The sequence below is a fragment of the Acinonyx jubatus genome, chromosome B3 (genome assembly GCF_027475565.1).
Source record: "Acinonyx jubatus isolate Ajub_Pintada_27869175 chromosome B3, VMU_Ajub_asm_v1.0, whole genome shotgun sequence".
NCBI classification, from domain to species: Eukaryota; Metazoa; Chordata; class Mammalia; order Carnivora; family Felidae; genus Acinonyx; species Acinonyx jubatus.
In genome coordinates this window covers 61,296,402-61,367,470 of record NC_069386.1, presented here as the reverse complement: position 1 = coordinate 61,367,470, position 71,069 = coordinate 61,296,402, and the positions used below count along the sequence as shown (strand labels likewise).

The window sequence follows — 71,069 nt, the reverse complement described above, 5'->3', positions numbered from 1 at the left end:
CTGAGGGTGTTAGTGTGTGTTTCAGTCTCCGAATCCTGGTCCCTTGTGGTTCTCATTTGTCAGAGTAGAATGAATGTCACATACCTGTGTTTCCATAGCAGACCCTTCCTCTCAGTCTCGAGGTGGCCTCAGTGCTGTTTGAAGCATCACAGGCAATGCTGGGGAGACCTGGGTGCTGATACATGCCATGAGCAAGGCATTCTGATGCACGTATCCATCACTGTGATGAGTCTCTTTCCCTGTCACTTCCTGTTTTCTAGCAGATCAAGGGGCTAAAAATGCCCCAGTATCGGTAAGTGTTTACCAAACGATCTGCACATACAGATCATGCTGTTTAGGTTTACTGACGCAGACTCAAAATGAAGGGCATTTGTCTTGTTGCTGCCTTGATATATGTAGCAATCTCACCCGAATCAATGCTCCCCAGATTCATTGGGGGGGGGTGCCAATTTTGTTAGCATGTGGATTTCCCATTGACAAATGATGGCTCTCTTTCCATTGAAATATGGCACTTGCTTCAGTGAATGCTAATGCACAGGTTTCAACATCACAATTGCGTGTTCTAACAGAATAATCAAGCTTCTAGAAAGAGTTGTTTATACTCGCTGTCTCCATTTCCTAACTTCCTATTCATTCCTCACCCTGGCCCATGTCACTCCACAGAAACCTCTTTCCCCAGGGTCAAAATCTAGTGACTTCTGACTCACTAGATCCAGTGGGCATCTAGCTTGACCTCCCAGCAGTATTCAGTCCTGTGAACCACTTCTCCTTCCTCTTTTTAATTATTTTTTTTATTTTAACAAATGTTTAATGTTTATTTATTTCTGAGAAAGAGAGAGTCAACGAGGGAAGGGCAGAGAGAGGGGGACAGAGGATCTGAAGTGGGCTCTGTGCTGACAGCAATGAGCCTGATGTGGGACTCACATTCATGAACCGTAAGATCATCCAACCAAAGATGGACATTTACCCAACTGAGCCACCCAGGTGCCCTACTGTCTCCTTCCTGAAACACCCTTCTCCCTTAGATTTCTGGACATCCCCTCTACTGGTGTTCTTCTCACTCTCAGCCCCTACTGCTCTGGCTGTCTTGTGGTCTTATCTCCATTCAGCCATTGAGTGTTGAAATTCATCAAGATCTTTCCTGGGCCCCTTTCCCTCTTCCTGTATGCTTTCTTCTCCAGCCCTGTGTCAAACACCATATGTGCCAGTCATCTCACACACAGATCTCTAGCCCAAGCCTCCCCCTCTAAGTTACAGACTCTTGTGTCCAACTGCTAATTAACATCACCAACTCAGTCCAAAACTCACGGTTTTCCCCCAAGAAAAAGGAGACGAGAGAAAAGGGAAAGAGGAGAAGGGAAGGGAAAGGGAGAGGAGAGAATGATGAAAAAGCAAGGCTTGCTTTTTGTGGTCCGTCCCTGTCACCATGAACATGACCACGATTCATCCAGTTCCACGGCCACATACCTTGAAATCTTGTTTAATATCTTTTCTCCCCAAGTGCAGATTCTAGTCAGTCACCAATCCCATCCCTTCTACCTACAGAACATCTCCACTTCTCTCTATCTCCATTCCATCTCCCTAGTACCAAAATTGAGGGGACAACTAACATTATATTGTGCCTGGACTATTGCAGTAGCCTCCTTTCTCTCTCCCCAAACCACCGTTGCGCCATTCCCACTCACCTCTGCTTATATCCTTCAATAGTTTCCCTCTGTTCTTTTTATTTTTTATGTTTATTTTATTTTTGAGAGACAGAGTGCAAGCAGGGGAGGAGCAGAGAGACAGAGGGAGACACAGAATCCAAAGCAGGCTCCAGGCTCTGAGCTGTCAGCACAGAGCCCGATGCAGGGCTTGAACTCACCAACTGAGAAATCATGACCTGAGCCAAAATCAAGAGTTGGGTGCTCAACCGACTGAGCCACCCAGGTGTCTCATAGCTTCCCTCTGTTGTTAAGGTGAAGACCCAACATCCCCAACACAGCCATAAGCCCTGCATGGTCCATCCAGCTCCTGTCCTCCTCTCTGACCTCCATTTCCTAGAACACACCTCCAGTTCCTTAGTTACCCCGGCTTCCCTGCCTGCCACAGGGCCTCTGCACATGCTGTCCCCTCTGTCTGAAATGTTCTCCTTCTTCGGCCTCCACTCCATTTTGTCTGGTTAACTCCTCATCATTCAGATCTTCTCAGTTGTCACTTCCTCAGGGGAGCAGCTCCCCTGACCCCCTGCAGTAGATCAAGTGGCCTGTCATAAGCTCCCACAGTGAGACCTATCTCTCATCTTTATGGCTCCCCTGACTGCATGATTACATATCTGTTAGTGCAATTATTGAATTGATAGCTCTCCCCCCCCATTAGCCAGTGACCTTCATGAGGATAGGGACTATGTCCAACCCTTGGTTCAGCCTCGCAGACTTAGCTTATTACAAGTACTCAAAATGTTAAACAGTTTAACAATAAAAGTGACTTTTGAACTTTGCTTTAAGAAAGTATTTAATGGGTTTCAGGATGCCTGGGTGGCTCAGTCAGTTGAGCCAATGACTTTGGTTCAGGTCATGATCTCACAGCTCGTGAGTTCAAGCCCTGCGTCAGGCTCTGTGCTGACAGCTTGGAGCCTGGAGCCTGCTTCGGATTCTGTGTCTCCCTCTCTTTCTGCCCTTAACCCACTCGCAGTTCTGTCTCTGTCTCTCTCAAAAATAAATAAACATTAAAAAAAAATTTTTAAGTATTTAATGGGTTTCTATTTACATTTCCTTAAATGACCATAAATGTGAAAGTTCCCTACTCTTACCTATTTTCTCTTGATATGTATCTCAGCTGTGGGTAGATCTACAAAAATGAGGGAAGAGTGGGCACCCCAAGAGTCAGAGCCTACACTAAATGCTGTTTCTCATGTCCTAGATCTTATTTAAACTCTGAATGTGCCAGGTGGTTATTGCACCTGCTGCTTCTCAGTGCTGCTGAAAATGTCCCCTGAGAGACTGACACTTGCTTCATGGGACTGTGAGCTGCGCTCCCCACACATACCCCGCAACTGTGGACATTTTGGGGGTTTTATCATCTTATTTCTGCAACGTGACAATCTGGAGGTCAGTCAAGGGCATTGGAAAAAGCAAGGATTTCTAGTGGCCAGCCCCCCACACGCTAACGTCACTGGGTGAGACCCTAGCACCCTGGGCCCGCCCTCTCCCCTGGGTGAATGCCACTCGCTTACACTCAGCTAAAGCTGCCCTCCCTGCTCCTGCCTTTCCCATCCGCCACTCTCTGTAGCCACCATTTCCTTACTGCTCTGCCCATTGAGTGCTGAAAGAAACCCGGGCCACTACCCCAGCCTTGTGACATTCGGCTGCAGCTGCCATCCCCTCTCAATTCAGGGGGTGGGAGGGTTCTTCCACCATCACCAACCTAGCTCTCTCTCTCTCTCTCTCTCTCTCTCTCTCTCGTCTAGCCAAATCCTGAACAGTCTGGCTTGTGAATGGGCCATCGGCTAGTTTCCCCGGATGCTGTCACGTAGCCCAGCTCTCTCCAACCTGCCCACCGGGCTTGCTTCTGCTAGAAGTTTGGGGCGGCATTTTTCTACCTTTCTTACTTAGGGGTGCTGGTTGTGGAGCCCCCAGAGTCTAACCTGAATCCCAAAATCTCTCTGCTCTGCCATTTTCCCAGGGCACAGAGTGGGCCTTCCTGTAAGAGAGGCTCTTGAGAGCCAGCTCTGTTATTCTGGACCCTGAGGTGACTCCAGCCTAATCCTTGCTACACTTTCCGCCCTGCCAAGACGCCTTCCTTCACATAGGCTGTGCCTCCTCCGCTCAGTTGTTACTTCTCAGGGCAGCCTCCTCTGACCCACAGACCAGATCAGATCTCTCGGAGGTTTGCTCCCTCCCCTCTGTAGCTCTTACGAGAGTTTGTAATCCTATATTTGATTTATATCTACATCCCCCTTGAAAAGATAAGGCCATGCAAGGCAGCAATTTTGTCTTTTGCCCACTGTTGCATCCCCAGCATCTTGCACACCTGGCCTGTGGTAGGGGCTCAATAAATATTTGTTGAACGAGTGGATGAACTAGGATTTCACTTCATTACATGTCAAGCTTTTGAGAGCCTGTCTTCAGCAAACTCCTTGCTCTACAATGGCAAAGAAAACACTTTTGGAGGCGGTCTCTCACCGGTGCTCGTTGCTTGTGTGAGCACCACAATATTTCTACTTGTGGGCTCGATACTCCTACCCCATATTTTATTAAAGTATTTCGTTCGGGGCGGTAAAAAACACTGTGTTACTGGCTTGCGGGTGGTTAAACCTGGCTCTAGGGGAAGGGGTCATGTTACGACACTGCAGATAAGTGAGCATATCAGTGCCAGGCAGGGAGGAGGCTAGAACACCCAGGTCCTGCCTGGGGACATTCAACCTCCTCCCGTCCGCTGTGCGGATCGCAGAGGGCTTAAAGAAGGAGGGGACAGTCCCAGAACCAAGTGCCAGGTATTCCTATGACCCCCCACAGCCATGAGGTGGCTTTTTGATGGGGGATCTCAGAATGGGACTATGTGGTTAGCATACAACATTTCCGGGTTTGCTTTGTGGTTTGTCAGCACCCTGGGGCTGTTAGAAGGTGGCAACAATGTATTTAAACAAGATGGACAGCAAAGCAGCTGTGATGTAGAAGGATGAGGCCCTTCGGAGTCAGAACGGGCAGTAAGAGTTACCCATCAAAAACGAACCCCCATTGGGGCACCTGGGTGGCTCAGTAGGTTAAGCGACCGACTTTGGCTTAGGTCATGATCTTGCAGTTCGTGGGTTCGAGCCCCGCATCAGGCTCTGTGCTGACAGCTCAGAGCCTGGAGCCTGCTTTGGATTCTGCGTCTCCCTCTCGCTCTGCTTCTCTCTCTCTCTCTCTCCCTCCCTCTCTCTCTCTCTCAAGTGAATAAACATTAAAAAAAAAAAAAAATGAACCCTCATTGAATGCAAGAAGCTCCTGGGAAGCAGTGTGGGGAAGATGGAAAGAGGACCAGGCATGTTGTCAAGGTAATGACCATGCTACTTGCCGTGGGTGGACGCTGTGATGAGTACTTTGCATGCATTGTCTCATTTAATCCCACAGTAGCCGATGAGGGTTCTTATTATCACTATTTTTCAGATAGTAAAACTGAGTGTCAGGGTAAAAAAATGTGCCAAAGGTAACGCAGTTAAGTAACCGTCAGAGTCAGGATTTGAAGCCAGTTCCATGTGACTCCACGTCAACCCACTTAATACCCAGATACACTGCCCATTGGGAAAGTTGGCTTTGAGTCCTGATTCTTCCATTAGGGCTGTGTGTCTTGAAGCAATCGCTTCAGTTCTGCAGAAGTTTTATTATCTGTACAATGTGAACAATAATACCTACAGCAGAGGATTAGATGAGACAACGTCCCTCACTAAAACTGTGCCAATCCGGGGCGCCTGGGCAGCTCAGTCGGTTGAGCGTCCAATTTCGGCTCAGGTCATGATCTCGCGGTTCATGAGTTCGAGCCCTGCATCAGGCTCTGGTGCTGACAGCTCAGAACCTGGAACCTGCTTCAGATTCTGTGTCCCCCCTTTCTCTCTGTCCCACCTCTGCTTGTGCTCTGTCTCTCTCTGTCTTTCAAAAATGAATAAATATAAAAAAAATTAAAAAGAAAAACTGTGCCAATCCATGAGCCACTAGCCACATGTGGCTCCTGAACACTTGTAAAGTGCCTAGTCTGAATTGATATGTCCTGCAAGTGTGAAATACACAGATTCTGAATACTTAGTATGAAAAAAATGCAAAGAATCTCATTAATAATTTTTCCTATGGAAGATATGTCACAATGATAATATATCAGGTTAAATAAGATATATTACTAGAATTTTCACCTGTTTCTTTTTTTTTAATGTTTATTTATTTTTGAGAGACGGAGAGAGACAGGGCATGAGTGGGGAGGGGCAGAGAGAGAGAGAGAGACACAGAATCTGAAGCAGGCTCCAGGCTCCGAGCTGTCAGCACAGAGCCTGACACGGGGCTCAAACCCACAACCTGCAAGATCATGACCTGAGCCGAAGTCAGACACTTAACCAACTGAGCCACCCAGGCTCCCCATCTTTATTTTTTTTAATGTGGCTACTAGAAAATTAAAATTGTACATATGACTTACATTATATTTCTATTGGACGGCTCAACTCCAGAGCACTGTAAAGATGAGTGATTATTGTTATGGTAATTTCACACAGAACCATATTCCATTTCACCACTGAGGTCAACACCTAGACAGTCTGACATAGAACGAGTCCCCATTTTTCTATAAATGTGAGTTTTAATGAATTTTAAAAGATGAAGGTTTTATTTATTTATTTATTTTCTTTGAATATAGTCGATGCTTAGAAACAAGCTGTAGGTTTTAATCTTTTTGAGTCCGGTCTTTCTGATGCGTGTCTCGTCCTTCAAATAAACAAGGTCTTCCAGGTGGAGGGAAGTCTCCGTGTCTGGAGAAGTGAACCCACTCAAAGTATATAGGTGACAATTCAAAGCATTCTGACCCAGATTCTTTATTCAGGTGACTGGAGCATAAGCTGCATCTCATGGAGCACAAAAATCACTTTTCCTTACACCTGGCAGAAATGATGCCTTTTTTTTTCTTTCATTGCGTATCATATGTTGCACATCCCTATTCATCATAATGTATGAATCACTGCAATTGTTTCAAACCACTGTCTATGAAAGCATATCATTCATTTTTTTTAATCAAAAAAAATTTTTTTAATGCTTCTTTATTTTTGAGAGACAGAGGGAGTCAGAGCATGAGTAGGGGAGGGGCAGAGAGAGAGAGGGAGACACAGAAACCAAAGCAGGCTCTAGGCTCTGAGCTATGAGCATAGAGCCCGATGCAGGGCTCAAACTCACAAGCTGTGAGATCATGACCTGAGCGGAAGTCAGACGCTTACCTGACTGAGCCACCCAGGTGCCCCCCCTTTTTTTTTTTAATTTTGAGAGAGAGATGGAGGGAGGCGCAGAGGGAGAGAGAGAGAGAATCTTAAGATGAGAGAATCTGTGCTGAGTGTGGATCCCGATGCAGGGCTTAGTCCTACGCCCCTGGGATCATGACCTGGGCTGAAATCAAGAGTTGGACGCTTAACCAACTGAGCCACCCAGGCGCCCTGAAAGCATATCATTTCAATACATGCCTAAATTTCATCTTGTTACTTTTGACCCATCATTCCAGTCTAGAAAATGTGGGATCTTGATTCTCTCACTGAGCATCATGCCATCCCTTTCAGCTTTGTATTTGTCTGCAGATTTCATTTTAGACTTTGTATTGTTCATCCAGGTCACTAAATGAGAACATGGCTAAAGAAAGAACAGTCAACTTAATGATAACCTTCATAAGGACCGAGGGACCAAACTTATGTAGCTGAGATAGACGACTGATCTACATTCCATATTGAAGTGATAGCCCAGGAAAAAGCACCCTATAATGAAAGGATTTTTGTTTTAGTTAGGGTGATGCTACCTGCTGTAATGTCTGAACCCCCACATTTCAGAGATTTAACACCACAGTGGTATATTTCTCCCTCATGACAGTCCAATGTTAATGGTTTCAGTTGGTATTTATTCTTCCTCTAGTGATTTAGGCTCGGGGCATCCCCGCCCCTCCCCATCACCATCACAGCATTATACCATCTCCCAGGGCTTTGTTATCCTCTGCAGCCAGTCAGCAAAGAGACAACTTAAGAAACCTACATTTCTTTTTTTTTTTTTTTAATGTTTTATTTATTTGGGGGAGATAGAGTACGAGTGGGGGAGGGGCAGAGAATCTGAAGCAAGAAACCTACATTTCTTAAACCTGGCTTGAAAGTGGTACACAGTGACTTCTGTTCATATTCCATCAGTGTGAATTTAGCACGTGGTCCCTCCTAGACATAAGAGGAGCTAGAAATACAGTTCCTGGTTGGGGAGCCCCTTTCTAGAAAAACACTGTATGATGAAAAAGGAGCATGGAGTCTCATAGACTGCCCTCCATCTCTACTACCTAATGGATGGAAATTATATCCATAAGGATGAATGCAAAAATGTCTGAATGTGTTTGGAGACTTCACCATTCAATATACCTATTGTCACTGCTTGCTTCCCCCAAGCACATTCGATAACACACTGCACTACATAAGAAATAGGGATAATAAAAGATTGCGTAATTACTCATGTTTTATAGGGATACTACATTATTGCCCCAAAAGCAATGGTCATAAAAGCGTTCCCTCGAGTTGGAATGAATTAGGCATTGGAGAGTGAAGGAGGGCGTGGCAAGATGACTACCATCCACCTCCATTCACTCCATTAGGAGGGTAGATGTAGAGAGAACTCAAGACACATCAATTCAAGGGAGATACATCAATTCAAGGGAGACTGCAGTCTGGCCTCCTCTGTATCACCCCTGAAGATGTTAAAAGAGAAGCGAAGTATCACCTCTTTTCCTTTTTTAATTTTAGTAACAAAAACCACATCGTTATTCATATTTGCTCTCTCCTGGCCAACGTTTCTGGATGATTTGTCTTAGAAAGATGACTTAATACCTAAATTGTCATACAAATATGTGCAAAATTATGTAAAATATTAAAGGGTAAACATGAACAATGACCCTGCAATTTCTCTATATTCCCCACAGTGCTTAGCAGTGCCTCGCCACAGCAGGCATCTGCTAAATATGTATTGATTTTTGATGGATTGAGGTGAGTCCAGAGTTTGTTATGATTGTACCTTACCTGAGTATTCTGTTCAAAAATATTTATTGTAATAGTTTTATATAGAGTAGAGGCATCAATTCCCTTCACGAATACTTCTTCCTTTGATGTGAAAGCATACATTCTATAAAAATATACCCTAAGTTGAGATTTCCCAGCTCTGAATCGGCTCTCCAGCTCTGAATCTGGCAATTGGTCAAGGAATTAAATCTCTGTTCTTTATGTGATGAAAAAATAATAAGTAAAACCATCTAAAACTATCTGAATATGGACATTTTTCTGTTTAAAAGAGCAGTCACCTTTATCATATCTTGCTTATTTATCTTATGTACTAATGTGAGGCAGGCAGGGAATCAATGATATGCAATAAATGCCTTGTAAAGAGTCTTATAAAGGGGCACCTGGCCGGCTCAGTCAGTGGAGCACTCAGTTCTTGATTTGGGGGCTGTGGGTTTAAGCCCCATGGTGGGTGTAGAGATTATTTAAATAAATAATAAATCAATAAACTTTTAAAAATAGTCTCTTAAAAATATAATATATTCTGTTGTTTTCATAAGCTCCTCCCTTAAAGTGGGAAGGTCATTTTATCTATGACTAAGTCCCAGCAACCACACATACAAATTGATTGATATATTTAACCACACTGAAAAGGAAACACTCCTGCATGGCAAAAATACTGCAAAGCTTCAAAAAACAATGTAAAATTTGGGGAAATATCTGCAACTTGAATAACGAAAATCTTATTTCCCTGTTATACAAAGGACTCTTGAAAATGAAACAAAAACCAGAAACAAAACCCACTAAGACTCTAGCAGAGAAATGAGCAAAGGATATAAAAGATTATACACGGAAAAGAAATACAAAGACCCTTACTTATATGACAAGATGGTCAACCTCATTCATAAGTGTAAGTGAAAACGACACTGAGAGAACATCTTCACTAAGAGTTTGGCAAAAATCTAAACTTTTGATACGACACTGTGTAGGGGAGGGTGTGGGGAAACAGGGGAGGGTCATGTAGGACAATCTCTGTGGAGAGCAATTTGATAATATCCCTCAAAACCGAAAATGCACTTACCATTACACCCAGCAAATCCACTTCAAGGAATGTATCTCAAAAATATAACAGGTGCAAAATTACATGTATACTGGGTCATTCATTGCCTTATTGTTTTTTCGGTTTTTGTTTTGTTTTGAGAGAGAGAGAGGGCACAAGTGAGCAAGGGGCAGAGAAAGAATTCCCTGAGGGGCAGAGAGAGAGAGAGAGAGAGAGAGAAGTGGGGCTCACCCGAAGCGGGACACAAGCTCACCAGATGTAGGGCTGGAACTCAAAACCGTGAGATCATGACCTGAGCCAAAGTCAGATGCTTAATGACTGAGCCACCCAGGCTCCTTGCCTTACTGTTTTTAATAGCAAAAACACTGGAAACAATCTAAATATCTATAGATAAGAGGACTGGATAATTAACTCATGGCTCATTCATACAGTGAATATACAGAATATACAGATAAGTATGAGTACTTATCAAACTATGAAAAGTACATTTTTTTTTTATGAGGAACTTCTCTGTATGCTGACATGGAAAGATCTTCAAGATACATTAAGGGGAAAAAGCAAGATGCAGAACCGTGTGAACAGTATGCTACATTTTGTGAAAAAAAAGGGGAGATTATTCCTGTGTGCTTACTGGCACCTAAAGAAACTCTGGGATCAGATAAATAACAGTGGAGGAGGGGCAGATGAAAACCAGTAGCTAAGGAAGGAGACTTTTGTGAAAATGTGAAAGGAGACTTCCTACCATAGGAAGGAGACTTTTGTGAAAATGTGAAAGGAGACTTCCTACCATAGGAAGGAGACTTTTGTGAAAATGTTTCAAAAAATCTCCTAATGTTTGAACCTGGGTAATGTATTGCCTAATCAATAAGCTAAATTTTAAAAAGTAATGAGATCTCAGAGAACTTTGAATGCAGTGTTGGTAGGATGATGATGGTCTTGGGAAATGTGAATTTTCATGGCCAGTGACTTTATTGTATGGTATAGACCATCTTGTATGACTCAGTAATTGCTTCTTCTGCCCAAGTCTTGTCTTCTCAGCAAAACCACCAGCCCTCACCTTTGCTGGAGCCTCCACATAGGCTAACCTAGGCAGCCAGCAGGGGTCTGAGGACAACTTGTTGATTGATTAGGCCTCTCAGACTTTCATCTCTTTCATCATGAGCACTTTTTATGCATTTTCCCTTCTTCCTTTCAAAGAAATCAAAATATTAGCACGAAAGGACAAGTAAGATAGAAAGTTGCCAGGTAAATTGGGCCTCCTGAGAGTGTATCTTCAGATTTTTAAAAAAGGCAGTTTCCATCTCATTGATGAAAATGTGTTTGCTCTCTATTTAGTCAATTACCTATTGTATGTTGGATGGTATTTTCTGGTTCAAATGGCTGTCTGTATCAAACGCCAACATTTAAAAATCGATTTCCTCTCTATAAAAAATCTATTTCCTCCACTCCTGTTTCAATGTCAACAACGCTATTGTTAGAATCTTTGAATTGGTGTCTTTCCAGCCAAAGGATAATTCAGCTGAGATGTTTGATTTTATGATACAAATGTGATCTCGCTTCTTCATGTGAGCTGCCTCCTGAAAAATCACTTAGTGGCGAAGAGACAAAAAGACGCAAGAGGCCAGCGCGTGCTGTGCAGGCTGCTGGCGTCTGCGGCAGCAGGGGCAGCCAAGTCGGAAAGACGCGGGCCAAGGCCAAGGCCGGAGGGGGCTCCCGGATCCCCTCCAAGAGGTGGAAACCCGTCCTCCACCAGCCTCTGGAGGTGGAGTGGATCCCCCCTGCAGAATCCGCAGAGAATTATCCTGGGCAATGAGCTCTGGTGTTTCACCCGGGGCAATGAGCTCTGGTGTTTCACCCTGAGCCGGGGTGGAAAGGGCAGCTTACTGCCTTGCTTCCTGGTGCGGAAGTCTGAGAGAGCTGTGGCGGGCCAGGGGGTGTGGTCGGCCACACCCCAAGCTGGATCCCAGGGGCCCAGCTGGACTGCACACGGCCCTCCCCCAGGACGGGGAGAGGGCCCCTCAAGGCTGGCTCCCCTTGGGTATAGTAGCATCCTCTTCCCTCACACCTTACAGCCTGTCCTCTTCCCGGCCCCAGCTTTCTCTTCTCCGTTATCCCCAACTAGAGAAAGACTCCAGAACACACATACTTGGGCAAGTTATTTTGGGGGCAATAAATGAACCTGGCAGGGCCTCAGTTTCCTCTTTTTATGATATCAACCTTTACAGCCTTTAGAAAGTGATTTGACAGTGTCCTATAAAGTTAAATAGACACTATTCAACTTGTAAGTACCAAGAGAAACGAAAATCTTTGTCCACGGAAACACTTGCCTACAAATGTTTATAGCAGCTTAATTCACAACAGCCAAAGACTAGAAACAACTCAAATGTCCATCAACAAATAACTGAAAACACACTGTGATGTATTCATATGACAGGATACTCCTCAGCAACAAAAAGAACAAACTACTGATGATACCTACATGCTTAAGCATGACTAATCTCAAATGGGTTATGCTAAATAAGCTGGACTATGATTCCATTTAAATGAAGTTCTGTAAAAAAAAAAAAAAGCTAATCTGTGGTATAAGAAATCAGAAACAGTGGTATTGTTGGATGGTATAGACTGAGAAGGGCAGAGGGAACTTTCTGGAGTAATGGAAATGTTCTATATCTTTTTTTTTTTTAATGTTTATTTATTTTTGAGAGAGAGAAACAGAGTGTGAGTGGGGAAGGGATAGAGAAAAAGAGGGAGACACAGAATCCAAAGCAGGCTCCAGGCTCTGAGCTGTCAGCACAGAGCCTGACGTGGGGCTCAAACTCACAAGCTGTGAGATCATGACCTGAGCCGAAGTGGGATGCTTAACCCACTGAGCCACCCAGGCGCCCCCCCCCCTTTTTTTTTTAATTTTTTTCATATGTAGCTATTTAAACTGCCTTACCATGAGACTGCTTAGGACAGGAGAAAGAGCTTGACTGCTTCTGTCTAAATGCTGGTTCAGTCCTTATTACATGTGATATTGAGGATGTTACTTAACCTCTCCAAGCCTCAGTTTCCTCATCTGTAAAATGGGAATAATACCTACCCCATGTGGATTTGGGGGACAATTGTATGAGAGAAAGTACTGTGTTTCAGAAATAAAAACTATTGCTGATCTCTGCAGAAGGGGAACGCTGGTGATGTGAGGGTCTTTGTTTAGCACCATGTCCAGCGTGGGTGGGAGCATGCCTCTTCAAGAGCATTTCTAGGAAGGCAGGACCTAGCTGCTCTTCTCTGCATGAGGAAGGGGGAGAGATGCCGAAGCTGAGAGGAAACTCTTGGAGGGAGTGCTTGGGACTGGGCAAGATTCAGAGCCCTCTCAGAGGAAGGGTGGATGAGGAATAAGGGAAGAGATGTCTAATGGAAGGAAATACTGCACCCTGCTGTATGCGTAAAATTCCCCTTCTTTGGTCTCCTCTCTACGCCTCCAAAACAAAAAAACAAAAAACAAAAACAAAACAAAAAAAAAAAAACCAAAAAACAAAAAAACGGTCTACAAGATAAAGCTCTTGTGTAAGTGGACCTTTTGGAGGAGTAAGGGGAGTTGGTAAATCCTGCGTCAAGGGTGGAACAGGGAGGAAAGGTAGGCTGCAAACACCCAAATCTGGTGGATCTGTGTGTCTGGCACAGTCCTGAGTGCAGGGTACAGGCTTAATAAATGACAGACATTTAACGTCGTGTGGACCGGACTGGCTGAAGAACCTGCCTCACTGCAAACGGTGGGCTGAGGTCTGAGCTCCGAAGCGAGTGTTTCTATGACAACAGCAGCGTCTTTGCGCCCCGGAGTGGGCGCGTGGGGTGGGGACGTGGCTGAGGTGAGCTCCAGTTGGCCTCACCCGTGGGCCAGCAAAACCTCCCTGTCTGGGGCGCCAATGATTCCCTCTCACGCTCCACTCTGGCTTCGTGCCGGTCACCGGCGCCGCGCAGGGAGCCCCGAGCCGCCTCTCAGCTGTCGCGCCCCGCTGTGAATCTCGCCCACGCCTTCCCCGGGAGCTGGCCACAGAGGCCCACAGCTCGGGCAGGTGACAGGACCCTGTGTTCTCCTCGAGCTGTCCTCACTGTGGCCCTCGGCCACCCGGACTCCCCAGCCAGCGAGCCGGGGGAGTGCGAAAGGACGCGCCGCAGGGCCCAGCGCTCTCTCCCCACGGGCAGGGCTGGGGTCAAGGTCTCGGCTCCTTTCGCTCGCAGCACCGCCCCCTGGCGCTGAGCCGGCGGGAACGTGCCGGCCGCCTCTGCGTGGATTTCGCGCAGCCGGTTCGGCCGCCGCCGACGGGGCGGAGACTGGGCGCCCTCTTGGCCCCGGCGGCCGGCAGGGAGGGGGGCCGCCAACCGGATAACCGCCGCGGGCGGAGAGCGCGGCCGTGTGCCTCCCCGGGGGCCTGTGCTCTGTCTGGTCGGAACAGAACGTTTTACACCGCAGATCTAAAACTACTCTCCCGACGTTGCTTGGATTGGGACAGGCCTGTGTGAAACAGGGTCACCGCCTCAGTGTGCTCAGCTGGTGATGCAGCAGTGACAAGAGCCAGCCCTCCTGCAGGCAAGGCCAAGCAGGCAGCCTCCCACCCACGGAGGACGTCAGGAGTTCCTGACCTCTCCGCATGACCACATCCCACCCGCCTCTGCCATGACCCTCTGCTCCCCAAACTTCTGTTTTGAGGATAGGCGTGAACTCTCCGGCCTCTGACACTCTCACCTGCTGAACGTCCATCTGCAGGGACCTAGGGTTTCCCTCTTCGCCTTTGTCCTCCCCATCCCACCCCACGCCCCCCACCCCCGCGCCCATCATCACTGTCTTCCCCAGTGACCCAGTCTCCCCCAGACCCTTCCTCAGCTCCACCCTTGACGCTTGACCCTCACCACAGCTCAAGTTCACTTAGCTCCTTCAGCAATAAGACTGGTGCTCGACCCCCAACCCCATTCCCATCCCTGTTTTCACAACCTCGTGGTTATTTCTGGTTTCCTATTTCTCCAAGTTACCACTATCCGTCCTTAACAGGGACTCCAAACATTGCCCTCTCCCAGCTGTCATCAGGGTCCCTGACTCAGCCTCCCCCCCCCAAAAAACCCCTCCTTGCATCTGGGATCACTGGCCCAGTCGAGCACAGAAGATTCTCCTGACTCTGCCTGATGGAATTTATGTGACCTGTATGTGTCCCCACTTGAGACTCCACCTTCCACCCTGCTCTGGGCCCCACCCCCAGTCTGTACCCTCACTTGTGCTCACTCACAGAGCTGTCAGTGGAATCCAGAGGTGTGGCAGGAACCTCTCTTCCTGCCCAGCAGGCCTGCTGGGGTTCACAGAGCAGATTTCGGTTCCTGCCTTTTCTGCCCAAAGGGATGGAGCCCTGTTTTCCTAACCTCACCTGCTTTTGAGGGTCCAGCATCTTCCAAGGACCTCCTGGGATGATGGGGGAGGAGGGGAGCTTGCCTCATCCTTCCCTCTAGTACACCCTGGCTTGCTGTTTGGTCAGCTAAACATTCCCACCAAAAACTGGTAAAGGAAGTAACAGCTGGTTTAATTCTCAGAGTCTTGGCTGCCCGTTTCCTGGAGTTTATGGAGGCAACATTGCCACTTTCTGAGCACCTACTGACTGTATTCATGGGCCCCCAAGGGAAGGTCATCACCCTCTCCCCTAGCTTGGCTAAATCCTACCCCTTCAATCCAGACTCAAACCCCATGTAGCCCAGGGCTTAATTTAAGAGCCTACCTTTATCACTTGCCATGGTTTTCTCTCTCAGTTGTTGCTGTCTCCAAAAAGAGACAATGTTGTCAACTTTGTCCCTATGATCAGCTCTGGTGCGCCCCACCACACCTAGGCTAGACAGCCGGTCACATGCCAAAAGAGGCAGGACTCCCCTTTCCAAGGGCACTCGGGACATGTGCTATGGATGGGTGCCCAAGAAGATATGTGCAAAGTTCCCTCATGCCCCATAAGGCCACCACAGGGTTATTCTTGGCCCCTTACTGAGGACATACTATGTCCTGCCTCTGGATAAAGACAGGAGTCCATCCTTTCAGGGATACACACTAAAATAGTGCTTCTCATATTTCCAGATTTTTATACACCAGGAAAAAGCATTGGAGTTTCTAACTTTTTACTTTGCCGAGAAGTTTACTGACAGTAAGTACCATCTACTATCACCATCATTTCATTTATCCATAAACTTTAATTCCAATAATATGGGAATGACATAGATGCATTACTAACATTGTGCTTGTGCTTTTTAAAAAGTTTTTTTTTTTTTTGAGGGGTACCTGGGTGGCTCAGTCGGTTAAGCCAACTCTTGATCTCAGCTCAGGTCGTGATCTCATAGTGAACTCGAGCCCCATGTGGGATTCTGCACTGACGGTGTGGAGCCTGCTTGGGATTCTCTCTCTCCCTTTCTCTCTGCCTCTCCTCCACTTGTCCTCTCTCTCTTTTTCTCTCTCTGTCTCTGTCTCTCTCGAAATAAATAAACTTAAAACAATTTTCTTGAGTTTTTGTTTTGAAATGATTGCAAACTTACAGAAATATTGCAAGAATAGTACAATGAATTCCTATATACCCTTCACTCGGATTTACAAAGTACTAACATTCTGCCATATTTGGTTTATTGTTCTCTCTCTTTCTCTACACACACGGGCACACACACACCAACAGAGAGAGAGAGAGAGAGAAGTCTCTATACCAATAAATGTATTACCTAAACCATTTGAAAGTAAGTTGTAGATATGGCCCCTCTTAACCCTGAAATACCACAGTACTATTATCAAAATCAGGAAATTTAGCATCTTTGATACAATACCATTGTCTACTCTATGTACCTTCTTCGAATTTTGCCAGATGTCCCAATAATGTCCCCCCCCCACCCCGCTGTTACAGCCCTCTCCTCCCTCCCACCTCCTCCTCCTCCTCTCTCTCTCCTCCCCCTCTTCCTCCTCCTTCTCCACTTCCTCCTCTCCTCCCCCTCTCCTTCTCTTCTTCCTTTCTCTCTCCTCCCCCTCTTCCTCCTCCTCCTGCTTCCCCTCCTCCTCCTTCTAATAGCTATTGTTTTCTCTGGTTCAGGATCCCATCCAGAATCTCATATTGCATTTAACTGTCATGTCTCTTTAGTCTCCTTCAATCTGAACAGTTCCTCAGCCTTTCTTTGTCTTTCATGATACTGGCTTTTTTTTTTTTTTTTTTTTTTGGTACAGGCCAGTTACTATGTAGAATGTCCCTTAGTTGGAGTTTGATGTTTCCTCATGATTATATTCAGGTAATGCATTTTTGCCAAGAATACCACAGAAGTGATGTGTCCTTTCTCAGTATATCACATCAAGAGACACATGACATTGGTTTGTCATACTTTGAAAAATGTTCATTTTGATCACTTGGTTAGAATGATGGCAACTGTGTTTCCCCACTGTTAAATTGCTATTTTTCCCTTTGGAATTTGGTAAGTAATTTGTCAGGTGAATTAGCAAGTCTTGTAAATGAAATAAAATTAGCTTTTTGGAAAACTCATTCCATAGCCCTGTTTTCCTCATTTCCTCATGTCTGTTGAAAATATCTTCAAGGGGCGCCTGGGTGGCTCAGTCGGTTAAGAATCTGACCCTTGGTTTCCGCTCAGGTCATGATCTCCCAGTTTCGTGGGTTCAAGCCCAAAGTCGGGCTCTGTGCTGGCAGCATAGAGACTGCTTGGAATTTTCTCTCTTTCCCTTTCTCTGCCCCTCCTCCACTCATGCTGTCTCTGTCTCTTTCACATAAATAAATAAACTTAAAAAAGGAGAGAAAATATCTTCAAGATCACCAGTGATCCATATAGTGCCTCTTAAAAATCACTGCACAAGGATGCAAGCAAATTATTCATTTATCTAACAAATACTTGAGTACTATATAAGCCATGTACCTCAGAGGGAAGAACAGCGTACAATCAGGACACCATATAATTAAGTATGGCACACCTCTTTTATAGAAGGCCTCTGGACCTAACTTCCAATTTGCAGAAAACACAGGGGACAGAGGAACAAGTTGAACAACTCAATGAGGAAACAACCACTAAATCCAGAATGTGAACCATTCTGTAAGAAAGCTGGCCTACAAAAGGACACTGTCTTGGAAAAAAGAAAGGAGTGACTAATCTGGATTAAATGTTGCAACAATTCATGAGCTTTGATCGAATCCGATTTTCTTCAAAACTATAATTGGGGACAATAGGGGAAATTTTCATGTAAATTAATATTAGATGACATATGGAATTATTGTTAGTTTTCTTAGGTATGATAATGGTTCTGTAATTATATAAGGGAATGCCCTTATTTTAGGAGATGCATGCTAATGTATTTAGGGGGGAGGGGGCATGATGTTTGCAATTTACTTTCAAAACGTTCAGCAAGGAGTGCCTGGCTGGCTCAGTGGGAAGGCCATGCAACTCTTGATCTCTGGGAGTTCAAGTCCCACTTTGGGTACAGAGATTACTTAAATAAATAAAGCTCTAGGGGTGCCTGGGTGGCTTAGTTGGTTGAGCATCTGACTTGATTTCGGCTCAGGCCATGACCCCAGAGTCGTGGGATCAAGCCCTGTGTGGCGCTCCGGGCTGAATGTGGAGCCTGTTTAAGATTCTCTCTCTCCCTCTGCCCCTCTCCCTTGCTTGTGTGTGCTCTCTCTCTCTCTAAAATAAAATAAAATAATTTAGTGAATAAAACTTAAAGAAAGGTTCCATGAAAATTCATTCATACATCTAGAGCGCGAAAGAGCAAAGTGGTAAAATGTTAAAAATTGTTGATGCTTGATAGAAGGTTTAGGGATGCTCATGGTACTATTCTTTCAACTTTTTGGTGGTTTTGGATTTTTGAAAATTAAAAATATGAAGGAAAAATATATAGGTGTAATTGTGATTAATAAGACTAAAACTCCCTTTAAAATGTTGCTGAATTTGTAGTATTTTTATTATTCTAAGTTTTCTCTGCTAGTTTCTCTTCACTGTTATATGTGGAGAAGGTCCTCAATTTTTTTTTTTATATATTTAAAAAGGCTCCTAGGGGCACCTGGGTGGCTCATTAGGTTGAGCAGCCGACTCTTGATTTCAGCTCAGGTCATGATCTTATAGTTTGTGAGTTCAAGCCCCATACTGGGCTCTGCGCTGACAGTGAGGAGCCTGCTTGGGATCCTCTCTCACCCTCTCTCTCTCTCCCCTTCCCTTGCTCTCTCTCTCCCTCTCGCAAAATAAATAAATAAACTTAAAAAACAAGGCTCCTAATTCAGCTTTTCTGGAAAGTGTCTGGATAATATATGAGAAATCTTACAAACTTCATAACAACTTTAACTTGGGTATTTACCCAAGAAAATAACTATGGGCTCCTATAAAGATTCAGCAACAGGGTTGTTCATGCCAGTATAATAATACATCAGTGAAGAAACTGTATAATTTAAATGCTCACCTCTTTATTGTTGATTAGATAAACTATGGCCCAGTCACCTAAAGAAAGGAATGTAGCACAGGCATCAAAAATGTTGTGAGATCAACCATGTGTTGACAATATTTGAGGCTGGATGACTTGTATATAGGAGCCCATTCTTTTTCCTTAATTAGAAAAAAAAAAAACATTGCAGAACCATGTTTAACAAGTCGAAAGATATTGGTACAATATATTTAGCTTATGAAAAAATGGTATGGGGGTGCCTGGGTAGCTGGGTCAGGTAAGCTATCAACACTTGATTTCAGCTCAGGTCATGATCTCCCAGTTCCTGAGTTCCAGCCCCAAAACAGGACTCCGAGCTGACATTGCAGAGCCTGCTTGGGATTCTCTCTCTCTTCCTCTCTCTCTCTGCCCCTCCCCTGCTCACTTGCGCTCTCTCTGTCTCTCTTTCAAAATAAATAAATAAAGTTTAAAAAAAAAGAAGGAAAAATGGTATGTACTGTCTAATCCTATTTTTGTTTAAAAAAAAAAAAAGACTGGAAAAATATACATCCAAGTGCTCAACCTTGATTCTCTCTCCAGGTTGGATTTACAGGTAGTTTTTATTTTTTCTTGTTTCAACTTTCTGGAATTTGTAAAACGAGCATGAATTGTCTTTATGTTAAGAAGACACAAATCATGTTTGAAGAGATGTTACTGAATTACCCAATGTTTTCTTCTACCTAGTATGAAGCATCCCCACTGGGGGTTCCTGGAGCCTCACCCAGAGGTGGGACCATCCTAGGCCACAAGGTGGCAGTGCTGCTCGCTGAGGGCGGCTCTTTAGCACCCTCTATTGCACCCCTGAGTGTCCTCTGCCTCCCTTACCCCAGTACTCAGCCTCTTAGCCTGAAAAACACAAGAGCACTCCCTGAAAAAAGAAAGGCAATCTGGCGAATACAGGGTCTCCTCCCCACTCTGTACCTGGGTTAGGAGTGTAACTAGTGCCCGCAGTGGCGATGGCAAGTCAGGAAATGTTCCTTTCCTTGGGGATACCGGGAAGCCTCCCCACAGACAGTTGCCTGGTTGTTTCTAGATGTGACAGGGCCGCCAGAGTGTGTGTGTGTGTGTGTGTGTGTGTGTGTGAGAGAGAGAGAGAGAGACAGAGAGAGAATGTGTTAAGAATGTATTCTGCATGTTTTACTGATTATGTCATTTTTCTTGGTGTGTGTTAATATTTAGAATATGTTCTTTTATTTCAAAACAACAATTATGGATAGAATGTTGAAGAAAGCATAATATTTACTTCATACCCAATTCTATGCATGCTTTCTTCTGCTTTTCAGTCCACACATTGTTCATCATGCTGGAAATCCTTGCTATACCTTCCTTTGAAGCAGGATCAATGCACTATACAGATATAATTTCAGCAAATGACCTAACCAGTATGAAGTGCATTGAATAACGGTATCATTTTGTGTTATGCTCTGTGGACTGTTTTTAAAAAGTGCTTTATCTACAAAACAATAATGTAACTGTATTTATAAAATTGTTTCCCAATTAAGAACATATTTAATAATTTATAAAAGTGGACATTTGCACAATTTTTTATAGTTCGCCTAATTGTTTAAAGTGCAAAAATTAATGTTTTAATATATTCACAGAGTTCTGCAACCATCACCCCCATCAATTTTCACGGTCATTATACTACTGTATCAATTAGCAGTCATTCCCCATTTGCCCCCACATTCCCTCCCCAGACCGCAGCAAGCCCTGCTCTGCTGTCTCCATACATTTTCCTGTTCCAGAAATTTCATACACAGTAAATGGAATCATACAACATATGCTCTTTAGTGGCTGACTTAGCATTATGTTTTGAAGATTCATCCATGTTGTCACATATAGCAGTAGTAAGTCCTTTTTATTGCTGAATAATATTCCATTGTGTGGACTTTTACTTATCCATTCATCAACTGATGGATATTTAGGTTCTTTCCACTTTGGGGTTATTGTGAATAATGCTACCATGAGCACTCGTGTACAAGTTTTTGTGTGTGGGTGGATACATGGTTTCATTTTTCCCCCGGGGTATGTACCTAGGTAACTCGATGTTCAACGTTTTGAGGAACTACCAGGCTATTTTCCAGGGGCAATATATGTTGATTCCAATTTCTCCATGTCCCAAACACTTGTTACCTGTCTTTTTGGTCACAGTCCTCCTACTAAGTGTGAAGTGGTATCTCATTGTGGTTTGAGTTGTATTTCCCTGATGGCTCGGGACCATTTGCATATCTTCTTTGGTGAAATGTCTGTTCAGACCCTTTGTTCATTTTTTGGTTGGATTATTTGCCGTTTTATTGTTGGGTTGGACGAGCTCTTTATACACCCTAAATATACGCCCCTTATCAGACATCTGATTTGCAAATATTCTGTCTTATTCTGTAGGTTGTCTTCTTACTTTTGTGATAGTGTTCTTTTGAGGCACAAAAGTTTTTAATCTTTTAAGTTTTAATTTTGATGAATTTTAATTTGGGGGTTCATCAAATCTTAGAAGCCACCCACTCACAATGTCTGGCCCACCCAAGACCCAGGCCGCTGGGGGTTCATACTCTAGTGTCCCTGCTTAGGTATAAATAAAACAGCGTCCCGAATAATTGCATTTGCCCTTAGCTTTTTTCCCCGTGACCCTGTAGTTACCTTGAGTAGTGGTTGGGAGTAGGTTGGGCTTTCCTGTTCTTTCCCACTGAGAGAGCAGAACTGAAGACCCCCTACAAAGGCATCTCTAGTGAGCTGCCTGGTGTCTATGTGGGTTGCCCACTGTAACCCCACCTTAAGGGGTGTGGGCTCTGGAGACCAGAGCCAGGCAAAGTTAAAGCTGCTTGTACCCAGGGATAAACACAGCTGACTGTGGCCGCTGTCCTTCCGGAACTTTATTTAGGCACATGAAAATATATGGACTAGTTTACGAGTGTGGGTTGGGGTGGTCAGTTTTTTTCTTTTCAGCAGACTGGGATCATTTTCTTTCAATGCAACAAGTATTCGCTGATTACCTCCTATATGCTAGGCATTTTTAGATCGCTGAAAATCTGCAACTTGCAGTTTTTGCTTAAAAGCATAAAATCTTTCTGTGTCAATACATAATGATCTGTCATTTTTTTATCACTGTAAAACATTAGCACACTTAGCATTTTGATGTATTTAATGCTCTGATAAATATAAATTGATCGAAGTACCTCTAGCTATTTCTATCACCATTATTGGGTGGGATGCAATGAACAGATTTCCTAAGGTTAGGGAATTAGACATAAGCAGGGTTATGAGTTTAAGTGATAGACTCTTTCTCCCTAATGGGTTAAAACATATTTTTCAGTTTTGCTTTATACTGTGGATCTGCAGAAAGAATTAGATTGGTACAACTATTTTTTTTAATTTTTTAAAATGTCTATTTTATTTTCGAGAGAGAGTGAAAGAGAGAGAACAAGTGAGGGAGGGGCAGAGAGAGAGGGAGACAAGAATCTGAAGCAGGCTCTAGGCTCTGAGCTCTTAGCACAGAGCCTGACACAGGGCTAGAATCCACAAGCCATGAGATTGTGACCTGAGCCGAAGTTGGATGCTTGACAGACTGAGCCACCCAGGCGCCCCATGATGAGAACTTTTAAGATCTACTCTCTTAACAACTTTCAAATATACAACACGCTATTGTTAACTATACCCACTATGCTGTACGTTACATCCCCAGAACTTACTTATTTTATAACTGGACATTTGTACCTTTTGACTCCCTTTCCCCATTTCCCCCACTCTCTTTCCCTCTGGCTCTGGCAACCACCAATCCCTTCTCTACTCTGTGAGTTTGTTTTTTTAGATTTCAAATATAAGTGAGATAATACAATATTTGTCTTTCTCTTTCTCTCTTATTTCACTAAGCTTAATGCCCTCAAGATCCATTCATGTTGTTGCAAATGCCAGGAATTCCTTCCTTCTTTGTGGCTGAATAATATTCCATTGTGTATATATATATCACAGTTTTTTATCCATTCATCTGTTGATGGACATTTAGTTTCCTTGTCTTGGCTGTTGTAAATAACATTGCAATGGAAATGGGGGTGCAGATATCCTTTTGAGATAGCGATTTTGTTTCCTTTGGATATATACCCAGAAATGGAATTTCTGGATCATATGGTAGTTCTATTTTTTAATTTTTTCAGGAACCTCCGTACTGTTTTCCTGGTACTGGTACAGTGGCTGGACCAATTTACATTCCTGTCAACAGTGCACAAGGGTTCCCTTTCTACGTCTCTCCCACACTTGTTGTCTGTTGTCTTTTGAATGACAGCCAGTCTAACAGGTGTAAGGTATCTTATTGTGGTTTTGATTTGCATTTTTCTGATGATTAATGATAGTGAGCACCTGTGGGGTGCTCACTTTTCACGTACCTGTTGGACATTTGTATGTCTTCTTTGGAAAAATATCTATTTAGTTCCTCTGCCCATCTTATGATGTTTGTTTGTTATTTGCTATTAAATTTTATTTCTTTATATATTTTGGATGTTAATCCCTTGTCAGTTACATGACTTGCAAATATTTTCTCTCATCACCTGGGTTGCCCTTTCATTTTGTGGATGGTTTCCTTTGGTGTGCAGAAGCCTTTTAGTGTGATTTAGCCCCACGTGTTTATTTTTGCTTTTGTTGCTTCTGCTTTTGCTGTCATATTCAAAAAATCATGACCAAGACTGATGTCAAGGAGCTTACTGCCTATGTTTTATTCCAGGAGTTTTATGGCTTCACGTCTTACATTCAAGTCTTTAATCCATTTTGAGTTGATTTTTGTGTATGGTGTAAGATAGTGGTCCAATTTCATTCTTTTGCATGTCGCTGTCCAGTTTTCCCAGAACCATTTATTGAAGAGACTATCCTTTCCCCATTGTATATTCTTGGCTCCTTTGTCATAAATTAATTAACTGCGTGTGCATGGGTTTATTTGTGGACTCTCTATTCTGTTCCACTGATCTGTGTCTGTTTTTATGTCAATATCATACTGTTTTGATTACTATGACTTTGTAATATAGTTTAAAATCAGAAGTGTGATGCTTCCAGCTTTTTATTCTTCTTTCTCAAGACTTCTTTGGCTATTTGGGGTCTTTTATGGCTCTACACAGATTTTAGGATTATTTTTTCTATTTCTGTGAAAAATGCCGTTGGAATTTTGATAGGGATTGCCTTGAATCTGTGGGTTGCTTTGGGATCTGTCATTATTTTCAACAGCTGCATGGTGCCTGATAGCGTGGCAGCATTACAACTCCATGATTTCTTTAACTAGTTTCCTAATTGGGGGCATGCACATGGTCTCCGTATACTTTTCTATTACAAATAATGCTACAATGAGTGCCTTTGTCATGTGACCTTGTGCATATTTGTGAATATTTCTGGCAGACTCCTATGGGGAGAATTGCTTAATTAAAGAGAATGTGCTGAATATTTCTAATTGTTTCCAGGTAACAATATTGTGTCCATTTATTCTCCTACTACTAGTATATGAGAGGATTCTGCTCCCTGTGGTCTAGAAGTTAATATTATCAAGTTGATAGGTGAAAATGGGCAATAACCCTTTCGATAGTTATCAGCCTCAGCCGTTTATCCTGACCGAGCAGCTTGCAACCCTCAGCACAGGGCACTTCGGGGATACAAATTAAGAAAGGTCAAGTTCTAGCTGTTCTCATGGGTGAGCTTCAGCTATTACCAACGCTTGCTCAGATTCGTTGTGTACTTTTATATCCACGGTCTGTTTTCTCCCTTACCACCACACCCTCTAAGGTAAATGCCATTATCTCATTTACAGGTGAGGAAACACACCCAGTGAGGCCAATTTCTCAAAATCACAAAGTTAACAAGTAACAGAGCCAGGGAGGAAGGGGCCCCTGAGGGTGAAGGAAAGAACAGCAAGGGTAAGGCCACTGTTAACCCAGGAGTTTGAGTACTGACCTGGGTGTCAAGGCCAGAACCAGACCAGTTGTGTGGTCTGGAATGGTCCTAAATTCCTTCCCATGGGCTGCGGCATGTGCGATCTGTTCTGCCTGCACTTGTCCTGACTGGGCATGAGGTGGAGGCTACAGATATGGAGAGAGGAACCCCCCTGAGTCTAGTAACTCAAAGGGATCAGGAGAAGAGACGAAAGGACTGTTACCCTGGTGCTGGCAGAGGCGTTTATGAACGGATGATATGTGTGCAGACCTTGTCCACGAGCTCATGAGAAATCTCTTCCACCCTCCCAGCTGGCTGCTGCGCTAGTCACTGCCCAGGGCCCTCAGCATAGACTTCATTCCTCCCAACAAAGCATCCACTTAAACAGTCCTTGTATTACCGTGGCTCTACGCCTAGGAATTCCAAGGGCAGATTTGTTTAACCGTTTCTGGCTCCAGTACTTGTAGACTGGTCCTCAGAACTCAATGGTTTGGAGAAATATTTTCAGCAGACTCCAAGTGGGGAGCCGGCAGGCAGCTCAGCATCTTTCCTTTGAGAGTGCATTTGTTCCCCCAGGGAAGCTCAGCTCAGTGGACACACTTCTGGGGTCATAAAAACCCCTGTGGCCTTACACCATCAGGATTTTAGTCCCCAAACATGAGGCTCCTCAGGGTGGTACCATCTCAGCCCCTCCCCGACATGACCTGAGGGTTGGGGGGGGGGGCACAATGCACACTTGGTTTGCCAGCCATGTGAAGGGGGCTCTGCCACTGGGTAGCTGGCTGGTGTTTTCAGATGTGAGAGGCCCGAAGACTACGGAGAAGAGTCTTGTATCCTGAGCCTAGTGAGAATGTGGCCCAGGATCTCAGGAAGGTACAGTCTCTCTGCCCTTTTGTTTGTAAAAACAGTAAGAAATCTATCCTGTGGTCGTGTGAGAGAATGTCTTTATTCTTAGGTAACGCGTATACACATGCAGAGAGAGAGAGCGCACGTGCGAATGGTGCATCTGGATAAAAGGTATTTGGAAATTACTTATACCGTGCAACTTTTCTGTAAGTTTGAAACCGTATCAAAATTAAATGGTGACAAAAAAGTAGAATTATAAAACTCAAAGCATACTTAGGTACATTAATTCTCATTCACACCTGACTAGCCCAAGAATGGACTTCATTTTTGTGTAAATTTTGAATTATTTGTACCCAGTTGTAATCACGGACAATTTTGTAGTCTGTTTTTTGTTAGTGTGTTTGTTTTTACTTGTCATCGGTCGCAAACTGTTGTCTCTGCTGTTACACGGTCCTGGTAACTATCATCTAAATGACTTACAAAATACCATTACAGGTCATAATTTATGCTTTCCCATTGGTGGACACTCCAGAGGAAGCAGGGGATTGATCTGAGTTCATCATGAACTTTGTATCAGGGGCTATCCACCACAGGCCTTATCTTATTTGCCCCTCACAATCATACTAAGATAAATATTTTTACCCCCAGCTTGTGGGTACGGAGCTTATAACAAGCCAACCCCACTCACGCAGGGCAGATTCAGCATTCAAATCCAGTCTCTCTGACTCCTCTGCTCATGCCTTCCCTTGGCTCTTCCACCACTGAAGCCTTCTCTTCTTCCTCCTCTAACTGCATGGCTCTTTTTCTGTACTGCAGTTTCTATCTTGGACTGTAGTTATTAATTCCATGTCCCCAACACTGAGGCTAGCCTATGGGCCCTTTGAGGGTAGGGCTCACAGCAGTTTACCCTTGGAGGCCTCAACGTGCTTAAGCCCTATGGAGGTCATTCATGGCAGGAGTTCATGTCATTTATTATTTCAACACATACTGTATTTATGGAAGGCCTACTATACTCCAGGCACCGTTCTAGATTCTTGGGACACATTAGCAATTCAACAGACAAAATGGAGCTTATATCCTAGGGGAAGAAGATGTACAATAAAAAACATACGTAGTAAATAAGAAAAGCATATGTTATGTTAGTCGGTGCTAAGTAATATGGGAAAAGAGGGCACAGTAAGGAGAATAAGGGATTACAGGAGGAAAGGGTGTTTTAATTTTCAATGGAGTAATTAGGGCAGGCCACATTGAGGGAGTAACATTTGAGCAAAGATTTGGAGAAGAGAATGAATACCACATGAATGAACACATGAGGGAATAAAGTTACCTTTAGGATACATTCTAACTATACAATTAGAAAGTGGTCATTAGAAGAGCTAGGACCCATGGGGTGCCTGGGTGGCTCAGTCGGTTAAGCATCTGACTTTAGCTCAGGTCATGATCTCATACTCCATGCATTCGAGCCCCGCATCGGGCCCTGTGCTGACAGCTCAGAGCCTGGAACCTGCTTTGGGTTCTGTGTTTCCCTCTCTCTCTGCCCCTCCCCTGCTCATGGTCTGTCTCTCTCACTCTCCAAAATGAATAAGTGTTTAAAACATTTTTTTTTAAATAAAGAAAATTTTTTAAAAAAGAAAAGCTGGGACCCTAAGTCTGAAAAAGTCAATGCTAAGGAGACATAAGATCAAAGTTTAAAAGATCATACCAAGCACAGACAGGGTGGGCAATGGCTCATTCCACAACAGTGCCAGTTTGGCTCCTCAAAGTAATGTCAGAGCGAACAAGAAAAGCTGCTTTACACACAGGTGGTAAACACCTGAGACTTAAACCCCTAAAGCTGGCATGGGCTGAAAACACAGGACAGTTTTCAGTAAACCCATAGACACCAGCCCTGTGGTTGGTGATTGGAAGAAGTTGGGGATATTGGTAGGGCATGCCCCAACCATCTGACATGATCCAGGACAAAAGTCCAGTCTTGTGCCATGTTAGGACGGAGGACCTGGGTGAGCTGGATGCCACCGAGAGGTCCTGTTGACCCTGGACTGCACATCTCACATCAGCTAACACTGAAAGCCTTTTCTTTTACATGTCATACTGTTGATGTTTGTCGAACAAATTGCAAACTGGACAGGTGGAATTATTACACTTAGAATTATTGCATTTGTGAATTTTTTTAATACAAGACTTAGGTAGAATCAACTTTTTCAAACATATAATCGCACTTTCTGACGGGGCAGGAGATATCATTTTGACCAAAGTATAATCTTTAACAATTTATTTGCTTAGTAAATAATTTCCAAGTTAAATGGCCTTTGTTTTTCATAGACTGTGTCTGTGTAAATACATAAACATATTATCGATGAAATGAATCATAACTGAAATATGTGAGGTTGGCCTAACAGAGGATTTCTATGCAAATAGAGGCTTCTTTTGTGAAGTAAATACTTCCTGAAATTTTGCCTTACATATGTAGATTTTTGTTTATTGGGTTTTCTTAGAGTAGAGCACACCCACTTGACATTCCATTTTTAAAAATGTATTTAAACTTAATATCTACTGATATGGAATGTTCTCAAAACAGTAAAACACAGATCAGCACATATTGTATGCTGTATCATATGTTATCATTTCTATTAAGAATATACACATACAGGCTCATATATGCATAGAATGTCCCTAAAGGATACACAAGGAGTTGGAAACAGCATCTATCCCCAGGGGAAGAAATGTGATGATTAGAAGGCAGGAGAAGAGGGAGATGTTGTTTTCACTCCATATCTTTTTATATCTTTTGACCTTTGTACCATGTGTATACATTACCTAGTCAGAAAATAAAGTAGTCTTTTTTTTTTTAAGGTTTATTTATTTTTGAGATAGACAGGAGAGATAGTGTGTGAGTGGGGGGAGGGGCAGAGAGAGGGAGACAGAATCTGAAGCAGGATCCAGGCTCTGAGCTGTCAGCACAGAGCCCCACATGGGGCTCAAACCCTTGAATGGTGAGATCATGACCTGATCCAAAGTCAGATGCTCAACCAACTGAGCCACCCAGGTGCCCCAGAAAATAATGTACTCTTTAATACACCATAAAAAAATAAAGCATCGCTGTTTCAGGACAAATATGTAGTCACCAAAATGACTCGGACATTAAGTAGTGAATGTTAGTGTTAGGACACACTGGTAGGGTCAGGAAAAGTATTGACTGAGTCCAGGAAATGCCTTCTCCAAAATGCTCCCTTTAATTGCAGACTGTATTTTAAATCATTTGACCTCAATTTTGTTTTACAGACTTATTCAATGTACAGTTTATTTACCTGCCTTTATAGTTAGGAATCTCGGCTTTGTTGTCACAGAGTCCACCATATCTGCTCTTAAAGACTGCCTTTTCTTCTTCTTCTTCTTCTTCTTCTTCTTCTTCTTCTTTCCCTACCCCCACCCCCACCCCCACCCCCAGTTGCAGTTTTGGAAACACAAAGACTTTAATAATTATATGAGCCACAGATATGAACACACACTCTGCATAAGGTAAAGTACAAATAGGAAACAGAATCATTGGAAAATATTCTACCTCAATAGTCAAAGAAACTCAAACTAAAACAAAGAAATACCTTATTTAATATGCAAGTCATTCAAAGGTTACCCCCAGTGGCAAGTAGGGTCTGGTAAAAGCTGTATGTATTTATCATTGGCTAAAATATAAATCACCTCAGCCCTTTGGCCAGGCATATGTCAATTCATGCAGCCATAAAAATATTGATGTCTTTTTTTAAAGTATTGTTATCTCTAACATGTTTTTTATTTTATTTACTTTTTTTAATTTTTTTTAACGTTTATTTATTTTTGAGACAGAGAGAGGCAGAGCATGAACAGGAGAGGGGCAGAGAGAGAGGGAGACACAGAATCCGAAACAGGCTCCAGGCTCCGAGCTGTCAGCACATAGCCCGACATGGGGCTCGAACTCACGGACCGTGAGATCATGACCTGGGCTCGGAAGCTTAACCGACCGAGCCACCCAGGTGCCCCTATTTTATTTATTTTTTTAATGTTTATTTATTTTTGAGAGAGAGGAAGAAACAGAGAGAGAGGGAGACACAGAATCTGAAGCAGGCTCCAGGCTCTGAGCTGTCAGCACAGAGCCCCATGTGGGACTTGAACCCACGGACTCTGAGATCACGACCTGAGCTGAAGTCGGATGTTTAGCTGACTGAGCCATCCAGGAGCCCCAAAATATTAATGTCTTTTGACTTAGTAATCCCAACTCCTGGGAATTTGTCCTGAGGAAATTGTTTCCAAAGAAGAGAAAAAGCTATGTGTGGGAAGATCTTCATTCATCTGTATCCATCAAAGGGAAAAGGTGAGGGGCTAGAAAGAGCGATGGTTTGCAGTCAAGTGTCTGGGGTTTGATGGCTTGATCTTGGGATCTGCCGCTTAGTGTCTGTGTGGTGTTGGATAAGTGACTTGATCTCCCTAAGTCTGTATCTGCCAGGATGGAAGGAGGGAAATCAGGCTGGGAGAGTCGTGTGGGACCAGAGTCTGGAGGATCTTGACTGCTAAGAGAAGGTCCCCAGGCTCTATGAAGTGGGCAAGAGGAGCATTGCAAGTATTTGACCTGAGCTCCACCTCAGGAAAGTTAAGCTGGTGGTGGCATATAAGATATATGCAACTAGCGAGAAGGTGGAGGTAGGGAGGCCCTTTAGAAGGCTTCTGCAGTAGTGTATATGAGAGGCAATGACTAATTAAATGATGCAGCCTAAATTGTGCGAGTACTTTGTGGGTGATGAGTCATTATCATAAATCTCCAGCCTCCCCGAAGCATCTATTTTATAGCCTGCACTGAGCAGAAATATCACCTAATAATGCCTTATATTTCTAAAGCCTTTTACGGTTCAAAAAGTGCTTTCCTGCGTATTATCTCATACGATCTTCTAGGGTGTTTACAAGTTGGTATTGTGAAGGACTTGTCCCAGATATTGTAGCAGGCCTATTCATTTATAATTTCCAGGGTCCACCCCTCCTCTCCTTCCCTCAGTTCCCTTTTGTTCAGTATTCAGCACTTTCCAGTTCTTTTTTTCCATTTCACTGCAGAAAAAGAAAAAAAAGAAAAGAAAAGAAAAGAAAAACAGAGTGGCTGAACAATGCCCCCTGCTTAAGTCCCCTAGAAGGTGGGTAAGTCATCAATGTGCTGAATTTGAGCACATTTGGTTTATTTAATCATGTGTTCATTTTTCTCTGATTGCACTGGAGTTTCACACATTCCACCATATGTTGTCTCCATGATGCTGTGCACACACGAGCGAGAACCCATGCGGGGGCCTAGCTTTCCCTCTCTTCTCTCCATCTCCAGCCCATTTCCCGTCCCAGAGAGGGGCGTCTCCCTCTGGAGGCCCAAAAAGTGATCCCCAGTTACACAGACCCAATCCCTGAGAAATGGGACTTGTGATCACCCGGGAAATCTGAGGTCCTGGCCTCCACTGTGATCACAACGTCCTAACTCGGGGCTTCTCTGGCTTCCAGAGGCACTAATGAGCAGGGCTGAGCGGTAATTAAGACTGTGCTCAGCTCCCCATCACACAGCACAGCTGCAGCCAGCCAGGAGGAGGGAGAGGGAGGAGGACACGAAGGATGCCTCCAGCCTTCTCTTCCCACTCTGAGCCCACTCTCCAGGGCTCTGTTTAGTGCAGCAAGGGGGAGTCAGTAAAGCCAAATAATGAGGGAATAACTGTAGGATTCAGCTGCCCAAAGCTGGGGAGGAAGCATCCAGATGCCGGCCAGGTGTTGCTTCTCTAGCCAATGAGGCGCCAGTGGGCCAAAGCTGTGCTTTTGTCAGGGGTGAGAAGTATCCTGTTTTGAAACCAGCCTGGCACAACAGGACCTGCATCAGGATGGGACTGTGGCCTCTCAAGGTAGGGGCAGCATGACACACGCCACCCACTATTCATTGCCATGCAGATATACCATTGCTTCTGGGGAGGCTTCTGAGACCTTCTCTGGCTCATACCCTAGACCAAGGCTCCACTCTGGGTGAGGACCAACAGCAATAACAAATACTGAGTGAGCAACACTGAGCCAAGTTCTGGAGACCCACAGATCCATATGACCCAGTCTCTTCCAGACAGCATACCCTCCAGGGAGGGGGCAGATTTGGAGAGATGTGACTGCTATGATAGTGGTAAGAACAAATTCTAAGGGAAACAGAGTAGCCTGGGTAGGTTGAGGATAGCTCTGCTTGTATAGTGGCAATCGAGTCATGTCTTGAAGCAGAACACAGATTCACCAGAAAAGAGCTTTTTGGCAAAGGGAACAGAGCCAGCGAAGGCATGGGCATGAAATAGCAGATGGCCTGTCCTAGTGCAGTGAGCATTCAGATCCAGACGGTGAGGCAGACCTGATGCATAGCTTGAGTGGAGAGAGGAGGGATGGATTCTAGGGGTCGCTGGCCTGGTGGGAGCAATTGCCAGTCTGACTCACATTCCCCAGCTTACACCACTTTCAGGTGCACAGATGTTCCCAGACTATCAGAATCCGTGGGGAGCTGTCCCAGCCCCAGGTGCTGAGCAGGAGAGGGATCAGGGGTGAGTTGAGGGGCTGATGGAGAAAAGCCAGAGCTAGAGGGAAGGGGATTAGGCAGAAGGAAAAGGCCCCATGCTCACACAGGGACGCAACTGCAGCCAGGGGAGAGGGGTGACTGTTGCTAGGCTGGAGCCTGGGCCTCATGTGGGGCGGCGGTCACCCTTTTCCTTCCTGTCCTCTGCCAACTGCTCCAAGAGTCACAGGTACCTGAAGGTCCCCAAAACCTACTCTGTCCCCAGGTAAGGGATAGAAGTATTCAGTGATGATTCTGGAGGGGCAGAACTGAGAGGTTATGTCAACCACTTCCCAAACATGTAAACCTATGAGTCAGAGAAAGAAAGGTTAGCCTCAAAAATGCTGAATCTTCAGTAACATTGTGACCACTTTCAAATATATACAATCAGGACTCGTTTCAAATAGCCTTTTGGAAGCATGCTAACTTTTTTTTAAGTAGGCTTCATGCCCAGCACAGAGCTCAATGAAGGGCTTGAACTCACAACTCTGAGATCAAGATCTGAGCTGAGATCAAGAGTCAGACGCTCAATCGACTGAGCCACTCAGGCACCCCAAAGCATGGTAGCTTATGACCTCTGGGTTATGGCCATCCCCTCTCCTCCCAAGAATCAAAAGACTTCCCCTTTCCTTATCTGAGTGACATGATGAAGTTCTCCAAGGGTATTTTGGGCTGACTGATGAATAAAAGGAGCCTGGAATGCTGCTGTGTTAAGTCAGCCACCTCTTGGCTGGTGAGTGCCCACTTCATGACTTTCCTGCATGTAGATTTTTCCGTTCACGACAAGCTTCGTTTTCATTCTGAGCTGGTGGTCTTGTTTTCCAAGGCAGTGTTTCCCAAAAGGCTTGAGATCTCTTGCATGGCCACAGCTCAAAAGTTTGGAAATGAGATCCACAGGTGAGCTGTGTTGTCTACAGAGCTAACCTGAGGCTGCCCTGTACCCCTTGCCTCTCCCTTAAGAGGTCGCAGGGTCAACAGGACACCTGTGGACACCTCTTCCCGGTGCCTGTATGTCTGCCCTGTAGGAGAGAGGTGTAAGGAGTGGAACGGGTATATCTGGACGGGGAGGAGGGCTGTGAGTCCAAGCCTCCTTCACACATGGGAAACAAAATATCTGGCTTCCCTTCTTGTGCCCTTGTCAGAGAAGTGGATCTGGGACCCAGCCTCGTCTCTCCCCCCTGACTTGACAGGCATGGGAAGCAACGGTGGAGGGAACTTCAGAGCTGGGGGAAGTAGAGGGAGGATTGCCTTTTATTTTGAGTATCTTTCTTTGGACTTTTGCATTTATAATATTTCTATTTTTGAAAGAATCATTTGGTTCCTTTTTCTTTTAGCATATTTTCTTTAGAGCAACAGAGGCTTTTGCAATATGGAAAAAGTGACATTTGATCTGAAGGAGTGTGGAGGGGAGCTCTGAGTGTGGGGGACTGACCTTTACTAACCACCTACCCAGAGCGGAGGCTGGAGAAGCGCGAGCTGAGCCTGCAGCAGTGATGTCTGGTGCCCTCCACAGGTCAGTTCACAATGGGAGTCTCGGTGACGACCCGGAGCTGTGTGTGCGTGCCTGTGCTCGCCCCGCTCTCCAGCGGATTCTCTGGATGGCTCTGGCTAACGCATCTGTCCACGCGCTCTGTTGCCAGCTGTCCCAGTTCTCTCTTCCTCTCTCCCTCTCTCCTTTCAGCCCAGCCTGGAAGCCCCAGGGCTGGGCCAGAGGGAAGCAGTTGTTGCTGTTTTTCCCCAGCTCCCGCTCAAACGTGACACCACAGAAAGGTCAAGCCCACGTGGTTCTGCACGTCCCCTGCCTGGCCCGCCCTGGCTGTTACCATGACGACTCCTGGGCTGGAAATGTCCTTAGCCACCTCTACTCAGCATGTTGGGTGGCTGTCCCAGGCTCCGTTCTCAGAAAAGCCACTCCAGCCAGCTGTTCTGGAGTTATAGGTCTTCTGGGAATATGGACAGACAGATATAGAAAAACAGATCAAGTCAGAGGCACACACACCGACAGAGACAAAGAGAAATAAGGCATATTTAGAGACCCAGAGAATGTGAAGAGGCAAAAAAAGTGAGATGGTGACAGGGTCTCAGTGATGCAGGACTGAGGGATGATGAACAAAGCACAGCAAAGTCTGAGACAGAAACAAGAAAAGAGACAAAGAGAGGCACAGGGGACTCATGACAACAAGGATGAGAGAAGCCCCCACTGAAGAGTAATGGAGATGGCCTGAGGGAGGCAGAGAGGGGAAAGGGGACAGTTGTGACAGGAGTTGGCCCACACTGCCTTGCTTCCATCCCAGTAAAGTGCCTTGTCCTGAGCCGGGCTCAGATCCAGTATTTGTCTCACCTCCCCAAGGTCTCAGGTGGGATCTCAGGTGATTTGCTGGCCGGGCTCTTTCTCTGGCTGGGTCACATTTGCCATCCATTTGCCTTGCCCTAAGCTAACAATGGTGAAGTTGAACCCCACCCCAGCACACACCCACACCCAGCCCCTCCTTGCCTTAGGGAGGCCCTTGGTTCCATTTCACCCCAAACTCACCACAAATACCTACAGCTCAGCCTCCTTTCTCCCAGGTGGTGGAATGGGTATTAGAGCACTGAGTAGGATGGTAAGAAATGAGGCAAAATTAGGGAGTTTGAGTATGACCATCAGAAGTGACGTAGCCCCTGGGCAGGGGGCAGTTAACTAATATGAAGGAGGAGAGAAGGGGTGACCGGAAAGACTGAGTACTGGTCGGGAATGCAGGGGTAAGAGGGTGAGAGGAATAGGGGAGGGGAGTGTTTGGAGTGCTCACCCAGGAGGCCAGAGGAGCACTAACTGGAGTCACAGACCAACTAGGATTGGTCCTCCAGGGCTGGCCAGGAATTTTGCCTCCAACATTAGGTCATTAATTTCCTATCTTAGAAGTGTCTCTAAGGCTTTGAGTGAGGTCTCTCAGGGTCTGTGAATTCTCAGTCATTCTTAGCCTTTTCTTCTTAAGAAATAATAGCCCATAAGCAGAGGAAACTTGGAGCCCATCCAGCCTCCAACCAGTTCTGTCCTTGACCATTGTAGAATGAACAGTACAACCAGTATCCCTAATGTCACCATGTTCCAGGCTCACATGTGGGTGTAGAATAGAACAGGTGGCAGCCTAGAGAGCCTAGTGCCTTGGTAGCCTCAGAGCAGACAGCCCAGTGAGGAAACTTGGCCCAGAAGGGAGACTTCAGCTCAACATAGCTGTGGGTAGACATCAGATAAGGCTATGCTGAATTAGCCAACTTGGAAAACTCCTTGGGCCACAGAAGCTAGAATGTGAAAATCAAAGGTCCCATGCTGTCCCTGGAAGATAGGTCCCGGACTGAATGGAAAAGGGACTGTGGCAGATGTTGTTGATGCCCTACCCCACATCCCTTCAGCCCACCTCTATGTCCAACTGAGGCTGTGATGGACAGTTCCAGGACATGTTCACAGTTTCCCATTTATGATATAATGACTTGTAAGAAATGTATATTTAGTCATTCAGATGACTAAAGTATCTTTCTCAGATATATTTGGTCTTCATCCACAGTTCCTGAAAATACTTCACAGCCATAAAGGTGAAAAGGGTGTCTTGTAATTACTGAAGTTGACTTATAGACTCCACCCAAAGGCAGCGGCCGGTTTCCAGGAGGAACAACTTTGTGATTAGAATGTTGGAACTTTCAGTCCTACTCCCACCTTCGCCCCAACCTCTGGGGAGGGGAGACTGTAGACTGAATCAGCCAATGGCCAATGACTCAGTCAATCATGACTATGCAATGAAACCTCCATAATAACCCAAAAGGACTGAGTTGGGAGAGCTTTGGAATTGGTGAACACATGAAGATTATGGAGAATGGTGTGCTTGGAGAGGGCATGGAAGCTTCGTGCCCTTTCCTCATACCTCACCTTATGTATCTCTTCATCTGACTGTTGACTATCACATCCTTTAATAAACTGATAAATAAATGTTAAGTGTTTCCCTGAGTTCTGTGAGCCACCCTAGTAAATTAATTGAACCTAAGGAAGAGGTAGTTGAAACCTCCAATCTGTAGCCAGTTGGTCAGAAGAACAAATAACAGCCTGAGGACTGGCATCTGAAATAGGGGGTGGGAGGCAATTTTGTGGGACTGAACCCTTAACTTGTGAATCTGATGCCATCTCCAGGAAGATAGTGTCCGAATTGAGTTGAATTCTTGGACACCCTGCTGATGTATGAGAATTGCTTGGTGCTGTGTGTGTGAGAACCCGACCCACCCCCATTGGAATTGGGTCCAGGAATCCTAATAGACCATCCTTCTCCTTCTCTGTGGGAGGCTTTTCTCAGCCTCTGCAGGGCAGCCTAGAAGTAGTAGGAGATTAACACTCCCAAAAGACAAACCTCAACCACTGAGGGATGGGGACTGGTGGAATTATAGCCATATTTCCCCATCGCTCAGTGGGAGAAATTCTGAGCCGTGATCTTTTATGCGCCTCAGAGTGATCCCAGAGGGACTGAGCCCTAACTACCCACAAGGAACCACTCACTAGACCCTTCACCATCTCATTCTCTTTACTCCATTATTCTTGCCTACCCCCTAAAATAAACTGTCTACATCCAAGACCTTGTCTGATAGTATGTGTTCAGAAGACATAAAATAGCACAAGGGCTGTCTTTCTGTGATCTTCCCTGCCAAAAAGTCTGTCCCACATGGCTGGGCTAAGATAAGAATTGTTGGAGAGCTCTGCCTCTGACTGATTGTTGGTAAGTGATCAGATGTTTGTTGGAAGAGGTCATTATCATCTAAGGAGGTCATTATCATCTAAAGAGCTCAACATCTCCTCCTCCAAGATTTTGCGGAGTCCAGGGCTGACTTATTAGCAGCAAGCACCTGTAGATCTCTGATGGACAACCATAGACTTTCATAACTGGAAAGGACCTTAGGGGTCACCTGATCCAACTTTCTATGAAATAAAGGAATCCCTTTACAATATCTCTGATGCCTGATTGAACATATATTATTGGACAGCTATTAGAAAGTTTACCTTACACTGAATTGTGATTGCTCTCCCTGAAACTTACCCCCAGTGGTCCTAGTTTGTCCTTTGTATGTCAGTGTTTCATTTTTCTGCTCAAGACTCCTCCAAATATTTTAAGGCCAACCATGTTTATCATATCTTTTCTTTCCAGGCCAAATTTTATTGCCTTGACCTTTCTTCAAATGAGATGATCTTCTGGGCCTCCTTACTCTGGACCCCTACTCCAGGCAGCACTGTGAGTTTGTCAGTGTTCCTCTTTCATAGTGCCCAAATGATACTTCAGAGTCGTATGGCCAGTGCAGAATTTATTTTTATACTATTATAGCCCTAAGTACATTTCCACTATTGATTCCTAGAATTATAAACTTTGGCAGGTACACAACACTACGGACTCAACTGAACTGTAAAGACATTGAACATCTGTTGTTTTGTTTCTCAGCATCCCTTTTGCTTTTCTTCAGTTAACAGCAACTCTCTCTCGCTTCCCATTTTCAAATGGTTCTGGTGGGATTGCCAACCACGGTACCCTGTGCCTCTAGTCATAGGTTTTGGCCCATGACCTAGGCTCAGCCAATGAAAGCCAGTCCTTTCCCTGGTCACAGCAATTGGTTTGATGATTAGCATGTGACTCAGGCCAGGCCAATCAGAATCCTTCCCTGGGATTTATTATATGGAGTTGGAAGGGCTGGATTTGCTAAGCTGGGATGATGTAAAGAACCCCCAGGTCTATATCTGCTATACCTACACACAAAGAAATAGAGAAGAGTGAAAGAAAGAAGAGATTGAAGATATTACTTGAGTATTTGGATCCAGATGACCTTGAGGCCAGCTCTACTTCTGTCCTTATCAATCAATGTCCCTTTATAGTTTAATCTAGATTGAGTCTGTCTTCTGTTACTAGAACAAACTAATACACAGTTCTTTTTGTGTCCTCTAATTGTGTAGTTACTTTTTAAATCCTAAACAAAGGGCTTCATATTTATCCTTATTAGATTTCATACTTTGTCCCATCATTTCAGTCTACAAAAATTTAGAGTCTGATTCTGTTGGTCAGTCAATTACCTATCCTCTCACTTTTGGTAAGGGTGTCTTCTATGCACTTATCCAAATCATTAATAAAAATGTTCATCTCAGCAGAGTGAGGAGGAAGAAGAAGAAGGAGGAGGAGGGGAGGAGGGGGTAGGGGAGAAGGGGGAGAAGAAGAAGAAAAGGAAACAAACAAGATATGAGCATCGTGTCAGTTTATTAGTCAATGAGTACAATTTTTAGATGGTTTTTCAAACAACTAAGAACTTACACTACTGTACTCTAATCCAACCTACACCTTCCATCCTGTCTCCCAGATCTCATGATTTAGTTGACCAGATGCTCTGCTGAAGGCTATGCTGCACCTTGGCATTCTGCTGAGATACCAATTGATAATCTCATCCAGGGGCACGTGGGTAGCTCAGTCGGTTAAGCGGCCGACTTTGGCTCAGGTTGTGATCTCGCGGTTCATGAGTTCAAGCCCCACATCCGGCTCTGTGCTGACAGCTCAGAGCCTGGAGCCTGCTTCGGATTCTGTGTCTCCCTCTGTCTCTTCCCCTCTCCCACTCATTCTCTCTCTCTCTCTCTCTCTCTCTCTCTCTCAAAATAATAGATAATCTCATCCAAAAAGGACATAAGATAAAAAACCAAAAGTGGTCTTTATTTATTTATTTATTTATTTATTTATTTTAGAGAGAGAAAGGGCATGTGAGAGGGGGAGAGAGAGAGGAAGAGGATCGCAAGCAGGCTCTACGCTCAGTGTGGAACCCAATGTGGGGCTTGATCCCACAACCCTGGGATCACAACCTGAGCCAAAATCAAGAGTCAGATGCTCAACTGATGGAGCCACCCAGGCTCCCTGGTTCTATTCTTTAAAATGCTCAAAACTCAGGGTGCCTGTCTGGCTCAGTAGATAGAGCATGCAACTCTTGATCTCAGGGTCAGGAGTTCAAGCCTCATGTTGGGCATGGAGCCTATTTAAAAAATAATACTAATAAATACAATACAATAAAGGAAAAAATAAAATGATGATACACTCTCAGTAACCCATCTCCTTACCTGTGCACACATGCATGCCCACATAGGTACCATCCCTCTTACCTATCTCTGCCTCCTCCCTCCCTGCTTATCTGCAAAATAACTGATTTTTTTAAGTGGATCAGGTCAGCATGAAGGGAGCAAAGAGTCTGTCTGTTTGGGAAGAGAAAAACTTTACTTCCGAACAATCTGTGACCTGTAGCACTTGGGAAAAGGAGGTGGGGAGAATGCCAGGAGATGAGTATATCTCAGCCACACATTGACTCATGGTGGGAAGTACCACCGCTTAAGATGGCCTCCAGCTGGAGGGTGGGGCCTCAAGGAGCAGAGACCCACCCACCTGTCGCTCCAGTGCAGCCTATAGGAGGCAGTGTGGTGCATCCAAGGAGCACAGGCTTTGGAGAGCTAAGCCAGGCTAGAAATTCCAAACCCAGCAACACCACTTGCTAGCCACCCCACACTCCCTCATGCCAAACCCAGGTGTCAGGCTCCACTCCTACTCTCTCACACTTCATTCCACTAGGATACTGAGTTCCAGTGGTTCTTCCCCTCCAAATGCTTCCTTTATCCACTTCTCTCTAGGCTCAGAGCCACATCCTCGTTTGCGTTACTATCATCTCGTCAAATATTTCTTCCGCACCATTCGCTCTTTCTGGGACTCAAATTACACGTATATCAGACTGATTGATATTTTCCCACAGATCTTAGAAGCTTGGTTTTCTTTTTTTACTCCCACTCCCTTTTGCCCCTCTTTGTGTTTCAGCTTGGATGGTTTCTACTGACCTCTCTCAAGTTCATTGGTTTGTTGTTTTTTTTTTTTTTTCCCTCAGCTGTACCTACTATGGAAAAACTTGTTGAAGGAATTCATCTCTGGTATCATGTTTTTTATTTCTAGCATTTTTTTTAAGTAGGCTCCGTGCCCAACACGGAACTTGAACTCACGACCCTAGGATCAAGAGTAGGATGCTATACTGACTGAGCCATCCAGGAGTGCCTATTTCTAGCATTTGCATTGGACTTTCTCATAGTTTCTGTGTCTCTGCCAAGACTCCCTAAATGTTCATGCAAGTTGCCCACCCTTTCCCACTAGACCTTTTCACATATTAGTTATTATTATTTTAAAGTCCCTATCTGGTAACTCCAAAATCTGTGTCATCTGTGAATCTGGTTCTGTTGATTTCTGTAACTTTTTTTTTTTTTTTTTTTTGAGAGAGAAAGAGAAAGAGCAAGCAGGGGAGGGGCAGAGACAGAGGGAGAGAGAGAGAATCCCAAGCAGGGAGGCTCTGCACAGCCAGCACAGAGCCCCACGTGGGGCTCAAATTCATGAACCATGAGATCACGGCCTGAGCCAAAATCAAGAGTCGGGCGCTTAACAGACTGAGCCACCCAGGTGCCCTGATTTCTGTAACTTTTGACGATGGATTTTTATTTTTCTTCTTTTTCATATCCGTCATAAATTTTTATTGAATGCCCATCGCATGTAAACAGTAGAGACTGAGGTAAATGGTATTTATGTCTGGAAGTGGCCATGCCTCTTCTGTTGGTCTGAGGGTTGAGTCTGTTTAGTTCGGGGTCAGGCAGGGTTTGGGCTATGTTGTTCCCACCATTACCTTAGTGCATCACAGGCTTTGAATCCCTCTAGTAGTGGGCTGCTTAGAGTGTGGACTGGTGTGTCAGAGGATTTTTCTGGGTTCCTGCTCCACGGACCTCAACCATCCCTGCATGCCTGCCCTACACCAGCAGTGGAGTGCTCTTGCTTGTCATGTGGAGCCAGGCTCCTGGAGGGGTAAGACACGCAGTGGGGGTGGGTTGAGGGGGTGCGTCTCTGTTATCCTGGTTCAGCTTTAGTCTCAGGCACATCCCAAGGTCAGGAGTGAGGCTTTCTCATTATTTCTGCCCCTGTTCCCTCAGAAAGCCAAATTCTGCCTTACTATCTGCAGTTGGTTTTTGTGGCCAGTTTCTTGCCCGCTCCCCCAACAGAGCAGACCCTTGCTTGAATCCTCAGCCCCATAGTTGCCCGCTTCTCCCTTTGGGATAGAGGGATTTTGCTTCCATTCTTCCTCACCAGAGCAGTGGATCTTTGCCTGTGGCAAAGAAGGACAGAAATGTTTTTACTCCTCACCCCAAAGCAGGTGAGTTTTGCTTTCATTACTCCCCCTAAAGCAAGAATCTGTTGCCTCTTCCTTAGCAGCTTAAGGCTTTTGCTTAAGAGAGGGATTCTGGAAGCAGCTGAGGCTTTTTGCCTTTGCCAAGCAGCTGCCTTAATCAACTTCTGCATGCTTGCACCACCAGGGAGGAAAGCCCTCTCCCATTTCCTGCCCAGCTCCCAGTTTTTCTCTGAACCTCCAGGGAGGCCTCTGGAAAAACACTGTGAGTACAAACTCTCCTGTGTCTGGAATAGTCTCCAGCTATTCTAAACTGACACACTAGCCCATGTGTAGCCTTTTAGCTTTTGTTAAAGTTTTTGTTGATTTCTTCTTACCCACTTGTATGATGGCCACCTCTTTCTTCCGTGCTCTGCTAAAGTTGAGACTGTTCACGTGTGTCTCTCTCTCCTCGAAGAGGCTTTATTTCATTGTCTTGTGACCTCAGCTTCCTGCAGACTCAAGAAAAGCTACGGTTTTGTAGATAATTCGGCTATTTCTCATCCCCGGGCAGGGGAGTGGCATTTTCTTGCAGGATTCTCTACCCTAAGTGGAGATGAAAGTCCTCAGGTCAGTCATCTCTTTCTTAGACAACCGCAGTCACCTCACAGCTGGCCCCTGCATCCAATTTTGCTCCTCCCCATACTGCATCCAGAATTAAGTATTAAAATTCTGTAACCATTAGAAACTAAAAGGGACTGAAAAATAAAATACCTGAAATTAGCTACATAAAATCCGAAACGTAGGTCATGGTGTGCCAGTTACCTATTGTCGTGTAACAAACCAGCTCCAAACCCAATGGCTTAAACCACGGCATTTATTTTGTTCATAAATCTGCAGAGCTTCTCAGGGACAGCTTGTCTCTGTTCCACCTGGTGTCAACTGGGGTAGCTTGAAGGCTGGGGTCTGAAATCATCTGAATCTCTCACATGTCTGATGCCTGGGTGGGAAGATTCATGCTGGGGGCTAAACTGCTGAGAGCCAGCCCCTCTGTCTCTCCATGGCGTTTCTATAGTATGGTGTCCTCAAGGTTGCCAGACATCTTCTATGCTGGCTCAGAACTACCAAGGTACATGTTGAGAGAGGGAGAGGAGTGCTTTCATGACCTAGCCTCAGAAGTCACATTATTTGTGCTGTACTCGATTAGCAAGGCACTTACATAGTCATACCCAGGTTCAAGGGGAGGGAGTGCTGACCCAACATCCCAAGAGAGGCATGTCCCCATCATACTTTAAGATGAAAGGGTGGGACGTGCTATGTTGATATGGCCACCTCTGAGGTCTGCCAACCATGACTCTATTTGTTCTGTAATCGTGAAACAATAGCTTCAAAGAAATCAAGCTAGAAAATAAAAATAAGACCACAAGCCATCAATTGCATTATTTCATATAGACATATCATTGCCAAGTGTGAATCTGTGCTCCCCTAATCAGTATAATCATGTCATACCCATGGCAACCATAGCTTGCATCTTTCTAGATGCAAATCTGATCCTGTCACTACCCCTCTTAAAATGACCCATTATCTCCTTGTCCCCACAATAAAACCCAAGCTCCTTAACATGGCTTAGGAAGCCCTTCATACCTGGCCTTGTTTATTAATTTCCCAACCTCACCTTTGGATGTTTCTTCCTTTGTCCTTCATGCTCCAGCTACACTGAACTACTTTCTGGTCTCCAAACTTTCTTTTGCCTTTAGGCCAATGTACATGCTGTTTTCCTCTTCTGGGACTTTTCTCTGTCCCCATGTTCTTCTCCCTCTATTTTCATGGTCTGACTGCTACTCATTTTTCTGGACTCGGCTTCCCTAACACAGCCTCTCTCCTACTTCCCACCCTGACCGGCCTAGGGTTCTCCTATCTTCTTCCCCACGCTCTAAAGCTCCCTGTGCTTACGTCTTGACTCCGCAGCACCAGTGATGACAGCACTAATTAGCTAGGCCATCTCTCTCCTTCCATCACTGTGTGGGAAGATGTGGTTTCGCTTTATTCACCACCATGCACAGTGCAGGGTCTCAACAAATATTGGCTAGGTGAATGAATCCGTGCCTGAAATAATCCACTTCTGGGTTCAAGTAAACAACTCTCCCACAGACCTAAGATTGCTATGGCAGTGTCCTGTCTTGAATCTTATAACTCAAGTAGGGACAAAGCTGGCTGGGATGGTTTGGAATTTTCAGGAAAATATTGCCTGTTTCATGTGGCTGGAGCTTTTCTTAATCTCGGGGAGCCACTCCAAGGCAGGGCCAGGGAGTGGCCCCAGGGCGTTTTCCCTTTTCCAGCAACAGTCCTGGTGGGCAGGCCTGCCTGGGAGAGGCACACCTCAGCAACAGCTGGCGGGATGTTTGTTTACTTGCTGTCCCTACATCCAGAGCCTATTTCTGGAACAGGTACTGGATGCAAGCCTGTGCCATTCCAGCCCTGATCCTACCAAAGCCCTGGGTGATGAGCGTGCCATGTGGCAGGAGAGAACAGTGTGGCAGTCACTTACCTTTCCTCCCTGGCTCTAACCCAACCTTCTTTGGGTATGCCACATCATTTCTGCTTTGCCCTATTGGCACAAGTTGTCCTCCCTTGGCTCTGTGGTTTAGCATTAAATATTGCTCCCTTTGCTCTGTTTCACTTAGGGAGCCCTCTCAACTCAAATCTGATTTGAGGAAGTGCTAACTGGAGTTCCTTGGAAATTTCCAGGGTCAAAGAAAAAAGATCAGCGTTTCTGGCCAGTAGAATTTTTCCTACACTTAGTCCAATTTCTGAAAGAGAATTGGAATATAAAGAGATCATTTGACTTGTGATCACACAGTAAGCCACAAGGCAGATAAAGATAGCACCCGAGACTCTTAGATTCAAATTTAGTACCATTTTAATAGTCTAAGTTAAGTCTATATTAAAAAACTAGCTTTGGAAGCTAGTATCAAATTTGGTTTCGCTATGGGGTGCCTGGCTGGCTCAGTTGGAGGAGCGTCCTCAGTTGGAGGATGAACTTGGGTTTGTGGGTTTGAGCCCCACATAGGGTGTAGAGATTACAAATAAATAAAAACTTAAATTTTTTGGTAAATTGTGCTTCACTTGTTTTAAGAGCCATCACTCAAGTTGTCACCTCTAAACCATAGTTGTGGGGCACCTGGGTGGCTCAGCTGGTTGAGAGCCCAACTTTGGCTCAGGTTGTAATCTCATGGCTCCTGAGTTTAAGCCCTGCATTGGGCTCACTGCTGTCAGCGAGGAGCCCACTTTGGATCCTTGGCCCCTCCCCCGCTTGTGCTTTCATTCTTTCAAAAATAAAATTAAAAAAAAAAAAAAAAGAAGAAAAGAAACCATAGTTGCAACTCGCTGAACTCCCTTCTGTGGAAATCTGCCTCTATTAAAGAGTTAAGCGAGGGGCGCCTGGGTGGCTCAGCTGGTTAAGTGACTGACTTCAGCTCAGGTCATGATCTCATGGTTCGTGGGTTTGAGCCCCTTGTCGGGCTCTGTGCTAAATGCTTGCTCGGAGCCTGGAGCCTGCTCCAGATTCTGTGTCTCCTTCTCTCTCTGCCCCTTCCCCACTTGTGCTCTGTCTCTCAAAAATAAGTAAATGTAAAAAAAATTTTTAAAGAGTAAAGTGAGCAGGTAGCTGAAGATCTAGGACTTTCATCCCATACCTCACCCAGATTTTCACGTGAGGCTAAAAGCCTTCCAGTCCTGCAGTTCCTCTAACTCCACTTCAGTTCCTCTAACTCAATTTCCCACCTTCTCATACTAAAATTTCTGTTTCTTAGGAAATGGGAGGTAGGGAAAAGGCAAAGCTAGAATCTTGACTGAACTATAAAAACACTATTTTCTGGTGCAGATACATTCTCTGATGATTGACTGATCTTTAGGAGGGTGTTTTGGGACCTTATTGCTTTTTTCTTAAATTGTTGTTACTTGAGAAAGAGTCATTTTTGTTTACCATGAAGGGAAAAGAAAACTCAGTCTTTAAAAAAAAAAAAAAATCTATCCAATGAGAGCCATCAGATGGCCCCGTAGGAAGTGTGGTCCAGCACCTGAACCCCAGGCAGAGACAGAAACTTGCAAGCTCAGTCCAGGGCCAGATGACTGTTAAGTGTCTGCCTTCCCCAAAGTGTTTGGGGACCACAGACAGTCGCTCTCTATGTCAAAGGTATCCTACTATTAAAAAGCAGTAGAGGAAAAAATTTAAAAAATTAAAAAAAAATAAAAGTAAAAAGCAGTAGAGGGCACCTGGGTGGCTCAGTCGGTTAAGCGTCCAACTTTGGTTCAGGTCATGAGCTCAGAGTTCTTGAGTTCTAGCCCCACGTTGGGCTCTGTGCTGACAGCTCTGAACCTGCTTCAGATTCTCTGTCTCCCTCTCTCTCTGCCCCTCCCCTGCTCACGCTCTCTCTCTCTCAAAAATAAGTAAACATTTTTTAAAAAGCAGTAGGAATAAAGCTAATACCATTAATCAAATTTTTCTTTTTATTTTTAGAGGGGGGGGAGCGGGGCAGAGAGAGACCTAGGGCTTGATCCCACCACCCTGGGATCACAGCCTGAGCCCAAATTAAGAGACAGACACTCAACCAACTGGGCCACCCAGGTGCCCCCATTATCAATTTTAAAGAAGGAAAATATATCTGGAAATTGCCACCTCCCCCTAAATTCATATAATTCAGCAAATACATGGAATTATCTGGTTGATTCCCATCCTTTGACAGTGCAAATACTTGATTTAGATATGACTACATGTTCTCTGAAGATTTTTATGGTCACTCTGTTCCATCATTAGGGATTTGAAACCTGTTACCCGGGAAGAAGCTCCATGGAGTCAGAGCTGCAGAAATCTGGCCACAGAATCCTACCCTAAGAGCACCGAGGTGAGGTTTGGCTTGTCAGAGGGCTCATGTCAAAAATAGAAGGCTGCAAAGTTTCTCAGGTCTCCTGCATGGTCAAATACTTGTCTTTACCTCCCCACTAACTGGGAGCATCTCTCTGGGGGAGAAGCAGTTCAACAGCACCACACACACAGCTATTCTCATCAGAAAAGCTTTATGTAGACAACATGGACTGAACATGAACACTATAAACAGGGAAGCACAGGCTCAGCCAGGAAAGCTGCCGCAAGAAGCTTGGAACTATTCAGAAGGGGTGTCAAATACCAACACCAAATTTACAAGTCTAATTTGAAGCTTGGCCCTTTTTAAGTGCAAGAGGAAGTTAGGGGAGAAACCATGCATGAAATAAAAAAATATACATATACACACAAACACTCAAGTTGTCACACTGTTGTCCCTCTTCTCCACAAGGAACAAATCAGACAAAGGAAAAGTGCGGCCTCTTTTCCTAAAGTCTCTATATTTATTACAAACTTAGAGGAGCCCCACATGGGGTGTGGATCCAAGGAGGCAGATTTGATTCTCCTTGGCCTCACTTACCACTGACAATTAACCAAAGAAATACTTGGGATACAGGCAGGAACATCCAGAAGAGGCAAGCAAAAATATGGCTCACTGAGCTTATATATTCTACACAAGGATATCAGTTTCTCCAAATACTTTCATACTTGCTCCTTCACTAGATTCTTAGCAGACTTCTCACCTGTAGCAACAGGGCTCAGGCAAGGTGTGAGACACAGAGGAAAGTGGTATTTTGATCCAGCATGTGCTGGGTCAGTCACTTTATCCAGGACAGTCACACATGCCAGCCCCAAGCCAGTCCTCAGGGGCCCACAGCTGCTTGCTTTGTTGAGTGGGAGCGTGGGCTACCCTCCCTCCTTAAGATTTCTCCTTGCTGCTCCGCTGTTCCCTCTGGACCCAAGACAGCTGCTTGGTGTGCGTGTGTGCAATTTACTGTTCCGCGGCTGCTGGCTGGTCCCCGGCCACTGGTTTCTCAACCTGGGACTCTGGAGGAATCAGATACTGGACCTCCTCTGTACTGATGGCTACTTTATCTGGCTGGAGCCACCTCTTGAAATGTTCCAAGGTGCTAGGAGAAAGCAGGAGAAAAGGGTGGCCGCATCAGACCTGGCTGATTAATCACTTAATGATTATCTCAGTTACTCAAATGCTGCCTTCCCGCCCACCACCAATTTCTTCCTACAATTGTTTTTCACTGCTAACGGGAGAACGCCCGATCTTCCTCTGACAGCTGTGCATCCTGGCAGCTCAGCGGCATAATTTACCCCCTAGTGGGCACTTTGGCTATAAGCAGCACCAGGCCCCTTCAAATGCAGAGCCTCAGAAGGCTTGACGAGAATAGCTGAAGAGCTTATGTCTCAGTCCTGTCTTTTCTTCCTCAAAACTGGAGTGGAGAGAAACTGTCAGAGGGAGGAAACGTTCAAATAAATACCAAACTATTAGTGGAGCATCTTGAAATCTCCTATACCTGAGGCAGTCTGAGACTCGATTATACTTACAGCACTTAGTTGCAGTAAGCACCATTTTTGTGGGTTTTTTGTTTGTTTATTTCATCCTATAGCAAGTCCTCAAGATGGAAACATCTGCACAGCAATTTCTCCCACAAAGAAATAGCCACTATGCCAGAGGGCTCTTTTTTCCTTTGCATCTGTGCAGAGAGGGGAAGTGCCCCCTCCCACCTTCCTTAATTACCCAAGATCCTCCACTCTAAAGCTTATTAGATACTCATGGTAAACTACAAATGACCACAAATAATATAAACCTTATTCTATGCTCTTAAATAGCCCAAAGTCTCGAGCCCAGAAGTAAAGCCATCACCAGCAGATTTGAGACACCTAAAATGGGGGAATCCTGGTGTAGACAACAGGATTTCTCAGCCCATGACTCCTGCACCAAAAGCATGCCATGATGAGGGTCACCTACCTGGCCTTCACGTACATGAAGAACCACACAATTCCACTACAAAATGGCCTCTGTTTAAATCATAAATGTTGAAGTCTGCAAATAAATGCAAGTCTATTTCTGGTGTGCTTGTTCTAACACTGATAGAAAGACGTGTTCCCACAGATGGAGCTTGGGAACAAGTGCCCACAGCTCACGGGACTAAGGTACTCCAGGGGCCTTTAATCTTCATCTACAACACTTTTCATAGAATTGTTTCAACTGCTTCTATAGAAAAGGGAACATCATATCATTTTAGGTATTGATAAACACAGAAACATGACCTTGAGCCTTGGTGCTGATCTGATTTCAGAGAAAAAGAATTCCTACTTGAGAATCACATAGGAGAAAATTTTGTCTTTTCTTCTCAGAATTGGAGAGGAGGCAAACATTCAAGGGGAGCAAGAATCAAATACCAAGTTATTAGTGTGTTGGGAATGTGTACATCTTCAAGTCTTTTGTGTTTGGGGCAGTTGAAGGCTCAACGGGATTGAGTCTTTAGAGACAGAAAAAAGCAACATGTGTTTTATTTTCTGAACCCTCAGAGGGTAGGTAGTTGGCCTGACTTTAGATGCCACATGATTTCTGAACAATCTAAGGGCACGCTAATGCAATATTTAAGATAATGTAAGTAAAAGCACTTTGCAAATTAAAAAGCAAAATGTAGGGGCGCCTGGGTGGCTCAGCTGGTTAAGCATCTGATTTCAGATCAAGTCATGATCTTACAGCTCATGAGTTCATCGGGCTACTCGTTAACAGTGAGGAGCCTGCTTGGGATTCTCTCTCTCTCTCTGTCTCTGTCACTCTGTCTCTCTGCCCTTTCCATGCTCTCCCTCTCTCTCTCAAAAATAAATAAACAAACTTAGAAAAAAAAGTAAAATGTAACTATCAAGTTTTATTTCCCTACTGTCCACGATTTCAGCAGCCATAGCTTCATCTGACATCATGGGGCTTTTTAAAATCAATGTTAATGGTATGTTGCAAACTTAGGTCATGTTTCCTAAGACCTTTTGTTTCAAATTTGGGTTTTTACCTCCCTCACCAATTTTTTTTGAATAATTTCTTACTGAACTTTAAAATTCCATCAAGACCAATGATAATAGCTAACACTTATATAGTACTTACCAGGGGCCAGGTCTGTTCTAAGCACTTTATACACAGTAACTCATTTAACCCTCATAACAACCCAAGAGGTAAGAGTTACTATTCCTGGAAAGCATATTACTATTACATATTCCTGTTACTATTCCTGCTCTGTAAAGCAGGAAACTGAGGCACACACAGGTTACTTCCTTAAGGACACAGAGCCAGTAAGTGGCAGAGCGACTCTCCCGGGTGTTGGGCACCATGCAGCTCTTTGTGGCAGGATGCCGTCTCCTCCTCTCTGCATCCGCCACCCCCTGAAGATACTGTTCAAGTCCTGCCTTCTTCTCTGGCACAAACACCAGAGCCCACAGGGAGCTCAGTGGTCTCTGAACTCCCAAAGCATGCTCTGTCACTTCCACTCACCCGGCTCTTTTCTTATGCTGCCTTATTTTGTTAGGTTCATCTTTATATGTATTTGTCATCTCTCTCCAAATAGTTGTGGGGACCAAAGGAAAAAAAAAGGGATCTCTAAAATTTATTTACATCTCCCCTCTGCCCCAGCACCCCCAGCCCCATAGCATCAAGCACAGTGCCTTCACACAGTAGATGCTTAGGAAATTCATGCTATACAAATTCAGTCTATACAAATTTGAATGCCTACAAGGTGATAGAAACTCTGTAAGGCAATAGGGAGTTACAGGTAAGATACTGTTCCAGTTGATAATTGGGTACTACTTTCTCAAGTACATTGTATACTTGGAAGAAGACAATGCTTTATCCTCAATTCTGTCCAATCTGTGATCAAGATGTAGGTGGGGTATTTGCTTTTTTGCAAAAATACTATCAAAAATCTGCTACTGGACCAAGACCAAAGAGAGCAACCTTAAAAAAGGATGAGTTTTGAGCTCAGAAAAGCTGATGTTGATATTAACCAATATCTCGACTCAAATGTCACTCTCCCTGAATTCTTTAGAGAAAGAGAAATGCCCTCAGTGAAATACTGTCACCTGGAACTGGACTGAGAACCAATTACCTCTCATCAGAATCAAATCCATCCACAAAGAACTCTGATGCTAGCTTCTCCTGGAGGAATCGATCCCAGCATTCCTTCTTGGCTTGGGCCAAGGTTCGAAGCATGTCCTTAGAAGTTACTTCCTGATTTAAACCTTTGATTCTTCTCAGTTTCTTCTCTAAAAACAGATGAGGAGAAGTTAACAAGGAAAGTGAGTATAAAATGAAATAAACCTAAAATGCAACATGACAACTCAAAAATTCTCTCACTGATGAGTATATTCACACTCCCTGCAAAAGAGCTCATTTTTTCTGAGGACATGTACAGGGAAATGTACATTTTTCTTTTTCCTTCACAATGTCTTAACTCTGGATTGTATCAAAGAAACATTTAACCCCAGAAAGGGAAAAAGCCATAGGCTCTCATAAATAAATCAGTGGCATGTCTTCTTTGAAATCACAGAAGCCAGCAGGTATCTCTCTAAGGAATTACTTGTTTTCCCTGGCTTGACATGTGTCAACTCCTTGAATATAGTCTCTCTGAGGAGTAAGTGGTTTTTCTTTTTGTTACAATGACATGAAGTAGTTTCCAAACCTCAGGAGAAAGAATTAGAGAAAATAATGAAAGATCCAATGGTTCATTAGACACTAAAATTGACTTGATGGGAACTCAATAATCAGAGACCTTGAAGATCTCTATGTGTGATTAAATTCTTCATAAAAGAAAATCTCCCAACGTTTTTTACAGTTACTCAACTTGTGGCCTGGATGTTGGGACCTTATAAAAACAAACATCTTCTAATTCCAACGAATGGTCTACATGGCTTCCTGATGATAGATGTTTACTTATTCTTCTGTGCATTTTAAGTGTAATTGTTGAACAACTGAAGAACAGAAGGAACAGTATCACCATTTGCCTTCTGCTTTAATTCAGTCTTGCCTTCAACTATAATAAATGTGTCAATGATGGCCTTTTGGAGGGGGGAGTGGGGAATAATATCAAGCCGAGACCCAAACAGAAACTTTATGATTTGCAATCCTGTTTTCATTTCTTCTTTTTAAAATTTTATTTATTTATTTTAAATAATCTCTACACCCAATGTGGGGCTTGAAATTATAACCCCGAGATCAAGAGTTACATATTCCTCCGACTAAGCTAGTCTGGAGCCCCCTGTTTTCACTTTTTTTTTTTTTTAAATGTTTACTTATTTATTTTGAAAGAGAGAGAGAGAGAGAGAGAGAGAGAGCAGGGCAGGGGCAGGGAGAGAGAGGGAGACAGAATCCCAGGCAGGCTCAGCTCAGAGCCTGATGCAGGGCTCTATCTCACAAACTGTGAGATCGTGACCTGAGCTGAAATCAAGAGTTGGTCACTTAACCAACTGAACCACCCAGGCACCTCTGTTTTCATTTCTAAACAGGCCACATCATCTGCCATCCACAGATCAAAGCAATAACCACCTTTTGTTGCTGCAAGTTACCACCAAGAGCTCGCCCATGTAAAAAACCTGCAATTGATAAAAGTTAAATATTTGAGGAGTTTTTGCCTCCTTGAGGATGTGAAAAGAATTATGTAGATCTCACACTGAGCTGGCTAAGTTTTTTTTTTTTAATACTTTTAAAAAATATATTTATTTTTGAGAGAGAGAGAGACAGACAGACAGACAGGGTGTGAGTGGGGGAGGGGCAGAGAGAGAGGGAGACACAGATTCCGAAGCAGGCTCCAGGTTCTGAGCTGTCTGTACAGAGCCCGACGTGGGGCTCAAAGTCGCAAACCATGAGATCATGAACTGAGCTGTAGTCAGTCGCTTAACTGACTGAGCCACCCAGGCGCCCCATGAGCTGGCTAAGGTTTTATAATTGGTGCTCTTAGTGGATTCTTTTTGATATAGGTTTATTTGGCAATAAAAACAATGTATTATCTGGCCTTGGTTCTCAAGGTGGAAGGTACTCTTTTGGGCTGGCAAAGTCTTCCCCTCGCTGAGTGTGCTGAGTCCCTAATCGGTTGTGATCTAAGTTGGGCAGGTAGAAATAGATACCACTGCATACTCCAAGTCTGCCTGCCAATGTCTCCCAGACTGTGCCATAGGCACAGAAATGGCTCCTGTCTTCCTCAGAGAATGAAATTTTAATCATCTTTTTTTTTTTCAAGATTTTATTTTTAAGTATTCTCTACACTCAACATGGGGCCCAAACTTACAATCCCCCAGATCAAAAGTCCTATGCTCTACCGACTGAGCCAGCCAGGAACCCTTTAATCATCTTCTTAACTGATTTTAGAAAAGATCAGTGGAGTTTTAACTTCCAAAACCAGTCTTGACCAATCAAATCATCACCAAATCCATTAAAGTTGCTTACATCTCCTGGGCACAGAGTACCAACAAGCTGCAGGATGTGGTTCTCCAGCTTTCTCAGATGATTGCTTCTTCTCCTTATCATCGTTCTGACTACCACTGAACAGAATTGTGTGGGACACCTAGGCGGCTCAGTTAAGCATCTGACTCTTGATTTCAGCTCAGGCCACGATAGTTCGTGAGTTTGAGTCCAACATCAGGTGAGCTCGAGTCTGGCTTTGGGTAAAACATGAGCCCGGGTGAGCCCCTTTCTCTCTCCCTCTTTCTTTGCCCCTGATAGGATTCTCCCTCTCCTTCTCTCTCTCTGCCCTCACTCACTTGTGCCCTCTATCTCAAAAAAAAAAAGAACACAATTGTCAACAACCTTGGCCAGGGCTGCAGGCTGCAAGTATTACTATCCTAACGTTGGTGGCTTCCCGATAAATTTCACATTACACCCTTATATTTCTCATTATCCATCATTCCTCTTGTGTTTCTCTCATATCTTTTTCTTACAGATCCTGTAAACGCTATTCTGACTCTTCTTTCTGTCCTTCCTCAAAAGCTTCTTCCTGAATTGCCTTTCCTTTCTTAAATAATTATTCCTAGGTTTGGTTTTGTGACACAGAGATGAATCTCATGGGTGTTTAATAATAAAAGGATACCACAATTCTAAAGCAGTCACTGCCCTAGACTGATATTTTTCTTTCCCCTTGCATGGGACAATCTGAATCTCTTTCCTGTATTTGGAGTCTCTCTAAATATTAATACTTAAGGCCACAGGACAGAAGATGTATTCAGGAAATATTTTCAAAATTAAACAACTAACAAGAGGTAGACTGAATTTTATGTCAACATGGTCCCATTCCAACAATCAACCTATTTAATACAACAGTTTTTTAGTACAACAATTTTTCAATATAATAGTTTCATCAGAAATCCAAATGCAGCTCTGGGGCCATGCCCTTTTCTTTCAGGATGGCATAATGTTTGACACTTTTGAGTTATCTGAATATATGGGCCACCAATAGTAGGCAAGAGGATTGTACAGAATGGCAAGAAATGAAGCAGAATTCAGATGATACAGTCAGAGGCAGGAGGTAACAAAGACAGTTTTAAGGGATATACAAGGAAAAGGGTGCTCCTTCCCAACAACCAACCTGAAACCCCCTAGGATTATATCTGACAAATCCATGTGGTGAGGACTAAAAATAATACTAATTAAAGGGGCAACTGGGTGGCTCAGTCAGTTAAGCGGCTGACTCTTGATTTCAGCTCAGGTCATGATCTCACAGTTCATGAGATTGAGCCCTGTGTCCGGCACAGTGCTGACAACACGGAGCCTGCTTGGGATTCTCTCCTCTTTCTCTGTCCCTCCTCCTACTCACACTGTCTCTCTCTCTCTCAAAAATAAATAAACATTAAAAAATTATGATAATGGGCACCTGGGTGGGTCAGTTGGTTAAGCGACTTCGGCTCAGGTCACGATCTCACGGTTTGTGAGTTTGAGTTCCAGATAGGGCTGTGTGCTGATGGCTCAGAGCCTGGAGCTTGCTTCAGATTCTCTCTCTCTCTCTCTTTCTCTGCCCCTCCCCTACTCACACTCTGTGTCTCTCTCTCTCTCTCAAAAGTAAACATAAAAATAAATAAAAATAAATAAATAAAATAATAATACAAAATGATAATAATAATAATTAAGATTAGAAACCAGGTTTGAGGGGCGCCTGGGTGGCTCACTCAGTTAAAACATCTGACTTCGGTTCATGTCAGGATCTCGCAGTCTGTGAGTTCGAGCCCGAGCCCCATGTCGGGATCTGTGCTGACAGCCCAGAGTCAGGAGTCTGGTTCAGATTCTGTGTCTCCCTCTCTCTCTCTGCCCCTCCCCCACTCTCGCTCTGTCTCCCTCTCTTTCTCAAAAATAAATACGCATTAAAAAAATACATGTTAAAAAAACAGGTTTGATGTAACTTTAACATGCTTCCTTAAAACCACCAGCTTATGATTAAAAACATAAAAGAAAGTAATTTAACTCACCTAGAGATGCTAAATACACTTCTGAATCCTGCAAGGGAGCCCAAGGCTTTGTAGCTGGCTGATCAGCAAAATCTGGGGCCTCCCTCTGGCCTGTGCCTGCAGGGTAAGAATCCATAAAGGAGTCTGAAAAGGCATTGTTGGCACCATCTTCTTGATCAGGATTTGGCAGACAGGAACAGATTTCAGCCCAAAGATCAGGGCCAGATTTTGTAGCTGTAGAGTCAACGCTCTCAAACATTTTCATTTGGAATCTGAGCTGGAAAAACAGAACTGTAAGGACTGGCTCTAAGGATACAGCATAAGTATGCAGTACTGAGATATTTGTTTACCTACTGAAGGAAGGTAATAGGCTTTTAAGAAGTTTCTCTAAACTTAAAATGTCTTTTATTAGATTCCTATGTTATAGATATAAAGATGACAAAAGGGCAATTGGGTTCCTCTTCTGGCTCGGCATTCCAGTTGTTTTCATAATAAAGTTTGTTTTTAAAAATGAAATTTCTCAAGCCAGACACAAAAGGACAAATATCAAATGATTCCACTTGTAAGAAGTACCTAGTGCAGTCAAATTCACAGAGACAGAAAATAGAATGGTGGTGGCCAGGGGGTGGGGGAGGGGGGAAATGGGAGTTACATTTAATGGGTACAGAGTTTCAGTGGGAAGTTCTAGAGACGGATAATCATGATGGTTGCACACCCACGTGAGTGCCACTGAATTGTACATCTAAAAATGGTTAAAATGAGGGGCGCCTGGGTGGCTCAGTCAGTGGAGTGTCTGGCTCTTCGTTTCGGCTCAGGTACCTGATCCCAGAGTCATGGGATCAAGCCCCCCATTGGGCTCAGAGCTGACAGCACAAAGCCTGCTTGGAATTCTCTCTCCCTCTGCCCCTCTCCCCCACTCACACTCTCTAAAAATAAAAATTTACAAATTTTAGGGGCACTGGGTGGCTCACTCAGTTAAGTGTCCAACTCTTGATTTCAGCTCAGGTCACCGTCTCACAGTCGTGGGATTGAGACCCAAGTTGGGCTCCACTCTGAGCATGGAGACTATTTGGTCTCTCTCCCTCCTCCCCTCTCACTCTCCCTCTCCCTAAATAAGTAAATAAATAATTTTTTTTAAAAAATAATTTTTTAAACAGTTAAAATGGGCCCTTTTACATTATGTGTGTTTTAACACACACATACGCACACACACAAAGAAATGTCTAGGACATTTCCAGTGGAGACAAATATTCTGCACTTTGCTCCAAAGATCTCCAAAATGCAACCACTCTGTCCTCAGCCAATTAAATTCTGTTTTCAATAGGACATGAACCAAAGGCCTTGCACAGTTCCATAGACATGAGGATAATAAAAATGCTGTTTGGAAAATACTGTCAGAGAGTAATGTCATATGCAAAGCCCCATGTGCTCATTACATGTAGAAGCTGGACTATATACCTTATTTTATAAGTTCTTATTTTAATAGTCAGAAACACTGGAAGAGGCATTTCCATCACTTCACAGATGAAGAAACCGAGGATCAGAAGGATAACAAAAGTCTAGGGTACCTTACTGACATCTATGGTGATTCCTTGATTGGAAGCCACACCTCTGCCGCTCCAAAATCCATGTTCTTATCCAATACCTCGCTGCTGGGGCTTTCATAACTATCTAGTCTTACAGCCTGGGCTGACACCCTCCTTCAGGAAGGACCTTTGAGATTAGGAAGGTTGCCTGGGGTAAGGTCTGAATAATTCCAGGATAGAGCCCAGCCAGCGCAAGGGCCCAGAAGTAAAAGGGGCAGAAATGTCACAGAGGCTCTGGATGAATTGATGCCGGGGTCCCAGTGAACCTCCACTCCCATCCCGAAGTCGCTTGAACCCACCCAAACCAAAACTTTGCTCGCACCGGAGCCCCAGTCCTCCCCCCTTCTCTCTAGGAAGTCCAGAACAGAGCCGGCAATGCCAGTGTCCAGACCCGGGCCTCCGTCACTCTGACCTCAAGAACTGGCTGGGCAATACGAGTCAGGCCCCGAAGCTCCTCTGTGGTATCCCGGGATAGGACCCGGACCGAGGATCTAAAACTGTAGGTACCCCTGCCCCTCTTCACCTACCGCAACCGCCTGCCCAGCAGCCCACAAACGCTGGGCTCAGTTCCGTCGCTGAAGGCTGTGAAGAAATGGGGGGGGGGGGGGGGGGGTGGAGTCTCCGAGTGATGGATCCCGGGAGTCCTCCAACCACCGCCCAACCTGACGATGTTCTGTGCGTCGATTGGTTGAGGGGAGTCGGCTAAGTGAGGAAGTGAGGGGCTGAGAGAGAGAAAGAGGTAGGCGGGACTTGTTGCCGGGATATAGGGCAGTCACTTGGCCTTGGCTCCAACTTGCCTGGGGCAGGTAGATTCCACGCGCATCTGAGCATTCCTGGCGCGCGGACAGCGCCTTCCGCCATCACCTTCTCGGATAGGGGAAGCCCAGTTGCCGAGGCCTTTTGAGTTTTCTTGGTTCCCTGAGGAAATTCACCTCCTCGGCAATTCTCTGGGTTGGTGTTTTGTCTGTGAAAATTTCAGCCCTTTGCTACCCAAATTAGAGTACTTCAGCAGCTCAGATGGGAATGGAGGCGACTACTTTTCTTATTCTCACAGGAGACCCAGGCCCTATTAGCCAAGTTATGAAGCTTTTTCTTTTTTTTTTTTTCTTTTAAAAAAATTTTTTAACGTTTTATTTATTTTTTTTTCACATTTTAACTTTATTTTTTATGTTTTAAAATCTACATCCAAATTAGTTAGTATATAGTGAAGCACTGATTTCAGTAGATTCCTTAATGCCTCTTCCCCATTTAGCCCATCCCCCCTCCCACAAACCCTCCAGCAACCCTCAGTTTGTTCTCCATATTTATGAGTCTCTTTTGTTTTGTCCCCCTCCCTGTTTTTATATTATTTTTGTTTCTCTTCCCTTATGTTCATCTGTTTTGTCTCTTAAAGCCCTCATATGAATGAAGTCATATGATTTTTGTCTTTCTCTGACTAATTTCACTTAGCATAGTACCCTCCAGTTCCATCCACGTAGTTGCAAATGGCAAGATTTCATTCTTTTTGATTGCTGAGTAATACTCCATTGTATATATATACCACATCTGCTTTATCCATTCATCCATCAATGGACATTTGGGCTCTTTCCAGACTTTGGCTATTGTTGATAGTACTGCTATAAACATGGGGGTGCATGTGTCCCTTCGAGACAGCACACCTGTATCCCGTGGATAAATGCCTAGTAGTGCCATTGCTGGGTGATAGGGTAGTTCTATTTTTAGTTTTTTGAGGAACCTCCATACTGTTTTCCAGAGTAGCTGCACCAGCTTGCATTCCCACCAACAACGCAAAAGAGGTCCTCTTTCTCCACATCCTCGCCAACATCTGTTGTTGCCTGAGTTCTTAATGTTAGCCATTCTGATAGGTGTAAGGTGGTATCTTATTGTGGTTTTGATTTGTATTTCCCTGATGATGAGTGATGTTGAGCATTTTTCATGTGTCGTTTGGCCATCTGGATGTCTTCTTTGGAGAAGTGTCTATTCATGTCTTTTGCCCATTTCTTCACTGGATTGTTTTTCAGGTGTTGAGTTTGATAAGTTCTTTGTAGATTTTGGATACTAACCCTTTATCTAATATGTCATTTGCAAATATCTTCTCCCATTCTGTCGGTTGCCTTTTAGTCTTGCTGATTGTTTCCTTTGCTGTGCAGAAGCTTTTTATTTTGATGAGGTCCCAGTAGTTCATTTTTGCTTTTGTTTCCCTTGCCTCCAGAGACGTGTTGAGTAAGAAATTGCTGCGGGCAAGATCAAAGAGATTTTTGCCTGCTTTCTCCTAGAGGATTTTGACGGCTTCCTGTCTTACATTGAGGTCTTTCATCCACTTTGAGTTTATTTTTGTGTATGGTGTAAGAAAGTGGCCCAGGTTCATTTATCTGCATGTCACTGTCCAGTTTTCCCAGCAGCACTTGTTGAAGAGACTGTCTTTGTTCCGTTGGATATTCTTTCCTGCTTTGTCAAAGATGAGTTGCCCATACATTTGTGGGTCCATTTCTGGGTTGTCTATTCTATTCCCTTGATCTGAGTGTCTGTTCTTCTGCCAGTACTATACTGTCTTGATGATTACAGCTTTGTAGTATAGCTTGAAGTCTGGGATTGTGATGCCTCCTGCTTGGGTTTTCTTTTTCAAGATTGCTTTGGCTATTCGGGGTCTTTTCTGGTTCCATACAAATTTTAGGATTATTTGTTCTAGCTCTGTGAAGAATGCTGGTGTTACTTTGATAGGGATCGCGTTGAATATGTAGATTGCTTTGGGTAGTATTGACATTTTAACAATATTTGTTCTTCCTATCCAGGAGCATGGAATCTTTTACCATTTGTGTCTTCTTCAATTTCTTTCATCAGCTTTCTATAGTTTTCAGTGTATAGATTTTTCACCTCTTTGGTTAGATTTATTCCTAGGTATTTTATGGTTTTTGGTGCAACTGTAAATGGGATCGATTCCTTGATTTCTCTTTCTGTCACTTCATTGTTGGTGTATAGGAATGCAACAGATTTCTGTGCATTGATTTTATATCTTGAAACTTTGCTGAATTCATGAATCAGTTCTAGCAGTTTTTTGGTAGAATCTTTTGGGTTTTCCATATAGAGTATCATGTCATCTGCAAAGAGTGAAAGTTTGACCTCCTCCTGGCCGATTTGAATGCCTTTTATTTCTTTGTGTTATCTGATTGCAGAGGCTAAGAATGAAGCTTTTTCTTATTCAATTTGTCAATAGACATCAAGCCCCTGTTGTGTTCCAGGCATTGTGTTAAGCGGGAATTCAAAATAAGTAAGAGTTGGTAGGGGTCCAACAGGTCTTTATAGCTAAGTATAGGAGGATGTGCCATGGGGGCAGACAACTTTACAAATAATAGCAAAGAGTTACAGAAGATATGACAGAAGTGTGGCCGGTGTACATAAAGGAGAGAGTGCCATGGGAGTGTGTGAGGAAGGCTTTTTAAAAGAAGATGAGGGGCGCCTGGGTGGCGCAGTCGGTTAAGCCTCCGACTTCAGCCAGGTCACGATCTCGCGGTCCGTGAGTTCGAGCCCCGCGTCAGGCTCTGGGCTGATGGCTCAGAGCCTGGAGCCTGTTTCCAATTCTGTGTCTCCCTCTCTCTCTGCCCCTCCCCCCGTTCATGCTTTGTCTGTCTCTGTCCCCCAAAAAATAAATAAACGTTGAAAAAAAAAATTTAAAAGAAGATGACTTTCGATATCTTTCAGGGATTATCAATTCGCTGAGATGCAACCCTTCCTCCCCCCACCTATCCACCCCCAATTCCCAGGGCCCGTTACTCTCTCTCAAAGAATCAAGTGAGAAAAGACATCAGCCAACCATCGGTAGACATAACTTGGCTGAGGATAAAGTCTCTAGATATGTCCAAAGCCAAAGTGGCTACGGTGGTAATAACTAACATCATGTAAAAGGGAACTATGAGGAGCTCTGTTGCTCATATTTATAACCATCCTTAGAGAGCATATGCAAACAGAGGGAAGTGGAAAGCAAGAAGATTAGGAAGCAAAGGAGCAAATAATAGGCAAGATTTTTTTCAGTGTTTATTTATAAGAAATAAGTAGGGGGCCCAGAGCCAAGTCTACCAGTGAGGGATCCCCAGAGTCCTTCAACTGCCACCAGAACTGAAGACCTAATCTGGAAGCATCTTGATTCATAGAAAAGGTCACTGTCATAGGTTTACGGGTACTTCATCAAGCTACTCCATAACCTTTCGACTCACTTATGCCCTTTTCTCTGGTTTTCTGCTCACAAACAAATTTTTTTATTTCAAATGTGGCCTCTCAGATATCTCGAACAAGCATAAGGGTGCCTTTAACAGTAGGTATAAATAGTCACTGGTATGAAATAGAATACATTTTCTAAGTTAAAGTTACAGTTGTAAATTAACATATTGGTACCCTTACAGATTCACTGATGTCCCCTGAGTTCAATTAGTGTGTGTGATGAATAAATCAAAACCAGATCCTGGACTTGCAAAAGCCATGGTGATCTGCCACTTCCCAAGGACTCTTCATACTGGGAAGCCACATGAGGGCAGTCGCATCCCTCTATCTCAGACCCTGCATTAACTGCAGCGTAACCTAGCACAAATATGTTTTTTTATTTGTATGATGCTTGACCAGCATAGGCCGTCATTAAGATCAGGAACCATGTTGGGGCGCCTGGGTGGCGCAGTCGGTTAAGCGTCCGACTTCAACCAGGGACTTCAACCAGGTCACGATCTCGCGGTCCGCGAGTTCGAGCCCCACATCAGGCTCTGGGCTGATGGCTGATGGCTCAGAGCCTGGAGCCTGTTTCTGATTCTGTGTCTCCCTCTCTCTCTCTGTCCCCCCCCCCCCCCGTTCATGCTCTGTCTCTGTCCCAAAAATAAATAAACGTTGAAAAAAAAATGTTTTTTTTTAAAGATCAGGAACCATGTCTTTTTTACCTCTGTATCGCCAGAACCAAATGATGCCTAGGAAATGTTCAAAATTTATTTGGTATGGGAGTGTTTGAATTAGAACTCTCATAGTCCAAGACCACACAGAACTGCAGCTAGAGCTGTGATTCCCTCTTGAGTTCCTTCTTCCCTGTGCTACCAAGGTGATCTGAAAATGGAGATCAGATCATGTTACGCGCGGGCGCGCGTGCACACGACAGACTGATGATTTCCCATTGCTCTTAAAGACTTAAATCCTTATCATGGCAAGTTAGTTGGAGTTCTTAGTTCAAACAATAGAATTGATTCAACCAGTATAAGCAGTAAAAAAAAAAAAAAAAAAAAAAAAAAAAGATTAAAGCTGCTCTGTCCAATGGAACTCTCTGTGGTGATACAAATTTTCTGTATCTGAGTTGTCCAATAAGGTAGCCACTAGTTTGGGGCACCTGGATGGCTCAGGTGGTGAAGCATCCAACTCTTGATTTTGGCTCAGGTCCTGATCTCATACTTCGTGAGATTGAGCCCTGCGCTGGGCTCTGTGCTCACAGTATGGAGCCTGCTTGTGATTCTCTCTCTCTCTCTCTCTCTCTCTCTCTCTGTCTATGCCCCTTTCCCGCTTGCATGCATTATGTGCTCTCTTGCTCTCTCTCTCAAAATAAATAAATAATTTTTTTAAAAGGTAGCCAGTAGTTTCATGTGGCTCTTGAGCACTTGAAATGCAGTTTGTGCAACTGAAGAACTGAATTTTAAATTTTCTTTCATTTTATTTAATGTAAATTTAAATAGCCACATGTGGCTAATTATTACTCTATTGTAGAGTACAGAATTAAAGGATATTAAGTAGTGCACAGAAAATCAAGATGGACCACAGTGTGAGGCGTGGGGTCTATACAGCAAGGAACAGTGTCTAAACTTCACTGAGGGACTGCTCACAGAATACCCCAATGCCTTTGAACATAGACACTGCAGCTGTCATTGCTGACGAGCACTGGACACAATAATCCCTTGCTGTCAGCCCTCCAAAGCAGATGTTTCCAGGGGCGCCTGGGTGGCTCAGTCAGTTAAGTGTCTCACTTCAGCTCAGGTCATGACCTCGCGGTTCACGGGTTCAAGCCCCACGTCAGGCTCTGTGCTGATAGCTCAGAATCTGGAACCTGCTTCAGATTCTGTGTCCACCTCTCTCCCTGCTCCTTCCCTATTCTCTCTCTCTCTCAAAAATAAACATGGAAAAAAATGTTTTAAAAAGAAACAAATCAGATGTTCCCAATGCTATCTTGTCACACATGGGTTCTACACTGTGCCTGCTTCCTCTGCTGTGTGCCTCTGAACCAAAGGCTCTGCCTGATCAGTGGAGCCCAGGTGATGAATGCCCAAGCTGCAAGGGAATTGGGAAGGCCAGTTTCTGGCTTCCACTTCTTGGAGGCTGTACTTTTTTTTTTTTAATTTTATTTAAATCTTAGTTAAACATACCATGCAATATTGGTTTCAGGAGTAGAGTTCAGTGATTCATCATTTACATACCATACCCTGTGCTCATCACAAGTGCCCTCCTTAGTACCCATCCTCCATCTAGCCCATCTCCCACCTACCGCCCTCCATCAACCCATAGTTTATTCTCTATCATTAAGAGTCTGTTGTGGTTTGTTTCCCTCTCATCTCTCCCCCCACCCCTTCCCATATGTTCTTCTGTTTCTTAAATTCCACATGTAAGTGAAATCATATGGTATTTGTCTTTTCTCTGATTGACTTATTTAGCTTAGTATAATACATTCTAGCTCCAACCACATCATTGGAGATAGTACTTATGATGTGGGAAATTCCTCACATAAAAGAAGAGTGTTAAGAAGATGCTGGATATCCAAAGAATATGACAAATGTCTACTCTTCATGGTCTATACCAGTGCTTCTCAAACGTTAATATGCAGAAAAATCATCTGAGAGTCTTGTTAAAATACAGATTTTGGGGGTTCCTGGGTGGCTCAGTCAGTGGTTAAGCATCCAACTCTTCATTTTGGCTCAGGTCATGATCTCACAGTTCGTGAATTTGAGCCCCACATCAGGCTTTGCGCTGACAATGTGGAGCCTGCTTGGGATTCTCTCTGTATCTCTGCCCCTCCCCTGCTTGCACTCTCTTTCTCTCTCTCTAAAAATAAAAAATAATAATTTAAAAAAATTTAGGGGCATCTGGGTGGCTCAGTCAGTTAAGCGTCCAACTCTTGATTTCAGCTCAGGTCATGACTCATAGTAATGGGATCAAGTCCCACGTCAGGCTCTGTGCTGGGTATAGAACCTGCTTACGATTCTCTTTCTCCCTCTCCCTCTGCCACCCTCCTTAAAAAAAATACAGATTCTCAGGGCCCCTGGGTGGCTCAGTTGGTTAAGTGACCCACTTCGGCTCAGGTCATGATCTTGCAGTCTGTGACTTCAAGCCCTGCATCAGATTCTGTGCTGACAGCTCAGAGCCTGGAGCCTGCTTCCAACTCTCTCTTTCTGCCCCTCCCGCTACCCCCCACTCTCAAAAATAAATAAACATTAAAAATATACAGATTCTCATTCAGTAGGTGAGGGGAGGGTGAAGAACAAGATTCTGCAGTTCCAACAAGTTGCCAGGTGTTTCCCACGTTGCTCATCCAAACACCAGATTTTGAGAAGCAAGGCTTTATACGATCCCACAAGGACTTCCTCTCTATAACATTCTAGTATCTCATTCCTTTCCTGTGCTTCAGACACATTCTGAAAAAGTCTTTAAAAAAAAAACTACTTTATTGAAATATAGTTCACATTCCATACTATTCACCCTTATGTCGTGTGGCTGGTTTTCAGAGGACTTGTGTTCTCTTGATTTGGCTGTTTCTGAGCCTGTTCTCCAGCTCTCTTATGTACTCTATGAAGTACGAATATCCTTTCACTAATTCCCTCTCTGATGAAGTTAACCAGAGTTGGTTTCATATCTTGCATTTAAGAACTCTGACAAAGGCATCTACTGATCCACTTGCCGTTTCAATCTCAGGACAGGAGCATATGGAAGGCAAATGGGAGCTCTTTAATTGTACTGTTAGGGGGAAGGATAGATGTGAAGACATTGCTTCTGGAGTGTGTGTGTGTACGCCCATGTGCGTTTAAATACATACATAACAGCTTTATTGAGTAATAAGTCACATACTATAACATGCTTTGAAGTATACAGCACGGCGCTTCTTAGGAGAGTAAGAGTTTAGCAATCCTCATTCTCATTTGAGTAAAGCTCCTTTCGTTTTTCCAGATCCAAGGGACTTTGAGCATATCTACGTGAATCTACACTTCTGGTGAGTCATTCTCACTGCCTCTCAATTCAATTCAGTCCCTTAGTCTCACCCACTGACTCTCAACTCACATTTCCACTCCTTCAACTCTCTCCCTCTCTCACGCCTTCTCTTCTCAGTCCCCGCCTCGGCACTTGGGCCTCGCTGATTGGCTGATGCCCGGTGACGTCCTCAGACCGCGACGCAGAACGTGGAGGCCGCGGGTCATGTGGCTGAGCGGCCGGCCGTGGCTGCGAGTTCTCGTACAAGGGTGCTTCAACCTCCGGCGTCTCATTGCTGTCAGTACTTGGGGTGGTTGTAGGGGTCCGATGGCGGAAACATCCTCAACTGGGGCCGAGGCAGCGGCCGGGCTGAAGACTCCAGCTCAACAAAACGGAGACGTTAGTGGCGACGCGAGTGGTGAGCTGCTCTCCGGGAGCCCGGAGCCTGTGGGCCCGGGAGTGGAGCCGGCCCGGGAGGACGGGAAGCCGACCCAAGCGAGCGAGGAGCAGGCCCCAGTTGCAGCTTCAGGCTCAGGCAAGCGTAAGAAGCGACGGGACGCCACCAGAGAGCGCGTCGTGCCACCCCCGAAGAAGCGGCGGGCAGGGGTGAGCTTCGGCGATGAGCACTTTGCAGAGACCAGCTACTACTTCGAGGGCGGCCTGCGCAAAGTGCGGCCCTATTACTTTGACTTCCGGACCTACTGCAAAGGCCGCTGGGTGGGCCACAGCTTGTTGCACGTCTTCAGCACCGAATTCCGAGCTCAGCCCTTGGCCTACTACGAGGCCGCAGTCCGGGCGGGGCGCCTGCACCTCAACGAGGAGCCGGTACAGGACCTCAACATCGTGCTCAAGGTGGAGTCCTGATGGGGCCAGCTGGAAGCGGGCGAGGAAAGGGGGCAGGGGTCTTTTCAGAGTAAATAGGGCTTAGTTACTGGAGTAAAATCGAGGTAATTCTGAAGCATCTTCACTTTCACCTGGAACACTCTTTTAAGAGGCCCCTCCTTTCATCCCATCTCTGCAGAAGTAGCCTCTGTGCTTCAAAACTCAGCCCATTTATCCTTTCCATCCAGGCGGCTACCTTGTTTCCAAGGGACAGAAGTTGGAATTTTCAAAGCTCCCTTTGTGCACTGCCTTGTGGCACTGGCACTGATCTCTATCTTGCATTATAGATCTCTGTACAAATAGTAATAACAGAGCCTCTCTGTTCTTACTCTCAGTATTCTTACTGTGTGCTGGCACAGAGCTAAGCATTTTATGTACTTAACATTAAATTCTAATGACAGCCTTGTGGGATAGGTATTGCCACCTCATTTTACCTGTGAGGAAACAGAACTAAAGTGAACTTCAAAGAGGTAAGACAACAGTGTCATCTCCAAACCCTGTGTTCTTATAACTACTACTTAAATTATTTATCGTAGAAGGGCGCCTGGCTGGCTCAGTGGTTAAGGCTCTGACTCTTTTTTTTTTTTTTTAATGTTTTTTTAACGTTTATTTATTGTTGAGAGACGGTGTGATCAGAGGAGACAGAGAGAGGGAGACCCAGAATCTGAAGCAGGCTCCATGCTCTGAGCTGTCAGCACAGAGCCTGATGCTTGGGCTTGAACCCATGAACTGCAATATAGTGACCTGAGCCGAAGTCAGATGCTTAACCAACTGAGCCACCCAGGCATCCCAAGCCTCTGGCTATTGATTTTGGCTCGGGTCATGATCTCACAGTTCCTGAGTTGGAGCCCCAGTCAGGCTTTGCGCGACAGCGTGGAGCCTGTCTGGGATTCTCTCTCTCTCACTCTTCCTCTACCTCTCCCCACACTTCAAAATAAATAAACTTAAAAAAATTTTTTTTTAATACTTATCATAGAGCCTGTTATGGTACAGTTGTGAAATGTCAGGGACAGAGTCTAGAATTGTCTAGCGCAGTGCTTTGACCATTTAAAAGTCCATCACAGCTAAGAGCTACCAGACAGCCCTGTCAGTAACACTGACTCACCAGGTTGTAAGGGGAGACAAGACAATGTAAGCATTTGGAGATCGAGTGGTTTGAATCCCCTCTCCTATTCCTATTTGGAGAAGTACAGGTCTGGCCTAACCCTCACATTTTACAGATCACGAAACTGAGGCCCAGAGAAGTTAAATGACATGCAGTAGGCCTGTGGCAGTTCAAGTCTAAAGGCCAAATGTCTGAACTTAGATCTTGGTGTTGTTTGTTCACGGTCACAGTAAGTGATGATTTTATGGAGGTTTTTCCCGTCTATTTTAGAAAACTTTATCTTTTTTTAAAACTTTATTTTTTAAATATAACTTTATTGTAGAGAAAATACAAATGAGCAAAACCAAAAAAAAAATCCATAATACCACCACCCAGAAATACCAAAACATTTTTGTGTATATCTTTCTAGTACTTCTTCAGTGCCTACTATCTGCCTGCGTGTCTATCTGTACTTTTGCAAAATAAGAGTACACAATGCACACTGCATTTTCTGGTTAAGGATGTGCTGTGTCCATTGTGTGTCAGTAAGGAACAGGAAGCGGTGTGTGAAGTTGATTACAGGTTGCTGGCCTCTGGGCTGATGAGTTGCCTTTGTCATTGGCAGGACAATGACTTCTTGCGGAACAGAGTGCACAGGCATGAGCCACCGGTCACAGCGGAACCTGTCCGCCTGCTGGCTGAGAATGAGGATGTGGTGGTTGTAGACAAGCCTTCTTCCATTCCTGTCCACCCTTGTGGCCGCTTCCGACACAACACTGTCATCTTCATCCTGGGCAAGGAGCACCAACTCAAGGAGCTACATCCACTGCATCGGCTGGACCGTCTTACCTCAGGTGTCCTCATGTTTGCCAAAACGGCTGCTGTCTCAGAGAGAATTCATGAGCAGGTTCGGGATCGGCAGGTGAGCTGGGCTTCTGTCTCCTGCATGCCACTTCCTGGGCTCATGAATGCTTTGTATCAGAATTGTGTCACTGAGTTCTGTTGAAGTGGCCCTTCATGTTATCTGGCCAATCTTCTTATCTTCAGGAAGGTCAACACTGAAAATGTCAAAGACAGGTTATTATCTCTTATGTTTCAAAAGATCTTTTGAGATGGCATATATACTGCCTTTCTTGGTAGCTTGCCATTTTGAAGTTTTAAAGTGCTGACAGGCTGACCAAGGTGTTTTCCGCTTTTGTTTGTTTTTTGATGATTAAGATTTTTAAGGTTGTGGGGAGAGTCTACTTGGTAGAAAAATTCTGGATGAAGTTGGAAGAAACTTAAGAGTTCAATGGTAGTGACTATAGTCTTGAGGCTTGTACTTTTGGATCTGATTGCAATACATTTATTGAGTGTTTACTGTGTACCAGGCTCAGTACCAAGTACATTAGAGTCCAACTCACTGAATCCTTGTTAACAGTCCTGTGAGATAAATGCTTTTTTTTAAAATAACTTATTTTAAGTATATTTATTTTGAGAGAGAGAAAGAGAGAGAAAGAGAGGAGGGGGAAGGGGCAGAGAGAGAGGGAGAGAGAGAGAGAGAATCCCAAGCGGGCCCCCTGTCATCATCACGGAGCCTGACACAGGGTTCAAATTCATACCTTGAAATCATGACCTGAGACAATACCAAGAGGCAGACACTTAATTGACTGAGCCACCTAGGCACCCCAATAATCGTAGGTTTTCTAGACAAGTTAATTGGATTTAAAGAGGTTAAGTAATGTGCCTAGAATCCTGCAGCTGGCAAATGGTGGAGCTGGGGTTTGAATCCTCTTCTGTCTGACACTGATGCATTTCTTGTCACTGTATTGGGTCTGAACTTCATGAATTTGGGCTTTGTGCTGACTTTCTTCTTCTTCCTTCCAATGTAGCTGGAGAAGGAGTACGTGTGCCGGGTGGAGGGGGAGTTCCCCACTGAGGAAGTGACCTGCAAGGAACCCATCTTGGTGGTATCTTACAAGGTAGGGGTGTGCCGTGTAGATACTCGGGGCAAGCCCTGTGAGACAGTATTCCAGAGACTGAGCTACAATGGTCACTCCAGTGTGGTGCGGTGCCGGCCACTCACAGGCCGCACTCACCAGATCCGAGTCCACCTCCAGTTCCTGGGACACCCCATTCTCAATGACCCCATCTACAACTCAGTTGCCTGGGGTCCATCCCGCGGCCGGGGCGGCCACATTCCCAAAACGGATGAGGAACTGCTTCGGGATCTTGTGGCAGAGCACCAGGCCAAACAGAGCCTGGATGTGCTAGATCTCTGTGAGGGCGACCTGTCCCCAGGACTAATAGACTCTACAGCTCCCTCCTCAGAGTTGGGTAAGGACCACCTAGAAGAGTTGGCTGCATCTGCCCAGAAGATGGATGGAGTGGTTGATGCAGCCCCTCAGGATCTGGACACAATGGCCTTGGCACCAGGGAAGGCAGCCGAAACTGATTTTGTGAATCAAGAGATAGACCCTCTGTGTGCAGAGTGCCGGCTGGTGCGACAGGACCCCTTGCCTCAGGACCTTGTGATGTTCCTGCATGCTCTCCGTTATAAAGGGCCTGGGTTTGAGTACTTTTCACCCATGCCTGCCTGGGCACAGGATGACTGGCAAGAAGACTGAAGGCTGTGGTCGAGGGACTGCTTCTTGAACTAGAAGACAAATGGGCCATGGAATAGGAGCTGATCTCATGGGCTGGTACTCAGGGTTTCTACACGAGTGAGGTTGGGTTCATAAAGGATCTGCTTATACTTGCTACCTCCTTTCCTCTCCCTCTAGCTGGAGTTTGGGAGCTTGTTGGTTTGTAAATATATCCCTTTTTCTAAAACCTTGTGTGTCTCGGTTTTCTTACTTTTTTTTAATGTAAAAATAACATATTGTACAATTAACTATCTTAAGATAGGCAGTTCAGTGACATTTGGTACATTCACAAGGTTGTGCAACCATCACCTCTCACTTAGTTTCCACACATTTCCCCTACCCAAAAGGAAACCCATGACTATTAAACAGTCACTCCCCATTTCCCATTCCTCCCACAGCTCTGGTAACCATTAATCTCCTTTCTGTCTGTCTGGATTCGCCAATTCTGGACTTTTCATAGAAATTGAATCATACAATATGTGACCTTTTAGATCTGTGTTCTTTTGCTTAGCATAGTGTTTTTAAGATTTGTCCAAATTATAGCATGTATCAGTACATCATTCCTTTTTTATGGCCAAATAATATTTTTCTCTTATATGGTTATACCACACTTGTGTATCCATTCATCAGTTGATGGACATTTGGGTTGTGTCCACCTTTTGGCTATTGTGAATAGTGCTGTTATGAACGTTCATATTTATTTAAGTAATCACTACACCCAACGTGGGGCTTGAACTCAGAGCCCTGAGATCCAGCCAGGCGCCCTTCTATGTTTAACTTTTTGAGGAATCACCAACTTTTTACCCCAACAGCTGAGCCATCTTACGTTCCCACTGGCAGTGCACAAGGGTTTCAGTTTCTCCCCATCTTCACCAATATTTGTTGCTTTCTGTTGTTTTGATTATGGTCTGTTAGTGGGAGTGAAGTGTTCGTGCATTGTGGTTTTGATTTTCATTTCCCTATTGAGCATCTCCAAGCATCTTTCCATGTGTTTCCTGGCCATTTATGTATCTTTGGAGAAATGTCTATTCAAGTCTTCTGCCATTTTTGAATTGGGTTGTTTGTCTTTTGTTGTTGCATTATAAGAGTTATTCATATATTCTGGATACAAGACCCTTATCAGATAAATGATTTGCAAATATTTTCTCCCATTCTGTAGGTTGTCTATACTTAGGCACAATTTATTAAGTCATTGGCCATTGGGTTTGATTTTTTTAATGTTTATTTATTTAGAGAGGGAGTGCATGCACATGAACAAGGGAGGGGCAGAGAGAGGGGGAGAGACAATCCCAAGCAGGCTCTGTGTTGCCAGTGCAGAGCCCAACTCGGGGCTCAATCTCACGAACCGCGAGATCAGGACCTGAGTCGAAGTCAGCCTCTCAGATGATTAAGCCACCCAGATGCCCTTTGTAATAAGTTTTGAAATCAGGAACAGTGAGTCTTCCAACTTTTTCAAGACTGTTTTGGCTCTTCAAGTCTCTTGATTTCTTACAAATTTTAAGATAAACTTTTCCATTCCTGCAAAAAGGCTAGTGGGATTTTAAAAATCAAATTTTGGGGGGCGCCTGGGTGGCTCAGTCTGTTAAGTGTCCAATTTTGGCTCAGGTCATGATCTCATGGTTCATGAGTTCGAGCCCCACATCCAGCTCTG

The 71,069-nt window shown here is 44.4% G+C and overlaps 2 protein-coding genes and 1 long non-coding RNA gene across 5 annotated transcripts; 2 read left to right on the top strand and 1 right to left on the bottom strand.

Annotated features, from left to right (window-relative positions):
* Positions 1-30,738: 30,738 nt before the first annotated feature.
* LOC113601785 (uncharacterized) lies at positions 30,739-51,932 on the top strand. Its single transcript, XR_003423045.2, has 5 exons — positions 30,739-31,142; positions 33,898-34,076; positions 37,729-37,812; positions 46,542-46,629; positions 50,669-51,932. It is a non-coding gene; the product is annotated as an uncharacterized LOC113601785 (long non-coding RNA).
* On the bottom strand, positions 46,785-57,294 carry CCDC32 (coiled-coil domain containing 32). Of its 3 annotated transcripts, none has more exons than XM_027066951.2 (4): positions 57,163-57,294; positions 55,071-55,321; positions 50,729-50,885; positions 46,785-47,737 (listed from the first exon to the last, which is right to left on the bottom strand). In XM_027066951.2, exons 2-4 carry the CDS (start codon positions 55,312-55,314, stop codon positions 47,599-47,601), a joined length of 540 nt encoding a protein of 179 aa, XP_026922752.1. In that variant the 5' UTR covers positions 55,315-55,321; positions 57,163-57,294; the 3' UTR covers positions 46,785-47,598. The 3 variants fall into 3 exon arrangements, with proteins under 3 accessions (XP_026922752.1, XP_026922753.1, XP_026922754.1); XM_027066952.2 differs by having other exon boundaries at positions 55,071-55,326; positions 57,163-57,242; XM_027066953.2 differs by lacking the exon at positions 57,163-57,294 and adding an exon at positions 56,618-56,762 and having other exon boundaries at positions 55,071-55,326.
* A 7,722-nt stretch (positions 57,295-65,016) lies between these two features.
* Positions 65,017-69,605, top strand: RPUSD2 (RNA pseudouridine synthase domain containing 2). The gene is made up of 3 exons (XM_015064929.3): positions 65,017-65,680; positions 67,420-67,716; positions 68,666-69,605. Exons 1-3 carry the CDS (start codon positions 65,054-65,056, stop codon positions 69,398-69,400), a joined length of 1,659 nt encoding a protein of 552 aa, XP_014920415.2. The 5' UTR covers positions 65,017-65,053; the 3' UTR covers positions 69,401-69,605.
* Positions 69,606-71,069: the final 1,464 nt, after the last annotated feature.

Coding starts and splice junctions, on each gene's coding strand:
- RPUSD2 (XM_015064929.3), top strand. CDS start 65,054: ATGTGGCTGAGCGGCCGGCCGTGGCTGCGAGTTCTCGTACAAGGGTGC. Junction 65,681..67,419: donor ACCTCAACATCGTGCTCAAG/GTGGAGTCCTGA, acceptor TGTCATTGGCAG/GACAATGACTTCTTGCGGAA. Junction 67,717..68,665: donor AGCAGGTTCGGGATCGGCAG/GTGAGCTGGGCT, acceptor CTTCCAATGTAG/CTGGAGAAGGAGTACGTGTG.
- CCDC32 (XM_027066951.2), bottom strand. CDS start 55,314: ATGAAAATGTTTGAGAGCGTTGACTCTACAGCTACAAAATCTGGCCCT. Junction 50,886..55,070: donor AGTGTATTTAGCATCTCTAG/GTGAGTTAAATT, acceptor ATCTGTTTTTAG/AGAAGAAACTGAGAAGAATC. Junction 47,738..50,728: donor GGATTTGATTCTGATGAGAG/GTAATTGGTTCT, acceptor GCTTTCTCCTAG/CACCTTGGAACATTTCAAGA.